Here is a 59,837-nt window from a genome sequence, read left to right as displayed (position 1 = left end):
TTTGATGGCAATAAGATTTTTCTGAAATTCTAAACAGAAGATAATTGTAAAAGTTTATATGATAAAACTTTTCCTTATCTATAATCCTAAACAAAAATATAAAAAAGTATTTGATAGTTTTTTTTTTTTTAATTGTAAATAAAAACGAGATTTATAAAATATATTTTTTTCTTTTTTAAAAAAATCCTAACAAATGTAAACATACATATTTAATAGTATTTTTAAAAATGAATTTGATGACAAACATGATGCTAAAGCTATTAAATTTTAAAAAAAATCTAAACTTAGGATGTTGTCGATTGGTATTTATGTGTTTGGTTATACGAAAATCAAACACATGTTTGATATATATATTTTCATGTTTGGTCATAAAAAATTGATTATTATTATTGTTACCGTATATATGTTTAGTCAAAAACAAATCAAGCTTCATCATTATCTTATTACATTTTTTATTTTTACTATGTAGTAGTTTATAATTTATTTTAATTAAAATGTTATTATGAAAATATATCATTAACAAAAAATGAATCAAGAAAATTATTTAACATCAGATAAATTTAATAAAACATTAAATTAGTACATAAGAAAGTGTATAATGTTGTCATTGCTTCTTGGTCTTATTTAACTTACAAATTCCTTTTTATTTCATTATAATTATTATTTCGGGTTGGATCCGGTTTAAATTTTTACGTTTGGATGTTTTTTCTAACTCTAACAAATACTAAGTGAAACTTATGTGTGAAAACGAGTTTTTAACTATAAAATAAATTTTACATAACATATGTAAAAACAATTTTAAAACAATAATAAAATAATTTTTTAATATTTTTATTAGACTAAAATATCAATTAAAGCCCGTTGCAACGCACCGGCCCAAATCTAGTAACAAATAATTTTAATAACATAAAGTTACTATCATTCAGAAAAAATGTTATAGTTTTTTATTAAAAATATAATTTGTAATGTTTATATTATGAAAAAATTATAATGTCGATATTTGTATATTTTCCAGACCGATCATATCATTTAAATTATTAGTGTTACATCAAAATATTATAAATGACATAGATCATACAAGTGTTAGTACATGCTTGTTTTTTAAGTGGTAGATTAACGTGGTTTACTTTTCATATAAAAAATTGGTTTAAAATATTGAAAACAAACCATACTTTTATCACCCACAATTCACTACATTGCACAATATTCCCAATATTCTTCTCAACAAAAATAATTGAAACAAATGGTTATATAAATGTGGGCATAAGAGCAAATCAAATGCTCATCTGGGGTTTTAAATTTGATATGCACATATTCATCACAACGAGTATAAAAGGGGGAGAACTCTAAGAAAAATTTTCTCTTCATTCCTTATCACCTGTAAATAAAAATCAAAAAGATTCAATTAGATAAAAGAAAAGAAAGAAAATGGATACACAATGTAGGCAACAAGACTAAATGGCTAACCATATTTTCACTTGAGAGGATCAATGTGAGGGTAGAGCCCCAGGACATGTTCCGGCATGAAATCATGCCTTGTAAGTATCCCAACAATAGGCGGTCTCTGCGATACAAAAGGACAAAATGCGTAAGAAACGTAAACCAATCTCTAGAGAGAAAGATAGAGAGAGAGTCTGACCCCTGGTGTTTTGGGAACCACACACAAGTGGCGAAGGCCAAGTTGCCGGAAAAGAATAGCGGCTTTAGCTAGAGACAAAGTCTCAAGCACAGTGTAAGGAGAAGTGTTAGTGATGGGATGGAGATCAACATACATCTCCATCTCCTCATCACTTATAACCAAATCATCAATCTTGAGCCCTTTCCCCAACCCTGCTTTCGCAAAGTCACGGGCCTTGCAACTTCTAAGAATCTGAGAACCAAATGTCGTTTTCTGCTTGGAGAATCTCTTTCCTTGGAGAAGCACAAGGAGATGAGATCTCAAGGCGATCCCACACAGCTCAGAGGCTTCGGTGAAAGGCGGCTCATCAATCACAGGGAAGCCGTTATGACTCGTCATCTTTAAAGCCTGCCATATCACCCCAACCTTCTCAACTCGTGAAAAGGACAACAAAGGTCCAGCGACAACGTCCTTTGCCACCAAATTGCGCATGTAGGGCTCTGCATGGTCTTCCATGTAAGGCAGTCCTTTCATAGTCACAATCTGGTCATAGACCCCTTTGTTGAAACAATCGGCAACGGTTTTAGAGATCAAGAGTACAAGCATCACCAACGGCAGCATTAGGAGATTGTTTGTAAGTTCGAGAAGAATAACACATAGAGAGACCGTCATTCTCATCGTGCCTCCAAGGAAGGAAGCAGCTCCAAGCAGAGAAAACAGACCTACATCAAGCTGAGATACTGGTCCCAGAAGTCTACCCACCAGCCGTCCATAAGAAGCTCCAGCGAGAATGACGGGAATGAAAAGCCCAGAGGGTATAGCTATGCCATATGTTATGATGCCAAGGCAGTAGACGAAGACAAAGAACATGGCGAGGGTGGAGATTTGGAACTCATTCTCAGACCTTGACGTGAAAAGACTGCGGATTGCATCGTCATTGGTGTTGAGAAGGAGTGAGGAAAGGTCATTGTAATGGTTTGGAGGACACTGGAAACTCTTGTAGATCCCGGATCGACCCACGCTTGGGCACTTTCCCTCTGATCCAATAGGACAAGGGGTACACTGTGAAATCCATGGAAGACCAAATGCACAGCACGAGCTCAGAATTGAAACCGCCATCACAAGCATCACTTTAAATCCCGGACCTCTCCTGCAAGTTATGGATAGAAGAATAAGAATTGAGAGAGCAGCCGAACACTTCATCTTAAGACAAGTGACTTACTCGTTGATTAAGGCATATGTGCGGAGGACAATGTCGACAAGGTAGTTGTAAAGGCCTCCAAGCACACCACCAACAACTCCAAGGAAGACAACCGCTAGAAGATCTGGTGTGCTGTAAAGAACTGGTCCAGAGTTTACGTCAAACATGATAAGACCTCCTTTACCGAACAGTCCACATTTGCCAGATCGGCAGAGCTCAATCAAAGTTCGTAACACTACTGCTACAACTGCGGTAGTGAAGAAGGTCCTCCAAAGAAGGGCACTCCTCCACCTAAAAGAGTTCAACAAAGTTAGTTAGACATGATCCTTTCAATAAAGGGTTATAAGGGAGAAACAGAAAAGTTACCAAGAAGCAGCTTCTTCAAGGGCGAAAAGCACACCACCGACTGGAGCACGGAAGGCAGCCGCCACACCAGCAGCAGCGCCGCAAGTGATCAGGTCTCTTCTGTCTCTATCGTTTTTGAAGAACCTGAGCCACTTCCATGTCAATTTATACTTTCTGGAACCACCTTGCCCAAGTAAATTAGCAATGCAAGCACCAGTGTGCACCATAGGCCCTTCTTTTCCAACTACGAATCCGGCAGCAACTCCAAATATTGACCCAAAGATCTGCCAATAAAAATCTTATTAATTATGTTCGATTCAAGACGCTTGGACAGATGGTTTTGGGATCTTTACCTTAACGAAGAGGGTGCTCGGAGCTAGTATTGAATAAGCATCTATACCATTGAGATAAGCTTTAACCTCAGGTATGCCAGATCCTGCTGCTGCCGGAGCAATGAAAGCACAGAGAGAACCAGCAGCAGTCGCCAAGATCAAGTTACAACCCGCGAATGCAAAGAAGGCCTGAAAGTATCTGCAGATTTCAAGAAAGTTTCCGCTGTCATTAGAGAACATCAGAAGCAGAGATGAAACAATGGAAATGCTATTAGACTTACTTTTCCTTGAGCATGAGGTTACCGGTGAGCAAGAGTTTGAATCCAGCTATGTTCTCAACAGCAAGGTTATTCAAAAAGCCGACGAGGCCAGTGGCTAAACCGATAAGGAAAGCAAGCGCCCATTTGAGAATAGTGTACTGAAGTATCTCAATCTTCTTCCTAGACCTCCAGTCCTGCTTGAAAAGATCATTCTCAAAGATCCTGCCCAAAAAAAAAAGAGCTTTAATAACAAGACACACCAAACTATCATAACAAATAAAAGGCAACACAGCAATAAAATACAAACACTAGGGAGACACATGCACACAAAAAACAAAAACAAAAGAACAGTTTAATCTAAAAGAAGATTACATCTTAAAGATTTAGAAGACTTAAAAACTCTTTTGCACTTTTACTTAAAAAGACAATGATGATGTCTCTTAAAAAGCTTCAGTTTTTGACCAATGAATTGAAAAAAAATGCAACACTATGCATAAAAAGTACATAACACGACAAAAAGCTACACGACCCAACAATCTTATCTCGTTGATTGTCTCTGTTTTCCAAAACAACAGGAAAGTGAAATTGGGAAACACAAAGACATACTCGTAATCAAGGCTTTCGATGGGACAAGTATTGGCTCCGACAATTGCGATCTGGGAAGTCGTGTTCTTTCGGTTCCTCGCGAGCAGAGGCTGTTGAAATCCGACAGATCCATCATCTAGAATCCCAGATATCTTCCTTTCGTACGCGTGGATGCCTCCTTCCACCTCTATATCATGGTCGTCGCTTCGATCATCCATCTCCTGTTCCACAGTTTCGATCCCGATCAGATAGGAGATTGGTGTTTTATAATTGGTTTATTTAAGAGAGCTCGTGTCCCCCTGGAATCAAGGACCTCTCGCGCTCAGGTAAATGTTAAAGTCGATTTTTTTATTTTTTTATTATTTTTTTGGAGTTTTGGTTTAGGACGTAAGGTCAGGGGAGTTTTATTGTTTTCTTTTATTGACACGAGTTTTTGTTGTTTTCCTTTTCCTCCTTTATATTTAGCAAACCCAAGTCAATAAGAATGAAATGAACGAAAAAATGTCTCTTTTGTTTTAGTACGATTTGACTGGAAATTGTGGATCCTAAATTCACATTATGTATTTAAAAATATTTTAATCAGGTTCGAGTTTTTAAAAATGGATTATATTGATGAGTATCGAACTATACGTGTACAAAGGTAATAAAATCGAAAACTACAAAATAATGAACAAGGTTGTGTTGATGAGTATCCTTTTTTATGCAAAGGAGAAATGTACCCCAGCAAATACCTTTTTTTCTTATTAGCAAATACCATTTCTTCTACGCATTAGGATGAACTTTTTAAGTTTATTTTATCTCATGCATAAAAGAGTTGTACAGTTTTGTATTTTTAAATTATGTAAGGTGGAGCCGACCTTATAATTTAGTCCCTACAACGTTATCATAACATAAACAAATTTAAGTCTACATTAGGAATTTGGGGGTGGTGGAAAGCCGTCTTAGGATATCATTCTTATGGCTAGTGACTATAAACTATATAAATTTTAAAGTTGACCAATTTTAAAAATGAAATAAATTAACAGTCTATTTATCTGAAAGGAAATTACCTTTTAAATTTCATAAACGAAAAATGCTTGGATTCTATATGATATTATTTACAGTTTAGGATGAATCAACTAAAAGCTTCTAAAAAAACTAACAGTTTCAAACTTGAGTTTCAAAGTCTCAACTTAAACCGTTAGGAAACCTGAGCTCATTCATTTGAATTTTGGAGTTCAGATTTAATCTGGAAACCTCGTTTGAATGTTTGGTCACATGGTAGTAACCTTTGATCATATTAAAATTCTTTAGTTTGTCGTACATATTCTTGTTTAATTGTTGCATGGCAAAATAATTAAATTTGATTTAAACCGGATCGAAGGTGTTACAGTAATCCTTTATTGTGGGTAAACGAGCACTCATCTCGCAACTTCGACCGTTGATGTGGGTGGGTGCTAGCTTTAGGTGTCATGTTTGTATCTATTCAGTGTGCTAAATCTGAGTCAATAGACTTACCGTTTTAGCTCTTCATAATTCTCTGAATGATTCTATGTTATTCACCTCTCTTTCTTCCAATTTTCAAGTGATACTGAGATACATATCGCATTTCGTCTTAGAAACTCGTTTATCTTTGATTTTTGGGAGCATATATCTAACACCCATTCAAATATTTATACAAAGAGATTGTGTTTGGTTCAAATCCAAAAACAAGTAATTTAGAAACAGTACCAAATTATATTGTATATAGTGTAGATTTGTTTTTTTTTTTTTTAAATTACCATCTATTTGCATAATTTGTTTAAAATGTTAATTTTATAAATTTGATTTATTAAAATTTTGATTGATTTTGATGTATTAAAAAAATTAATGGTAAAACTTTTCAACTAAGTGTGGTTAGAGAAAACTCCTAAATTAGCATCTGTTTGTTTTACGGTAATGGATAGTCTAAATCATTAAATAAAGTTAATTTGGAGATTTTAATTAAATACTTCGAAACAAACTTAATTGACATGTTTTATCATCTCCTATATATTAAAAGAGAAATATTGTCATTTAATGCTTTCACATTACATTGTACATGTGTCAGCCTCACATCAATTTCAATTTGAGTATGCTGACATGTCGGTTTCATAATCATTTAATAATTAATGCATTCACATACTATTTTTTTAATTCTACCGTAGATAATTTAATGTGTTTACACTAATTTTTTTTACTCATCTCATTTTAGTTATTATATTTTTAACCTTTGTATTAGTGAACTAAAGTTTTCTTCGTAAAACTACTGAATAATATCATTTTGAAAAAAAAGAAAAAAATAATAATTAAGATTCACATCAGAATGATGGAATGAGAATGTTTCAAAATTAAAAAAATGATGGAATGAGAATGTTTTAAGATTCACTCCCCTGACCTTCCATCAACTATAATGATGGAATGAGAATGTTTTAATAAATTAAAAGTTTTGTATCTTGCCGAAATTAGCCATGGTTGATTATTTTGTATTTTATTTATTATTTTATTTTAATATTAAGTATATTTGGATTTTTGTTAAAAAATACATAATTAAAATGGGTATTCGAACTCAAATCCGAACCAAACCGGCAATAATTTAGCATAAAATGGGTATTTAAAATAATATAATATTTTATTTTAATATTAAGTATATTTGGATTTTTGTTAAAAAAATACATAATTAAAATGGGTATTCGAACTCAAATCCGAACCAAACCGGCAATGATTCGAACCAAATCCAAACCAAAATTTGTAAATATCTGAATATGATTTAAATTTCTAACCGTAAAAATCCAAAATCTGAATATATTAACTGAATCCTAACGAATATATGAATGCTAAAACTTTACAATAAATCCTTTAATGCGACATACAATAAATAATTTAATAAACTATTTTACTCCGCGTATAGCGCGAATTACTACCTAGTTAAAAATTATTCTAGGACACGGAAATCTTAAATTCATCTTAAATTCAGTTTTTGATTTTGCTAGATGATCATCCAATAATGCTGCCCATATGCTAGCACCAAAGGGACCATCCACTGGAGTTTTTAATAATTGTTGTATTTACCTTCCTAATTTGTTAACTCCAATATTATGACGATATGTTATCAAGTTAAGAAAGTTATAATTTCGCTTGAAAAGAAATATAGACCAACTCTTAACAACTATTTTCTTCATTTATCATACACATGATTAATCAAAAATGAGATTTCAACAAAAAAAATTGTGTTTGAACGCATAATCCATGTTAAGAAAGTTCTAATTTCGCTTGAAAAGAAATATAGACCAACTTAACAACTATTTTCTTCATTTATCATACACATGATTAATCAAAGATGAGATTTCAACAAAAAATTGTGTTTGAACGTATAATCCATGTTCTCAACCAACAAATTCGCATCAGATTTACAAACACATGTACAATAAACCAAACTAGATCTCGACCCGCGGGTGTTTGTTTGCAGTTTTATATATGTAGATATTTATTTTAGATCATTAGTATTATACATTTTTAAAAGTTAATAATATATTTAAATGTTTATATAACTATTTTAGATACAATAATCTAATAATTTTATACTTTATATGTTGTAGTTAATCAATTGTTTAAAACCGTCATATGTATTTGTTGGTTCTTATTGTATATTTATCTTAATGCATTTGCATTTAGTTATTAAAAAAACTTTATATATGCATAAATAACATATTTGAAAATTAATTTGTATATAATTTATGCTAAATTCTTACCCACTTTTCAAAGCTGTATTTCCTTTTAGCAATATTTTTTTCTTTTATACATTTTAGATAATATATTATTGTATAAATAAAAATATTAATTTTATACATGTAGTATATATAGTTTGATAATGTTAAGTCGTTCTGTCATCGTATTATATTTTAAAAACGAATATTTTATATTTATGAAAGTAAAATTTATAAATTTATCAATTTAATATAAATTTATCTTTTTAGCTCAACATAATAATTTTATTTTAACATGACTGATTATGATTATAAAAGAAATAAAAAAGATATATTTTTTTTCTTTTTATAAACGATAATTGAATATATATTAATGCATAATAATAGTTCATTGCTAATTAAAAAATTAGTGAAAATATTTATATAAACTTTTTGAAAATTAAAATATTGTTAAAATATTTATCAACAGATTTGTTAGAATAAACTTTAAATATATATATATATATATATTTAAAATGAAAAGATATCATGATTAAAGTAGTCACAAATATTTTATATTATTAGCTTTAATGAAATACATGTTAATTTTTATACATGTATTATATAGTTTGCTAGTGTTAACCCATCTTACCAACGTATTATATTTTTGAGCATAAATATTTATAATTATGAAAAAATTATATATAAATTTATTAATTTAAAATAATTTTACCATATTTAGTTCTATATAATAATTTTATTTTAATACGATTGATTATGATTATATAATAGATAAAAAGTAGGATATAATTTTATTTTTATTTTATAAATGATAACTAAATATATTAATGTATAATAATATTTCAAAATTAATTACGAAATTAGTGAAAATATTTACATATAATTTTTGAAAATTAAGATCCTGTAAAGACTTTATCTTTTAGATTTAGAAATCTCAGTAATATGCAAGATGTCTGTGATCCGATGAGTTGAGAAAAAAATCATATACCTTGAACATTACGTGAAACTTGGGTCTCTGAATTTTAACCATGGTTCTTGAATTAAGGTTTAATATCCAAGACAGATTTGAACTCTAGTGTTAACAACATCTAATGCGTTTGGGTTGAATTTTTGTTTAATTATCTTCTTTTTTTTTTTAAGTCTTAAACATTGTTACCATTATCCTGTTGGCTTTAAAGCTGGTCGAGCTAATAAAGAATACACAGGTTACATGGAGAATGAGAAGGTGACAAAGGAACTTAACCATATGTGTGTTACTGATTCGTTTGTGTACGTCAAAGTTTGTGGAAGTTATGAGACTAAGATTAGTCAATCAACGCAGTAATACCTTTGGTACAAAGCATTTTCTTAAGAGCTGTAATACAATTGTCAATACATGGGCTCTGAAATAGATAATCTAATCTATTATGTACAATTTTTTTAATAATCTTTAGACATGTTCTTTAGCTACGAGTTATCATTAACTCACACATGAGTTAAACTAACTTTCTTGACTCTTTATCAGGTAATGGCTACTCAATCATCAGAAGCAGAGCTGACATGGATGAACAAGTGGTGAATAATCAATACGTTATGGTAACTTGCGCCGTTAAGCTGAGAAGATAAGGGCTCTGTTCTGTAACCATTGCGTCCGGACAGCAGCTAAAAGTATCTCCTCCTTAGAATATTCTAAGTCGTAACCCTTACGCCAAAATTATTTGAAAAATAATCGTATATTTTGTAATATTTTGCGTGGTCAGTTTAAACATATGAGAACTTCTTAAGGAATAAAAAGTGAATATTCGGAAAGTAAGATATTTCTGTTGAAACATAATTTTAGTTTTGATTATACTTGTTTTGCAAAAAAAAAAAACAACCGGTCTTGAAACAGAGCACACTACAAATGATTAGTATGGTTTTAGATATATGTATGTATGGTTTTATAATTTACACTAGATTTTGATCCGCGCTTAAAGCGTGGGATTTGATTCTTTTGTAAATATTTTATTTTATAGTCAATAAATTTTATATTATATTTTGGTTTATGAATCAATATTACTATTTTAAATTTGTATGAAAATAAATATAGATGTATTTCATGATGTATTTTATATTATCTCTGATTTTTATTTACTATATTGAATCAATTTTCAATAATATTATAATTTTTTATATAATTATTTCTCAATATTAAATTTTTTTGGCGGTGTAATATTTTTTACTTATGAAACACCTAATTTATAAAATTCGAATTTGATTTCTTTTTTTTTTGAAACAAATAAAAATGTGGATTTAATATATTGATTGGTCTCTGTAACTCATTTTTAAATTTTATTTGAATACACTTAATATACAATGTGTATTATGTTATATTTATATCTGGGTCATATGTGTATGTATGGTTAATAAATTAATATAGAATATATAATTTTCAGAATAATTGATAAGTATTAATTTCAAATTCATTTTACGTGGCAGAATATATAATATTATTATAATAATTGATAATCATTAACTTTACAATTTTCTCATATTGTCCGTCAAATATTATCTAGTGTGGAATCAAATCTTTTGAAAGTACAATATTCATATAAATTTTTCTACAGTTTCAAAATATATATGTAATATCTATAAAAAAATTACAATATCTATAAAAAAAATTCTACAGTTTCAAAATATATATGTAATATCTATTTCCCACACTTTTTAGTGATGTTTTTTTCTCTATTAATATGACTATATCAAAACATGCTATTATTTTTTTTGATAGATGTCTTATATCAATACTAAAATGAGAATGTTCATATTTATATATTGATTATATTATGCATATCATATAGTTGTATATTAATAATAACATCAATAGTTGAGAATATTATAGGCATATATTAATTATAAATAATATCAACTTACGGTTTGAAGCATGTATTAATTTGTTTTGATGTTTGTCTTTTAAGCTAACAATAAATTTCTAAATTGTCCAACATAAGTATATATTGTGAGATATGAGCATTAATAGGGGAAGTAAGGTTTAGTTAGAGTTGTGTATTAGTTTTAGGAAATTCTGGTTTTTAATTAATTAGGAAAATCGTGTATGATATTTTAAATATTTTCCAAGAATTTTTAGTTAAATTTAATTGCAGTGGCATTAGCTTGTAAATATTTTAAAAAAGTCAGGGTTAATTCAAATTTGTACTCCTGTTTTAATAGATTAGATGTATAATGTTGGTCAAAACTTGTTAACCGGAAGTATAGTCTCACTACAAATGTATTATAAACATATAAATTTATCATATATATATATATAATGTTGGTCAGAACCGGTTTATGATTAATCTAGTTTTAGATAGATGAATGAATTTATAATGTATGTAAAATTCATGGTCAGAATTGTGAAAATATGATATATATATATATATATATATTTTTATCAAATGTTTTGAACAAACCGGCTGAATATTTTTATAATGTTAGGTTCAATGGTTCTAATGAGATTGACATTGTAATGTGTTAACGATGAAGAAAATGTATGTTGGTTAACCAAACCGGATTCTTAGGCTTACGTGTCATTATAGTTACGATTATAGGGGGTATTTTAGTAAATTATAATGAAGATACTAGATTTTGACCCGCGCTTAAAAAACGCGGATTTGTTTTCAAAATTAAATATATTTTTCTAAAATAAATTTCTACATAATATATATAGTGTATAGGTTTGTGTACATTTATCCGAAACCACGAACTAAACTGTAGCAAACTGGAAAAAAAATGAAACCTATATTAAACTGAATTTCATAAATAATCGAGCAAATCCTATATCTCTAGAACCAAAAAACTGAAATCAATCGTGAAACATTTAAATGGTACGAATAAAACATTTTATTTTGAAATTTATTCAACTCCTTTTAGTAGGAGTACATATGTAATTTATTGACGAATTAAGATATAATAATTATTTTCATATTTGATGTAGACCTGCAATTGGACCAGTAAACTGGTGGACGTATGGACTGGCTTATATTTTTCATGTAACATTCTATCATGATTCTACCAACTTATATGTTTCCAAGAAACTTAGATTAAATGAAAACCTATTAATTAAAAATTTGATAAAATTGAAAATCCTGCCATTAACCTGTGAACCGACATAGGTTGACCCGATAAAAACTTAGAAAATTTTGATAATATTTTTTTTTAAAAAATTGATTATAATTAACTATTTGATTTGTTATATAAAGTAAGCACATTGTATTTATGTTATGAATTTTAATTTATAAAAAATTTAATGATCAATATTACGACAATTTTAATGTAGATAATTTATTTTTTGTTTAGAAGCATACACTGAGTTTATGCATATTAATAAAATTAAATTTACGATTGTTGAAATGGACTTTCTTGATGAGTCATAAGTGGAATGAATTAGATTAATGGGTATGTATAGTTTTTAAGCCCAAAAACTAAAAAACAAATTGTCGTTCATAAAAAAATCAATTATTCTGTAAATTTAGAGGTATTTTTGAGAAAATTGACATTTTTATTAAAGAAAAAATAGGAATGTTTCTGGTTTAATAGTATAATAAATGGAAATTTTATTTTATCTTCCTCTTAAATTTTGGAGATATTATTGTTAGCATAATTTCAGAAATATTGAAAATATATTAAATTTTAAAATTTTGTAATTGATTATATTAGGTTTGTTAAAAGTTTAATTGAGGAAGTTATGGTATATTCGAATATTTAGGATATCTTATATATTAAAACAAAAGTCACAACTTTGATTCATGTGTGATTTTTTTTTTTAAAATAAACTTAATGGACTTATTCCTAGAAAGTCATGTTACATTTGATATCTAATCTTATCATTTAAATTTTGGGTAACTAGAAATTTTTATTGGCCTATCAATAATTGGATTTAAACAATAGATGATTCATTAGATTTATAGATAGTATAAATTAAATATATATAATTTAATGTTGTAATACTATATCTCTATATGCTAAATATTTAAATATTTGTCGATATTAACTTTTAAAATTATAAAGATTTTTTTTAAAATAAAAAAAATCATATTATCTAACATTGATTAATCTTTAATAACTTAAACCAATGAAATTTTTTTTTAAAACTATATAGTTTATTTTAAAAATTAAACAAAAACTAAATGTTTAATTATTTACTCGATAATATAAATCTATGAAACGAAAATTTTAATTTCTTAAAAAATTTCTAAATTTGTGAAATATTACAACATCTTTGAATATGACAATAAAACAATATTTTACTAATCTTTATATATATAGTTACGATTTTAATAATGAAATAATAATCCGAAAATATATATATAGAAGAAGATACAAATACATGTGAAAGTTTGAAACAATCTATTCAATAAAAAAAATATACAGTAAACTTATTATATTTTAAAAATTGATAGACACATATATATTATAATATATATCAATTTAGAATTGAAAACAAAATATTTATATAAAATAAATGAAAACAAAAATCTGCACGGTTGCGCGGGTCGAGATCTAGTATTTCATTACTATCTTTGATATATTCTCTAAGTATTATTAAAATATGAAAGTTGTTCGTCAGTATGCAAAAATATTAATGATCTTGTAAGGCGCCAAAATCAGTCGGTATCAAATTTTCAAATTCCATGCAAGTTTTGTAATCTCGTTGCATCGTAGATTTGTGATTGCAAAATTTTGTGTTAATCTTAGCTCCATAAAAGATGATTTTCATAGCCGATGTTACTTGCGTGTTTTTTGATGATTATAAATTAAAGTGCATATTCACCAAAACAATAAAGTATATTTCATTTTCATTCAAAGATCCCACGTAAGATTTGTGTAGATGAGAATGGAGCTTACCAATTATGAATGACAAAATCTTGAATAATTTTAATGATAGTGTGAATTTGCAAGCATATTATCGTTTAAAACTCTTGTAAATTACTCCTTCTATTTTATTTCATAAAGAGAGACTTTTTAGTATTTTCACACATATTAAGAAAACATTTTAAACTACCATCATAAATGTATCGTTTTTTGTAATTTTCAATTTTCAATAACTTTTAACCAATAGTAATTCAATAAAATCAATTAATTTTCTTGAAGTTTACAATTTTTTCTCTGTGAAACAAACTTTTTTCTAAAAAGCCTATCATTAAAAAACGGAAGGAGTATATGGTTAACTCACAGAAGGAGTAAAAATCCTGTGAATGGTATATAATGTTATTGAATATTGAGTTACGTATTGTTAGAGATAAATAAGGGAAAACCTAAAAATATTAGTCTAATGAAAGAGTCTACCAATTTTACATAACTAGATTTTTTCAGAATGTTTCTTCTTTAGTTAGAAAATAAATGTAACATGAATTTCTAGGATACGTCCAATTTTTTTAAAAAGTGAGGTTGTGACCTATGTTTTTAATATATAACTAGATTCTGAGTATATTTTTTGTTTCAAAATTATGCAAAGTTTTGTTATCATTGTTATTTTTATAACAATAATCTTGTGATTCATATAATATGAATGTGGCCAATATGAATCCTCTATATATTAATTGAGAAGCATTTGAAAAATTAGAACCTTCATTTTGTATTAATTAAAAAAAACCCCAAATCCTAGGTGACACTCTAAATGCCTTCTAAATTCTATTTCAAAGAATTCTAGAGCATCTAATATAAAGTATAGTTTAATCTAATGGTGTCACATTATTTTATAATTATATAACACTAGAGAACATTATATTAACCTAAAATATATGAAGTGTGTATTCTTTCCTTAAATAAAAACTACGGAATTACCTAATATGATTTACATATATACGGCAATTAATGATTATGAATTTTCATCATTTTTGGTTTAAATTTATATTATTAAAAAATTAAATAATCACATTAACCATATAATAAAAAAATTAGATTTTTTCTTATATGTTATATTTTGAATTTTTTAAAATGACTTTAAATTACAAAAATGAGGAAACCTTATATGTTATATATTTTTTAGGTGCGACTTTAAAATACAAAAATAAGGACACCTTATATGTTATATTTTTTTTATATGTTAGAATTTTATTATATATTATATTTTGAATTTTTTAAAAACGACTTTAAATTACAAAAATGTAAGTTTTCCTTAAGTATACGACTAAAAACATTAAAATGACATATATCAATTAGATGGTTGATTTGAAAGCTTTCAAAACCATATGGAAGATAAAAGTCAAAATAATTTAACTGTGAAAACAATACTGTTCATTTTTTTCAAAAATGTGTTCGATGAAAAAAATTAGGTTTTTATGTCATAATTTGTTTAATATCCACTAGAGAACATTATATTAACCTAAAATATAAGAATTGTGTATTTTTTCGTTAAATAAAAGCTACAGAATTACCTAATATGATTTACATATATATGACAATTAATGATTATGTATAATAAAATTTGATAACAATTTTTGCATCCTTCTTCATTTTTGTTTAATTTTATATTATTAAAAAAATAAAAATCACATTAACCATATAATAAAAAAATTAGATTTTTTCTTATATATTATATTTTGAATTTTTTAAAATGACTTTAAATTACAAAAATGAGAAAACCTTATATGTTATATTTTTTTTTAAAATGACTTTAAAATACAAAAATGAGGACACCTTATATGTTATATTTTTCTTATATGTTAGATTTTTTCTTATATGTTATATTTTGAATTTTTTAAAACGACTTTAAATTACAAAAATGTAAGTTTTTCTTAAATATACGACTAAAAACATTAAAATAACATGTATCAGTTCGATGGTTGATTTGAAAGCTTTCAAAACCATATGTAAGATAAAAATCAAAATAATTCAACTGTGAAAACAATACTGTTCAATTTTTCAAAAATGTGTTCGAGAAAAAAAATAAGGTTTTTATGTCATAATTTGTTTAATGTCCACTAGAGAATATTATATTAGCCTAAAATATAAGAAGTGTGTATTCTTTCCCTAAATAAAAGCTACGAAATTACCTAATATGATTTACATATATTTGGCAATTAATGATTATGAATAATAAATATTTGATAACAATTTTTGCATCCTTCTTCATTTTGTTTAATTTTATATTATTAAAAAAATAAACAATCACATTAACCATATAATAAAAAAATTAGATTTTTTCTTATATGTTATATTTTGAATTTTTTAAAATGACTTTAAATTACAAAAATGAGGAAACCTTATATGTTATATTTTTTTCTTAAAACAACTTTAAAATACAAAAATGAGGACACCTTATATGTCATATTTTTCTTATATGTTAGATTTTTTCTTATATGTTATATTTTGAATTTTTTAAAACGACTTTAAATTACAAAAATGTAAGTTTTCTTTAAGTATACGACTAAAAACATTAAAATGACATGTATCAATTCGATGGTTGATTTGAAAGCTTTCAAAACCATATGGATGATAAAAGTCAAAATTCAACTGTGAAAACAATACTGTTCACTTTTTTTCAAAAATGTGTTCGATGGAAAAAATAAAAATTTTATGTCATAATTTGTTTAATGTCCAATCCAATCAACCCATGATGTATTAATTGTAGTTTTGTTCAATTATTTTTAATAAAAATTGATCCGATCCATCGGAAAGAAATTATATAATAATAAGAAAAAATATTTTATATATACAAATAAAATGATCAAATATATAAAAAAAACTATCGATAATATATACAATAAACTGTATCTCTGTAACTACCTTTTATTAGTTAATACATATTTTTGTAATTGTATGTTATAAATTATTGGTGACCACTTCTTTTTAACAGAAACAGTTATATATAGATGCTGTATGATTTTAATTGGACTGAACTTATATCATCTGGACATGTTGCAGATTTAATAGTATTGATGATATAAAATCTTGCAGCCTTTTCACAAAAACATTCTCCTGCAGCATATCACGCACGCAGGCGCACACATTTAGTAGATACCTACAAATGTTGAAAACTGTAAACATACACAGATGGTTGCCGCAAATGTCATGCAGCAATATCAGAGACGAAGGACATGGTTCATAGGACTTTGAGGAACACTACCTGTTCTACCCCAGAACCTACGTTCTTCATTACACCCGCACTTTCCATTACCAGTACCACCACCGGAGTTATGAGCGTTACCGGGTGGATCCCAGCCTCTCTGTAAAACTAACGGGGGTGATGGTGGTGGTCGCAGCCTACAAGTCAAGCAGTTAGGTGGCTGAAGGTAACCATTGTGGTGGTGATAGCTATGTGGTTGAGTGATGTTTGGACTGCTCTGTACTTTATGCATTGGGTAAAGCCTGCTCAACTGGTAGCTGCTACCAGTTTCAGACAGCTCGTGATTATATCCATCAGGTGATGATTCTGATCTCGGAGAAGAAGAAGCACTAGCAGAGAGGGTGAAAGAAGGTCTTGTTTTGATTGGGGCACGAAGAGAAACACTCTTGCGAAGAATGCCATTGACTGCTTCGATGTAGCGCTGCTCTATCGTTTGTGGCTCGATAGGACCTAACTGATTCTCGAGAACCAATGGGTTCGCAGGAAACAAGAAGGTCCTGAGCTTCGGAGCTTCGTGACGGTTGTATTCATCCATCATGTGTTTGAGATCTTCGTCCGACTTTACGGAGACTAACGCGTCGAGATCTTCGGGGATGATTTGGTATTTGAGCACGACGTCGTTCTCGGTGATTTCTGTGAGTTTCTTCATGAGTTCTGAAATTAAATTAAAAAAATATTTCACGTCGATGATTTTGATTACGGCAGGAGAAGATTAAGAGTCGTTTTACCGGCGAATGTGATGTCAGGAGAGACGGCGATGACGCGAGTCTCTCCGCCGACGTATTTGAGAAGGCCGTCGGAAGGTCTAGGGAGGATTTTGCCGCCAAAGCTGCTCATGAACTTCACTTTATTCCTCGGCGATCTCTCTCCCATGGACATTTTTGCCGCCAGGATCTTTTTCGGGTTATTTTTTTGAAAAATAAAATAGGAAATATCAAAGAAAACAAAGAAATGCAAATTGAAACCCCGATTAATATATTTTAAAAGATTGATGCTCTAGCCTCTTCCTTCTTCGGATCAATTAAAAATGATGAGATTGATGTAGAAATGCACGATGAAGAAGAAGAAAAGAGGTTGATCAAATTGTTGTTAATTCGGGAGTTTTTCAGAGTTTTTTCTACAAAAAATATTATAAAGCAAGAAAATAGGTGTAGGAGATTTCGTCGCCGTAAGATTTTATTAGATTGTTGGGATTTTGGCTATTTTTGGATTTTATTATTGATAAGAAAGCAGCATTTGCATGTCACAAATGTCACCTTATAGCAAACTTTTTCCAGTTTTTACAAACTATTTTCTTCTTTTCTGCCAACCCAAGTTTATATACATCATTCATCGTGATTTTCTAAGACCATCTCTAATCCACTTCTATTTTTATTTCTATATTTTTCTATAAAATAGAAAAAATTTATTATAGAGGTGAAATTGCTCAAATGTATGCATCTATAATAGAATTCTTCTATATATAGAAAAAAAATATAGAGATATGTTATTTTCACCTCTAAATGTAGAGGCAAAAAAATAATTTTCCTTTATATTTTCTTCTAAAATATAGGAACTCTATTATAAAGGAGGTGATTGGAATAAGCTGTAGTTGTATGTTTTTTGCTGTAGAATTTAAGCTGTAGATTTATTTGATGTAAATTATGTTGCTGTACATTTGTAAATCACTATTTATTTCCTCTGGAAATAAAACGCTCTACACCATATTTTGATTTTGTAGAGATTTTTTTTGTTGTGAGTTTTTAAAAAAAAGAAAAACTCGATTGATTGACATATATGACTCTAGATTAAATTTTGGTTGTCTAGAGCATCTATAGCCGCAACCAATCACCCTTATAAACATATATTGGAGCATTTTCACCTCTGTAATAGGGATCTCTATTTTAGAAAGAAATTATAGAAGTGTATATTGGAGATGCTCTAAACTGGTTTTCACTATTTAATTATTCTTGAACCAAACTATTTTATCTTAAACCAAATTGAAACCCTTTTCATCTCGTTAAGTGCAACACTACCTTTTAATTTATACATTCCCTTGTATTTTCATCACCAAAAAGAAAACTTGCCGTCATCCTACAAACCACCATGATCTCCTGCATCTTCTTATTCCTCCGAGTCCGCTCTCTCATGCGTACCAATCTTTATTTCATATGTGTTTTTCTTCTCCTTATGATATTCTTGTTATACTCTCTCTCACCCCCCCCCCCCCTCCCCCTCCCCCATTTTCTCAGATATGTGCGGTTGATGTTGGAGAAAACACGACGCAACACCTCGCCTCCATCACAGCTAGTTGATAGATTGGTGAGAGTATAGAATTGGAAGAAATATTATTGGCTCTCATGGTGAATAGATTACAATATGCATATAGATGAGTAGATAACTAAACATAATTCCTAAACTAATATGGAATATTAAAGATAAGTTCTCTATTCTAATATATTGATGTATATCTTGATCTTGGGTTTGGGTCGATCTTCCGGATCTCTCAAATACCATCCCGCAAGCTCATACGTGGTACCACGTGTGAGATTGAATATATCTTCAAAGTATGGTAGCGCGGCTTGTTAAAGCAGCATTAGAAGTGGTTATCTGAAAAAAAAGCAACAGCGATTTATAGTAGTAAAGTAGTGCTGAAGAGACGGTCTTGTTGTTGTGAATGAAACAAAGGCGGTTTTAAAGAAGCAACGGCTTGATGAAGCTCGATTGATTGAGTATAAGTAGAATTTGAACGTTGCTTGATTACTATATAGCTGGCCACCCATTAATTCTATTTTGTAATATTTTCTTAACTAGAGCAAGGAGTTTACATTTTGATCCACTGATATCCTTTTATATGTTTAGATAAATTTTCATACCTCTTTCACTTTGAATACCCAAAATAATTTTGATTGAGTCTTTCATTGTTCATGAAATTCGCTTGCCAAAGAAAATAATTTATACATTGACCATATGCTTTATTTTTCTTTGTTCCATAGAAGTCTTTATTCCCACATGTAAATATTAATATGATACCCACGTCTAAGGCTGGGCAAATAAACCGAACCCGAAATCCCGAACCAAACCCGATCCGATAAAAATGAATCCGAACCGATCCGAACCCGGCATAAATACCGAATGGATCTTGTTTTATGGTATTTCAGGTTATGGGTATTATCCGAACCGAACCCGAACCTAACTGGATACCCGATAGAACCCGAAACATACAAAATTTCCAAAAAAAACTCGTACCAAAACATGATCTCAATTCCTAATATGTATTCAAAATATATTGAACATCTAAAATAATTATCTATTATATGAAAATTGATGGTTGAAGGTGGCAGTTGAAGGTTGAACTTTTAGATTTAGATTTTGTTTTCATTGAATAATGTTTTCATTTCATGAGAACTTGGTTTTCGTTTTATGCTTTCATTTATTTGGTTTTCTTTCGATCAATAACTATGTTTACCTTTCACTTGATTTTGAATGATCACATTTGATGTTCATTTCTTTTTTTCGAACCGATTTTATTTATGTTTTGGTTACAAAATAGGTATAAATCAAGTATTTTAAAACCGAAGAACCGATTTTACTTACTTTTTGGTTACAAAGTAGATATAAATCAGGTACATTTAAACCGAAGAACCGATTGGGACCCGAACCCGAAAGTACATCGGGTTGTACCGGTTCTTTGAAGATTTACTAACCCCGACCCGAACCCGATAGAACCCGAACCGGTCCCGAACCAAATTTTCATATAATCCGAATGGGGCTGATTTTGATAAACCCGAAAAATCGAAACCTGATTGGATTAAACCGAAATCCGATTGGGACCCCGAATGCCCATGCCTACCCACGTCTAAATATTGATATGATATTTACTTATTCAAATCTTATATATATAAAGGAGACTTGTGCTATGCACACAGCCCTCCACGTCATCAGGTAGATAGGAGCATTTCTCGCCACCTGTCCCATAAAGTCGAAACAGGCCGTTTCATTTAAACGCGTATTGTTATGGGCTTTTTCGCATAATGCGTGTTGGGCTATGAATTTTGCCCATGTATCCGGCCTGGGAAGATGGTCTTCTCCTTCTAACCCTAATTTCACAATCGAGGATTTGCAGGGTCTTTCCCTTCATGCGGCGGCTTCCTTTCCCTGGCTATTACGGTGGCTATTATCCTCAAGCGTATCAGTATTACCCCAGATATGGTTATGACATGATGAACTATGCTTCTGGAAAGACCACCAACACCACTCTTCAGTATCCCTACCTGGTAAATATCGGATCATGGCTCTCCATAATAACTTTTTTTTTTAAATTGAGTTCATGATTTGGATTTTTTTTTTATCTTATGGCATCAGGGACGATCTGACAGTAGCATGTACTGTTTGTGATCAAATCGTATAGCGAAAGATTCAAAGGAATACAACAAGAAAGATTTTTTCTCTTATACCTACACCAACACGAAGCTCTTTGTGATCAAATCGTATAGCGAAGATGATATTCACAAAGCATCAAATATAACGTGTGGTCCAGTACCTCTAATGGCAACAAGAAGCTTAACGCTGCGTATAACGAAGCAGCTGGAGACAAGTCCTCCTGCCCTGTTTTTCTCATCTTCTCTGTAAGTGAAATATGGCAAAAGTTTGGTTGTTTTGATTTGGTTCCGATTTGAATATAAATGAAATGATTTTTTTTTTGTAACAGGTAAACACAAGTGGGCAGTTTGTTGGTTTAGCGGAGATGGTATGACCAGTTGATTAGAACCAGATGGCGGAGTGCTGGCAGCAGGACAAGTGGGTTGGTTGCTTCCCTGTTAAGTGTCACATCGTTAAAGATATCCGAATAGTTCCTTGAGGCATATTACGCTTGAGAATAATGAGAACAAGCCTGTTACTAATAGCCGTGATACACAGGAGGTCAAAGAGTCTTCTGGTTTCCTTTCTTAGTTTCTCCATGTCATGTGAAAAAAAATTAAATTTTAGTTTCTGTGGATTTTGAAATGGGCAGGTAAAGATAGAGCAATGAGTCAAAGTAATCAAAATTTTTAAGGAATATGTGAGCAAGACATGCATACAAGACATGCATACTCAATGATTTTGTCTTCTATGAGAATTGTGAAAATATAATCAAAGACGGGAAAAAGAAACACCAGCTGTATAAAAGACAGGTAAAAACAACAAAACTCATAGTGTGGTGCTCTTATCTAGATAAATATCTGATGGAGATTGTTTATCTTTCAGCAATCTTTTACTGCCAGTGACAAAAAGGCAACACCAAAAGACAAATCTAAAAAAACCAGTGTGATAGCAGAAGTGGCTGAAGAGATATCACAAAACGGTGTTGCAGAAGTTGCGAGCACATGCTGAGTGCAGCAGCAAGCTGCTTACTTTACTTTGGATGGTTTTTTTGTCCGTTTTCTCCACCAAATTTGCTCACTCTTTTCTTAGGAGATTGGTTTTCTTTTGGTAGTTGGTTTTTGAAGTTGTAGAAGATATATGAGTAAAAATGATTTCGAAGGCTATATATATATTTCTTTTTCTTAAAAGTTCAATGCAAAAATATATTTTCTGTATGTTTTTGTAACTTCATTCACAAAATTTCAATCAGAAAATAAAGGGCATTGTAATTGAGAAAAGAAAGAAAACAAATCAACCTTTGTGAGCTATTTGAACAAATAAATGTTGGAAACCAACTCTTGGTTGTCTCTCCGCCACTGGTGTATCCCATGAGCTTCCTTATAGTCTTCAGAAGCAGTCCGGTTTACAATCAGCTTAGCAGATGGGATGATGTGAACAGGCTCTTGCACATCCACTGTAAAATGCTTCAAAACAGTCAAAGAAATATGATATTATACATCAATTCGCTGAAACAAAATACGTTAAAGGTTCACATAGTGCTTGACAGACAAGTTATTTATCAAACCACTAGAGCATAAGAGACCAAAAAACTAACAACATAGTTTTCCACTACAAAAAGGGTCACCCACAATTGGCAAAGCCAAATTAATGACACTTTAAAAAACTTAAAAAACAACACTGTTAACGGGACTATGAAATACAGCCGATCAATACCCAAACTTAACCCAATACTTATAACCGAAACACTACCAATCCCACACATTTTATAAACAGCAGCAGGTTCATGGCTTTAGACTCCGGTATTAACCTTACCATATCGTAATTAACTTTTTTTTTTGTTATCCTAGAGAGACCATCTATTAAGTTATATTTGGCAGACTACGTACGATCTTGGTGGATCTATCTTTTGTATCATTTACAAATAAATGATAGAAGTTTGTATCATTTAATTTTGTGATACAATTTACATTTTTTTTTTGTAAGATCGATTTGTTTTTTCTCTTTTTTTTTTGTTTTCATTTGGTTGTTAATGTGAGCTTTGTAGTTTTTTGGTGGGGGTAGTGTTCTCTATCGAAATCTTATTTACATGTTTGTGGAACTTTCCTGAAATTTGACATATTTTGTTTACTATTAAGACTAGAGAGAGTTACATTGAGAGACACATTGTGACTTTTGTTTTCCTTAATAGACACATTCTCTAGTTGGCACACATTCTTTGGCCAACTGTAATTTTTCGGACAAAAATAACCCTCCTTTTGTCTAAAGAGAAGTGTGTTGCTTTTAAAGAATCAAACTTAAAATTCTTAAGTTTCCGTTCAGTTGCAATAAATGACAAAGGGGTTAAGTCAAAAAGTAGGTGTATGGGATAAAGTTAATTGTTTTTAGTCGTTGGATCTGTTTAAAAGCTAAAAGATCTAACGGCAGCGAATATGTCAGTGCTACGAGGGTGTTTGGTAGATGGTGCGAGAGAAGGTAAGCAGATTTCGCTATAACTCTATAACGTTACAAACTTCGTATTCTTTTATACAACTTTCTGTGGATACAATTTATATGGACATGAAAATGTTACAAAATTTTATGTGGGCAAATTCTGTGTACACAATTTGGTGGGCAAGGCTGTTACTTTGACTTGGATGGGATTGGCGTGGATGCATGTGAAGCCGTTGTGTGCGTATTGAATCAGTGGTTAGGTTTGTAGTGGACACGCAGCTGTGGACATGAGATGAAGGTAGGCATGAATATGTAATATGTTAGTTAAATACCAAAAGAGCCACACATACTCAGTTCGTGGAATTAAAGTACATGAATAGACATAAGCCTAACGGCACATTAAGAGCAAAACAAAAGGTGTCCATTAGGTGTATCATGTGTGGCGACATGAGGCGGGTTGCTAAGGTTGTTGTGGTTTGGGTGAGTTGTGGTCGGGTAAGTCATGGTTAGGCGTCAGCTGTTTGGCAGCTTTATGGTCAGAGGGACGGGCGATGTGTGGTCAGGAGTGGAGTGGTTGCGAAGTGTGTGTTCGGGCGATGTGTGGACGGGGATTGTGTGGTTGTGCGACGAGCAGTGGTCAGACAAGTTGTGAAGTGGTGAGGAATCAAGGATAGGTGGCAAGTGAATGTCGGAGTTGAAGAATAAAGGATAAAACTTTTCTACAGATTTAAACAGAAGAACATAGAGTTGAGGTTTATATCGAGAACTCAGACAAAACTAAACCACCACTTCCTCCTCCTCATGTCCTCCACCTCTGTATCCAAATCCACCACCATAGCATCCACCATCACAGCATCCACAACCACCTCCTCCTCTTCACGTCTTCTACTTCCGTATCTACATCTGCCACCACGGCATCTACCATCGCGGCATCCACCACCACAATCAGACAAGAAACTAACTTTTCATATATGAATCTATTAGATATATCTATGAAATTAGGAACAGAGAAACACGATTGAGAATGGATTGGAGTTTATGGATTCATGGTGTGACTCACCAATGGTCGAGGATGAAGAGCTGGAGAGGCTAATCCGGCGGAGCAGTCTCAGATCGAGTGAAAGCTAGAGGTGGAGACATAGTACGAAACGTAAATCACCTTCCATGAAGAAACGTAAATCACCTTCCATGAAGAAACAACGGCGGCGGAGACATAGTACGAAACGTAAATCACCTTCCATGGCGGGTTTTTCTCAATCGACGGTGGTTGGCCTTGGTTGATGACGAAATCGACTATCGCCGGAGAGGATCTGATTTTTAGAAAGTTGATTAGGGTTTCTGAAGTTTGAGTTTTTAGATCTACAAGAAGTCGAGAGAAAGATAAACTTTGTCTCTTGGAATCTACAAAATGAGAGTGAAAAATCTATTATTTGTTTTATTGTTACTAGTTAGGAAAACCAAGAACCAGTTATTCTGCTTAGAGAATTCATGAAACCCATTTTCACTAAGAGTTGAGGGTTAAGCTAGACATTGCACTAAGAGAAAGTGTCCACTATAACTAAAGTGGCTTAAAGTGTAATTCATAAGATGAATTGTGTCTGTGGGCGTAAATCTTTCTTAAGACTATAGAATGAATTGTAAATTTATTTAAGAAAAAAAATAATCGAATCCGGCGCTACGCGCCGGAATACCACTGGTATCAAATAATTTTCCTCCCACATTTTAATATCCAAAACGCATTTGACCAAGTTCACAACGCATTTGACGACGTCTCAAGAATTTTTCTGACGGGCAATCGCGTGAGACCTGAAAGTTTATAAATAGCGATTTCTTCTCCCTGATTCGACCAATGACTTCCCCAGATAGGAAAGGTAAGGCGACGACAGAGCAATCCTCCCCACTTCCTTCGCTTCCAGATGATTTGCTGTTGACCTGCTTCGCACGCGTCTCCACATTGCACTACCCAACACTCACCCTCGTCTCCAAAAGATTTCAATCACTCATCGCCTCACCGGAGCTATACAGGATCCGATCCACATTAGGCCGCACCCAGAGTTGTCTCTATGTGTGCTTTGGGTCCGATCATGACCGTAACCCTCGCTGGTTCACTCTCTGCCTGAAACCTGACCGAAACGTGACTAACGGGTCAAGTGGGAATGTTTTGGTTCCTACCTCAGTTCCCCATTCTGCTCCAGCGCACTGGTCTGGTCTTATTGGAGGACCTTCCAATGATATCTACAACATTGGCGGCCCCCTTGAGGATGCTCCATCCTCAAGCGAGCCGGGAAACATGTGGGTGGACCCAATGGTCGATGTCCTTGATAGAAAGATATACGTAACAAGAGGCTGCAATCCAAACACTCGAACTTGGGACCCTGAGTTCTCGACCCCTCCGGTCTCGACCCCTCCCGCTTTTGTAAGCTTAGTGGTTAGAAAAAAAGTTTACATGTTTGGATCCTCTGGTGATTCGGCTTACAAACCCAAAGACGGTCAATGGGAAAGGTTTTGGGGTTGGAAACCGAGTTTGGGATGGTTTTCTTGTTGCGTGGTTGAAAAGGTACTGTACCGTTATCGTTCTGGAGAGTTCAAATGGTATGACACCAAGGCAGGGCACTGGAGGAAGTTAAAGGGTTTGAAAGGACTGCCTAAGTTTGTCAGCTATGGTTTTCAGTTGGTTGATTATGGTGGAAAGTTGGCGGTTGTGTGGGCCGAGCTTGTGCCTAACGGTGGCGATAAGAAAAAGGTTGTTTGGTGTGCGGTAATTACTCTTGAGAGGCCTAACAGTGGCGATGAGATTTGGGGGGAGATCGAGTGGTGTGACGTGGTGTGTACAGTCCCCAAGTCGTATCAATTGGAGTATGCTCTTGATGCTACTCTCTGATCAATCACATATCATAACAGGTGACTCTTCTATTTTTTATTATTTACTAATTGTGGATTCTCCTGCAATTAATTCATTTAACTTGTATCTTTCATAAAAAAGAAGAACCAAAACAAGATATTCATTTGATTCAAGAGTGTTTTCGCTTGAACTGTACAACCAGAGCCGGTCCTAGTTATTATTGGGCTAGAATCAAATCTGAAAAACATGGCCTATTTATATTCACTTTCTATAAAAAGTGAATTTTTTTTTTTAAAATTGATATATGATGAGTGGAACTCTCCACCTCCTCTGCATTAATACTCTGCTTTACCGCTTGAGCTATTGAAGAATATATGTATTTATGTGGCCGATATAATTGATAATTTAGTAGAGGCCGGAAGAGCTTCTTCCACTTCTGTCCAGGGCCGCCTCTGTGTACAACAAATAATTGTCTCTCTGTTTCTTTGTGATTCAATGAAAATGTGTCGTAATATTTGGAGTCTAGATTGCTTCTTCTTCTTCTTCTTCTTCTTACCATGTCTCCATAAAATGCAAATGGTTTATATTCTTGTTTTTTTTTGGGTTGCTCTAATAAGTAAATCTCTATTACTCAGAGATTAGGTGTAAACACATGAAGAGGTCATCTACGGTTTTGTTAGTTACTGACAGGAAGCAATGACTACATAAACATCATCAAGCGACCATTTTCTAAGCTTTGATTTATCTGAAGGATTTATAATAGCTTGGTCCATACCCGCAAGGCGATAACCGATTATGATTTCTTGTCTTTGACGAACCCTTCTCATTATATCATAGAAGCAAACCTCTTCTTGGTCATATATGTAGAATTCTGCAGGTCTTATGCACAATTCGTTACCCTGCAGCAAAAATAACAATACTCATCAGAGAAAATTGATATCATTTGGCAAAGCACGTTACATTCTTATGTACCTTCTCAGCGAAAAGCTCTTCTAAAACACGGTTTATTTGTTTATCTTCTGCGACCATCGCAAGAGCCATACTAACTAGCTCGTTGGATAGTACGTAATCACTTATTCTGGAGACAGAGACAAGGTTCTTTGTTCTTGAGTCCAGAATTTCACTTATCACAATGGATTTATCTGAAGCTTGCTGCATTTTACGGATCCAACAGCTACTTGGGAACACGTTTGATTTTGAATCTTTGCAGGGAAGCCGTTTAGACTGTCGATTAACATAGGAAAATAGCAGCTCTCATTAGTAATATATTTGTTGGGACAGGCATACATAAAGATCTTCATATACTAAAAAAACTAACTGAAATGAAATGGTATATAAGAGCACGAAGCGATGTAAATGACAACCCCAAAACATGTTTGTTTTGTTTAGAAGTAGAGGTGTTCATTCCGATAAAACTGAATCAATTAAAACCGAACTGAAATAGAGAAAGTGGTTTGGGTTTGGTAATGCCGTATTAATGGAATGAATGTTATTTTTAAGAAAATGCAGTGTATGAATATGGTTCAAATATATTAATCAATCAAACCGAATAAACCGAATAAATGGACTAATTGAAATAGAATAGTACAATTATATGTAAATTATATAATATAACTGATATATATATACTTATTTTATTGATTTGACTTTGATATTTAAGACGTCAATTTGACTAATTTGTTATTTGTTTTAACTTAAAGTTTTTATTGACACATTTGTGCTACAATTTAGTTATTTAATAATATTATGATATACTAAGTTTTTTTTTTACTTTACTAAAATTATAATAATTTTTTTAAACTAATTATTTTGTACTAGTTAAATAAAACAAACATTATATTTAAAATTTAGAGTACTGAAAAAATCTTTTAATAAATTTGATTTTAATAATATAAATTAAAGATAAATATAGTTATGGTCTCTTTTGGTATAAAACCGAATAAACATATATAGATAGTATACAACCGAGTCACACCAAATTTAGTATAGTTTTAATATGATAGTTAATTTTTATAAATCAAAATACCGAAAAACAAAAAGCCAAACCGTTACTGACTGAAATCCCAATTGAAACAGCCCTATTAGAAGCCATAGGATATGTACCTGTATATCTCGAATAAGGAGAAGCGTGGCAAGAGATCGGGAGTCTGAATGAACAATAGAGTTTTCCAGTGACTGTTCTGCAAGAATTAAGATCTGCAATTTGATTTGGTAACATGGCATATGTATTCTCAAGCTACATCAACCAGATAAAGCAAAAAGAAACCAAACAACTCACCGAGTCAAAAGTTTCTAGAGGTAAACTCTCTAAATGACGCCTAATTACCGCATTTCCCTGCCTATGCACAAGTCTTATATTCACCAATTTGGATATATTCAATCCTGCATCTGTCAGCTTTTTCTCTCTTTCCTGATCTGGAACCTCATTAAACATCCACAACTCAGATCCAGGCGCAAGCAGAGCTTCTAGCACCTATAGGAATAGGAAAGTATATAATCCACAAAATAGTATATCTACAATCAACGTATTTAGTGCTGTAGTTCTTATTTTATATAACATGCACCTTGATCATATCATCAATGTCACGGCGCCAACCACAAAATAGTATTTTCTCTGGATATTTTGGAGGATTCTGCATTTTTGGAAAATGACACATCCGCACCTACAATGTGAACACATCTCTATGTACATGATGAACTGATATAACTATACTATGAAATCATGTTAGCTTGACAGGATACCTATTGTCAATGGCAAAGTAGATTCAGGATGTCCAACAATTGTATGCATATATTTACATAGGAGGAAGGAAGCAAACCTCAGGAAGTGAACCAGGAGCATAAGTGTCATCATCCTCGGCTATAACAAGTATTTCATCTCCTTCCTCCAGAACATAGTTATCACTCGGATTCAAAACTATCTTCCCATCCACTGCAACTTTCACTCCGCAGGGAATAGCATTTGGAAATGAAAGGAGGACATCTTCAAAACGGCGACCATCAAGCTGAGGCCACTTCTTTATGTAGAATTCGGCATTCTCAAAGCCCAATATATCCTCCCATATCTGACAACGGTAATATAAGAAGAGTTAAAGATGGAGTTGCCTCATCTAGTTTGCTTGAGAGACTAACCTGCGCAAGACCAGGTTGAAGAGCGCATTGTATCATTAAGCGTCCAATCACATCATGAGCTACAACTGTTTCAATGCGCTCCCCACCAACAAGCTTTACCAATGGCTCGTTGTCAAGATCACACATTTCAACCACAACATGCCCTTTCAAACCCTCCTTCACTCCCGTTAGACTGAGAACCACCCTTAACGCACGTGCATCGCTCTGTTTAAGTTATACTAAAGCGATTAATATTTCACAAAATTACCATAGTGATGGAGAGAGCAAGAAACAACCTGATCAGCGTTTTCATCAGATCCAAGCACAATGATAGCACGCGCATTTGAAACTGAAACCTGTCAAACATTTCACTGTCAGATGTTTCACCACCAAGAAAGACTTGTTGCAGTTTAAGCTTTAGAAACTTGACCTTCTTTAAATCAGCGAGTATAAGTGCACTACCACTTCTACATATAACTGATGTTCCCATCAAATCAAATTCGAATTTGGCAATATCAGTCTCCATCTCTTCCTTGTCTCTTTCCGCTAGCACCACCACCACACCTCCACCTATGCTTTTATTTGCTATTGCCAGCTGCTTCAAAAGGGAACCCTACACATAAATACATGATGATTTTCTCTGTTTCTAGGCTTATTTTATTTTATTTTATTGCCAACGTTACACAAAAAGCACAAATTACCAATTTGTCACTCCATCCAAGTATTAGTATATGATTGCTTTCAAGGACTTCGCTTTTCCCTTTCCTCAGAGAATCCACCATCTTCGAGATAGCATCTGAAATGAGTCCAAGCATTGTAGCGAATATCAGCATGCCTCCTGCGCTTATAGCCACTGAAACTATCCTCGGTCCGACGCCTATCCTATCAGCGTGGTTCCCCGAATCCGCCACAAAAGTCCACGAAAGCCAAAGGGCTTCATCGACCCCACAATCGCTGACTGCATACAAGGCTAAGCCACCGTATACTATAAGAACTACTGTTGCGAAGAGAAGGGCGAGTAGCTTAGCATATGGATATACTGAAAAACACACATCCAATGAATAAGCTATTCTTTTCTTCAAGGGAACCTCTTCTTCTTTCTTCTTCTTCTTGTTTGTTCGTTTCAGTAGATTCTTGACGTATGAGAGATCGTCAAGATACATGTACAACAAAATGGGTAAGGCTATAGTCATAATCACACTGTATAAAACAGCAGCTCTATTATTAACATCTTCCAGCTGTAGATTTTCGTTGTTGCTACTGCTTCTGCTACATCTTGTTAAAAGGATGGAGTTCTCTGCCTGTAACAAGAAGGCAGAAGTTGGGAGAACACCAATTTAAATAAATTAAAAAAAAAAAAAAAAACTCTCTCTCTCTCTTGTAAACTTAATACAGAAACAAAAGTCTGAGGTTTTTTTCAAACATAGTGTCCAGTTCCGACCAGAATAACAAGAAAAGGAAAGAAACATACCTCTAGTTTTGCAACTTTAGCTCTAAGAAACATCACGTAAAGAAAAGAAAATGAACAAATCAATTTGAGCTGCAACAAGGGTTAAAAAAACATTAGAAAACGCCAAACAATTCACTATGCAGGCTTTGCTTGAACAGAGAAAAAAAAAATAACATACCCAATGAGTAAGAGAAAAATGAGTCCACAGCTTAGTGATCCTTTGACTCGGTGATTGAGTCGCCAAAACTTGACTCGGCGCCGATTCAGAGTTTAGCACCGCCACCGCGGAGTTAGTGGTATCACTGTCGCAGCTGCCACCGTCACCGTCCCGTCGAAGATCAGAGGCGGAGTCGTATCTGTAAGTCGGAATGAGAGGAGTTGTAAATCTTCGGTATGATCCCGTCGGCAACGTTTTGGATCTCCGGAACAGAGACGACTTCTCCGAGCTTCTAGAGCTATGATTCGGCATCGCTTGAGATATAGAAACTAAGAAAAGTGATCACTGACAATGAATCAAGGTCGCCATGGAAGAGATCTGGAGAGAGCTTCTTCAGTGTAATTTTCTTTTGTCTTTCCACTATTTGTCAACAGTTTTTTTAAATAAATTAATGAAAAAAGCTAAATGGAGGGAGAAGGCCTTTGATACCCAATGTAGAATAAAAATCTTCGGTTTTTTAACTTACTATAATAACATTTGTTTTACTCTATAAACAACAACCAGTTTCATTCTATCAAAATAAATTTATTCCTACAATAGTCAAAGGCGAATTGATCTATATAGTCAATAATTTCCCATTTCAAGGAAATAATAGTATGAGGATTCGCAAGATGAACATTTGTAATATTCCAAAGATTGATCGACCCTAAGAAATTATACAATTTAGACTGATCAGTTTTTACAATGTTAGTTATAAGATTATTTAGAATATTATGCTAGCGCTTGACGAAGATTATACCCAACTTCATATCTGAAATTTAGTAGGCCTTTATGATGAGAGATAGTTTATAGATAAAATTTTGATAGCTCAAATCCAAATGGACGTCATAAGCGAATGATGATAAAAACAAACATGAGCAAAACATGATGGAGTGGGATTTCATTGAGGCAATAATGGAGAAGATGGGATTTTCACATATGTGGATCGATTATGAGATGTATTAAGTCTATTAAGTACCAGTGGCGGGATCTAGGAATTTTTTTTTTTTTCGGGGACATAAAATAAATAAACAGGAAGTAAATAGCATAGGAGGGGATGTGAACCATGGTCTATGGGGACAATCAAATGACTGAAACCATCTATACTATAGAAAGCTTGTAAATTTTTATGCAAATATATTTATTTCTAGATTTTTGTGGGGGCAGCTGCCTCCTCCTTGCACAAAGTAAGTTCGCCACTGTTAAGTATCATGTGCTTTTAAACGGCGACCCAAAAGGAATATTACGCCGAAGCGAGGATTAAGTCAAAGAGATCTTTTGTCTCATTTTATCTTTATCTAATGCATGGAAGCTCTAGTTAGCTTTCTAAATCATGTAGAAGTTCACGGTAAGATAATGGGGATGCAATATGCATACAGTAGTCCTCTAATGTCTTACCTAAGTTTTGCAGATGATAACTTTTTTTTGGTAAGGAGGAACCCCGTGAATGTGACGAAGTTATGATTTTTTTCCAAACTAATGAAAAAGCATCGGGACAATGAATAAATTTTGATAAATCATCTTTGCTTTTTGGCAAACGATTTCATGGGACAACAAAGGAGTCGATTAAAACTGTTTTGGGTATTCAAAGTGAGGGAGGTATGGGCAATTATCTTGGCATACTGAGGATATACGCGGATCAAACTGCGAGCTCGTTGCGTTCATGAAGGAAAGATTACCAAATAGAGTGAGTGGGTCATCAACATGATGGTTGTCTAAAGGTGGAAAGGAGGTCATGGTAAAATTGATTGCGTTGGCTTTACCCATTCATGTTATGTCCAGTTTTTGTTTTCTTTGAAGATTTACGATAAATTACCTAGTGTCCTTGCATGCTTCTGGTAGAGTTAAAACCCTCCAAAGAGAAAGATTAATTGGATGAAATGGGAGAATATGTGTCCCAGCAAATATCACTACAAAAATGGTTTTTCTTAAGAAAAACACTAGTATATGCTATAGATAGCTTTATTAAAACCGATATGTCTGCCCAAGTTATAATAGGTTTTCTCTATAGAATAGCAGTTAAATGCTATTGTCTTCGAATCATATGATATGCACTTATTATAGTTTACTAGGTGGAAATTATAATTAAAAATTAATAATTAAAAATTAAATCAAAATTTATTTATAATTGACAAAAAAAAATTTATGAATTAAAATCGGTTTACAAATAATTTTTGATTTATAAATTAAACCGGTTTACAGATAAACCTGGTTTAGAAACTAAATCTAAAAATTCACAAAAAAAAATTAACCCTAACTCCTCCGCCTCCACCGCCGCATAGCCGCCACCATCTCAGTCTTCGTCGAAGTCTGAGAAGCTGCTCCGTTGTTTCTTATTCAACTGCCTCTTCTCTCTGTCTCCGTCTGTTCATCTTTTTCATCTTGTCTCCTCTTTTTTGTACGGAGATGAAGAAATTGCTCTGTGCTATGAATCTGTCACCACCTCCGGTTTATCAAGCCCAGATTCGTGACGCCACCACCTCCGGTTCATCATGTTCGTCATACAACCGATTCATTGCTTATTGTTTGTCGTGTGAGGAGTTGAGTTTTCTTCGTAAAGAACTAGGTTCTCGGCTTTGATTTGTGAAAGTTTTCTCTCACTTTGCTCCAACAGTGTGGAGTGCTCGTTTATCGTGTTCTTCGAGACTTGAACTTCCGAGAGAAGTTCAGGATTGTCTGTAGAGGTGCTATTTTCCCGAGCTATGTGCAACTCGGTGACTTGACTTGACTTTACACGGTTTCGATCTTGGCCCGCAACTCAATTTTGGCCGGGGTGGCCGGAGACTGCTCATTATTCTCACTATCCGTCATCGTCACATAGTCTAGATTACCCCATTTCGGGTAAATTCATGTAGGTACGTTGATGGAACATAAACGTTGAGTAAACAGGGAAGAGGTCAAAAGTTTTGTATTATTGATCTTTAAAGCCTGACTACAATGTTTGGTATATGAACCCTAGTTCTAGCCGTCTAACTTTAGTATTTATGTATTGAATAGTCAAACCCTCTTTCTAGGGCATGGGTCCTCTTTGTATAGGTTGTTCATGGTTGGTAATTAGGTTAGAGACTTTCATATTCAAAAATATGAAAGAATTACCTTTCGTAGACATCTTCTATTTTACATAGAGGTAGAGATGGAGCCGGGTTTGAGCCAAAATTTCTCTAGGCAGAAATATGAAAGTCTACGTCCTGATTGGAAGTAGGAGCAATATCTTCCTAAATTATTTATTCCCAAAAGTTTCAATTGCCTTTTCTGATCCTGAAGAGACCGACACGCAAAAAACACCAATGGAAAAGCTGAAACCAAAGCTCTGAAAAGAGCCAGAGAGAGCATCTCTTTTATAGAAAAAAGGTATGGTGGTGACTGGTGAATAAGTCAACTCCTTAGTGAACGAGAATGATAGAAATAGACACATAGGCCGTATTCGTTTACATGTCGCGCGATCTGCGACCTGCGATATGCAACCTGCGACTGATCGCAGGTCGCAGGTTGTTGTTCGTTTTGCTGTCGCGTAACATGCGACCTGTGATTGGTCGCAAGTCGCAAGTCGCAGGTTGTTGTTCGTTTTGATGTCGAGCGACTGATCGCGCGACCAGTCGCGGGTTCCCATTTAAGTCGCCCGGAAAAACAGCGACTAAAAATTAAAAAAATTTTGATCGCGCGACTGGTCGCAGGTCGCAGATCGCATGTCGCGCGACACGTAAACGAACGTAATCTTAGTCGCAGGTTGCATATCGCGCGACACGTAAACAAACATGGCCATAGATAATCCCAGTGAACTTACCAGTAAATCCTTCATAAAATAGCAATATCAAACTGGTTGAATAAAAAATTATATGTAGCCTAAGAAATCACATAGTTCTTTTAAATTACAAAGCTACATAATTTGAAAGCATTTCCTACATTTTTCCTTGAATTGAATAACAGCACCATTAAATCATATAATTAGATTACAAAAGCTATCACTAAAAAAATAAGATACTTCACTAAAATATTTTCACTCATTGTCACTAAACATAGGTCAGTCCAATAAAAATAGTATTGTATATTATTATAGTAATAGTAAATTTAATTATTTACATGAATAATTATATTACCAAAATTACATGAATAATATATTACCAAAATTAATTCATGAATTATATCACTTATATAAAATTATAAACCAAATACTTTAGATCATATTAGTATTTCAACTTAATTATGTAAATTATTTCTCTTATAAATTTAGCTACAACTTTATTAGAAAAATGAAATCACATTGAAAAGAGGGGAAATTGCCAAAAAATGACTCAAAACTTGATTTTGAATACAAAAGTGTACCCCAAATTCAATCAAATGCAAAATTGACTCAAAAGGCTAGTGAAATTACAACAACCTCCTTATGACTAAACAAAAAATATGTATTGAATTTTACCATTATAACCCTCTGCACGAAAAGACTTCTTTGTAAGTCTTCTCGTTCAATAGATCTTAAAAATAATTTAAAATTTATATAAATATTATGATGGGGAAAAAAATTGAAATTATTTAATAATAAACATTTCTAAATGATGTAAATTTACTTTTACTAAAACAAAATTATTTTCAACATAGATGAGTGAAAGTAGTTTAACTCATGATATTCATTTGTTTAGGGTTTGGTAACATATGTTATAATATTGTTGGTATATTTAGAGTTAGATTTTGAAATCTTATCTTTTATTTTTTTTTTAAACAGTTTGATTTATGTGTTTAGTGACTATCTAATAACTTGATTTAAACACTTTCTAAGTATCTTAAAAGTTTAAGGAAGTGTGTTTTTGTTTAGTATTTGATTATATGGTCTGGAAGACTCGCAGAAAACTTCCCAAGAAGTTTTCTCACATATCTCACCTAAATTTTAGTAGAATTTAGGGTTCCCGCCTAAATGTTAGAAGAATTTAGGTTTCCCGCCTAAATTGAAGTCTTCCAGAAGTCTTCTATAATTCTTCTACGGGAAGTCTTCTCATGTATTAGATCTTAAAAGTAATTAATAAATTTTATAAAAAATATTTTGAAAGAGAAAAATCAAAATCATTTATTAATAAATATTCCTATGATGGAAATTTAGTTTTACTAAAATTAAATTATTTTTAACATAGATGAATGAATGTAGATTGAGTCATGATAGCCTTCGGTTTAGGATTTGGTAACATATGTTGTAGTATTGTTGGTATTTTTAGGGTTAGATTTTGAAATATTATCTTTTTAATTTTTTTTTAGTTTGACATATATGTGTTTAGTGACTATCTAATTACTTGATTTAAACATTTTTCTAAGTTTTTTTTTAAGTTTAGGGAAGTGTTTTTGCTTAGTTATTTGATTATAGGGTCTGGAAGACTCCGAGAAGACTTTGGTTTAGGGTTTAGTAACATATGTTATAGTATTGTTTGCATTTAGGGTTTGATTTTAGAATGTTAACTTTAAAAAAGAAAAAAAATTGACCTACATGTGTTTAGTTTAGTGTATATTAAACGCTTTACAAGTTATATTAAGTTTAATGAATTGTTTTTTTGATATTTAGTTAGTTATTTGATTAGGTTTATGGTTTGAAAAACTTCCAGAAGACTTCTTCTGACATATTGCCGCCTAAATTTTAGTAAAATTTAGGTTTCCCGTTTAAAGCGAAGTCTTCCAAAAGTCTTCTCATGTATTTGATTTTAGGGTCTAGAAGACTTCTCTCTTAGAAGACTTCCCAAGAAATCTTATGTATCGAAAATATTTAACCTATCTGGAATTTTTGTCTTCATATATAAAAAAAAATTACACATTCTCTTTCTTCCTTTCAAATGGCTGCAACAAAAATTTAATGTTTCTCACTCTAAAAATCTCCAACATATCTCTAATCTCTTTGAACATCAAAAGACCAAACTTTAAATCTATTTCTTATGTTTTCTCACTAATTTATCTTATTTTTGCAGATTTTTCATTACATGTTTCTCATCTTTCACTCCTTCAAAGGTAGATCTATAAATTTTGGATATGTATTATTGTGTGTTTTATATATTAGATTCTAAAATGCTATAGATTCAACTTAATGTAACTGTTTCGTTTATTATTTAAGCATAAAATTATATTTTTGAAGTTTTTCTCTGTTTTAAAGCCATTTGAATGTTTTTGAATTTGCATGTTTTTCAGACCTGAGACAGACTTTGAAAGACTTCTCAGAAGACTCTCGGAAGGCTTCTCGGAAGACTTTAGGAAAGTCTTCTACTGAATTTTATGCTAGAAGACTTCCCACGAAGTCTTCCGAAATCTTCTGCCCAAAGTGGTACAAATTTTGGATATGTATTTTGTGTGTGTTTATATACTAGATTCTAAAAAGTTATAGATTCAACCTAATTTGATTGTTTTGTTTATTATTTAAGCATATAAACTTTATTTTTGAAGCTTTCTCTGTTTTGAAGCCATTTGAATCTTTTTGAATATGCAGATTTTTCAGATCTGAATCTGACTTTGGAAAACTTCTGAGAAAACTCTTGGAAGACTCTCAGAAGACTTCTTAGGAAATCTTCTAATGGATTTTATGCTATAAGACTTCCCACGAAGTCTTCAGGAAGTCTTCTGAAGTCTCTGCCCAAAGTGATACAAATTTTGGATATATATTTTGTGTGTTTTATATATTAGATTCTAAAAAGTTATAGATTCTACCTAATGTGATTGTTTTGTCTATTATTTAAGCATAAAAATTTTATTTTTGAAGTTTTCTCTGTTTTGAAGCCATTTGAATGCTATTGAATATGCATATTTTTTCAGATCTGAGACAGACTTAGGAAGAATTCTCAGAAGGCTCTTGGAAAACTCTCAAAAGACTCTTGGAAGACTTCTTGGGAAGACTTCTAATGTATTTAATGCTAGAAGACTTCCCGCGAAGTCTTGGGAAGTCTTCCGAAGTCTTCTGCCCAAGGTGGTACAAAGGAATGATGTCAAATGGAGTCAAGCTTATCTTTGTTGAGGAACGATATCTAGCTCCATGTATAATACTTTTGTTTATGGCCTGTTTTATGACTTGTATGTGTATTATTTTAGTTGTGAATTCTTTTGTAAACTTGAAGAGATGTTAATCAAAAGAATTTGGTATATATGTTCATATTTTTTCCAAAGTACTTGACATTATTGAAGTTATTGATACATCATACCAAGAATTTTCTTAAAGCATTCTACCCACTCATAACAAAACACAAGAACACAAAAACTTAGTCAAACTTACTAAAACTAAGAGAGAAGACTTCACAAGAAAACTTAGTCAAATTCCCAAAAGATCAAACTTGAATTTTAAGTGAAAGTTGAAATTTTAAATCTCATGTAAGTTAAAAATTATACATTATAATCTAAAAAGACACATTAAACCATATGACTTGATATTCTTGAAGTTACTTAACATTTTTAAAAGTTAAAAACATACCTTGAAGTTACTTAACACTCTTGAAAATCTAACATAGAATACTTCTCCAGAAGTATTCTATAAGTCTTCTCGGATTAGATAGAAACATTAGTAAACATAAATATTTGAAATCTCATAATTATCACCAAATAAGTTATGAATTTCATCCAGGAGCCCCAATATAGAGTAATACACATGAATTAATAAGAAAATATTAAAAAGTCATTTTAATTGTAGAGAAAATGAAAGTTTATTAAACATTGACGTAGAAGACTTCTACGGAAGTTTTCTTAAGAAGTCTTCTATTTAGGTCATTTTTGCAATTGCAAATTTACGAAGGAGGATTTCGTAAGAAGTCTATTCTACAAAAGACATCTTGAGAAATCTTCCTTTGTAAATATTTGCTTAATTTTGAATTTGAAATTTTTTCGAAAATGCCAGAGAAGACTTCTCGAGAAGTCTTCTCGGATAAACATGTTAGTTTTGCAATTGACTGAAGTTTGTCAGAAACCTGACTTTTTATAGAAGTCTTCTCAGTGTCGCAAGAAGTCTACATGTAATACTTTTGCAATTTACTATATTTGATTTTTCCAAAGAAGACTTCTCTAGAAGTTTTCCGTCCAAAGATTTCTATAGAAGTCTTCTCTCGTAACCAAAGGTTTGACCAAAACCCGGAATAAATTTTGAGAAGACTTCTAAAGAAGTCTTCTTCCAGAAGTAACCCACGCAGACTTCTTGCGACAGTGAGAAGACTTCGGGAAAACTTTCAGAAGACTTCTATAGAAGTTTTTTCTGATAATACTTCCCGAGAAGTCTTCTATAAAAAGTCAAATTTCTGACAAACTTCAGTCAATTGCAAAACTAACATATTTATCCGAGAAGAATTCTCGAAAAGTCTTCTCTGGGATTTTTGTTTTTTTTCTTAATATAGGAAAGTTAGAAGACTTCCTTGATGGAGAACACATATAGCGAAGTCTTCTAAAAGTCTTCGCGAACATATCTGAGAAAAAAAATGATTTCATACCTTGAGCCTATGAGATTACTTGTTTTGATTCTCCAAGTACCTAAAACTTCACTACAAAAGCTACCAAGTCGTTAATGACCACGAATCATGAGCTTCAATGTCTCTATGAACCTTACAAAGCTTGGAATCAAAATTTTAGTTTTTTGGATGAATTTGAAGAGAGAGTGAAAGAGATGTGATTTGTGTGCATAATTAGTGAAATATGAAGAGTAAAAATCAAAACTTTGGTGCATTAAGAGCTTTAAATTGGTTGTTCATGGTGGTTAGTGTACTGATGGTAATGCCTATATTGTAAATACTTGGTGAAGATGAGGATGATAAGGTAAAAGAATTATTTGCAAAAAAAAAAAAAAAAATATAATGGCATTTTCGTGAATACTCAAACTTTTAGGGTGAATAGGCAAAAAAAAAATTTCAAAAAAAAAAACATGGATTATTTTTGTGTTTGACTAGAAATTTTAGGTCATATTTGAAAAAAAGCCATTGAATTCAAGAAGGAAGCAAATTATAAACTAGTCTTCTTCTTTTAAAATTTCTACACATCTAACATATTGATTTTTTTTTAAGAAAACATTAAAAAAAAATTGAAAAGTTACATAATTAGGTACAAACCAAATGCTTAATTTTTTAAAAAAATTAACAAAATATATTCTTATAAACATACATAAATATAAGAAAAAAAAATCAAGGCATATTAACTTATTTTTTATTAAAAATATTGTAAATCTATTATATATTGGCAATTTAAATCTTTTAAAAATAAATTAAGTTATTAATATATATCCGCACTACGTGCAGACCGAGATCCTAGTATCTTTTGAAAGATTCATAGAAACCAATGTAGTTGGAATATAAAGAGTATATTGTAGGTGATTTGGCCGTTAAATAGAGAATTGATCGGAATCGGAAATTAAATAATGCAGATGATTAATAATGAACCAGAAACTCAAATATCATCCTTTGGCTTGTTTAGGGGGCCATAATCTCAGCTGGACGAAGACAACACAGACACTTGTGCCAGGGAGGCAACACATTCTTCCCAAGTCTTCAAAGGGTAATCCCAGACTAAACCGTTGACTTTGTTTCTATTATTTGTTTATACTAACCCAAAGATATTTTGATCTAAGGATCACCTTAAATCACTATATAAAGACGTAATGTGCTCCACCTTATCAAACATAAAAGAAGCAAATCAAAGGCATATTCCTCTTCTTCTCATAAGCCTTTTTTTCCACATTCAGATTCAAGAGCCATGGCGATCAAGAAGCTCCTTTTCGCGTCACTTCTAATATGCTCCATGATCCAATCCAGTCATGGTGCTACCAAAGAGAGACTATTCACTGACCTGGAGAAAGGTTCACTTGAGATCACCGCTACACCCAGCCGAACTGGAGAAGGTGTCGGTAAGTGTATTCTTTTATTGCTATTTCGCTGCTTTAGTGCGGCATATCTTTGGGTGTTCAGTTTTCTTGTTTTGCTCTCATATCTTACTAGAATTGTAAATAAAAAAAGTTAATGTGTTGAAAACGTTAGGAGACCAAGATTAAGTATTGCTCTCATATTTCTTTTATCCCTATGTCGCGGCTTGATTTATAAACATATTTGTTCTCATATCTTACTAGCGTTACTATTTCAATCAAGGTTAGAGACTGTGAAAACCTTGAATATTTTCAAGAATATTCGATGCACCAGAGGTCCTGAGTCTGAATTTAAGTACTGGTTATGAAAAATATACCAAAACACGTTAATCCTACTTACTTTTGAAAAGTGATACAAAACATATTATTTAACATTATTGTATGGAAAATTGAGTCATTACTGAGATACATCAAGGCTGATCATGTTTGGATGTGGTTTTTAGTTTTGGCTGCTGGAATTGATAAGTTGAGCATTACATGGAAAGTAAGCTCGACGGCTACAAAGGAGCCTGAATTTAAGACAATTAAAGTAAAGCTATGCTACGCTCCGGTCAGCCAAGTGGACCGACCATGGCGCAAGACCCATAATGAGCTCTTCAAGGACAAGAGCTGCCCACACAAGATCTCTTCATTTTCCTATGACCCCACTGTCAAAACCGCTCAATCATTCGACTATACCCTCGAGCGCGACATCCCTACAGGGACCTACTACGTTCGTGCCTACGCAGTTGATGCCATTGACCATGAAGTTGCCTTTGGACAGAGCACAAACGAGGCCAAGACAACCAATCTCTTCAGCGTTCAGGCTATTAGTGGCCGCCACAAATCCTTAGATATTGCCTCTGTCTGTTTCAGCGTCTTCTCCGTCGTGGCTCTGGTCGTCTTCTTTGTGAACGAAAAGAGGAAGGCCAAGATAGAGCAAAGCAGATGAGTCACGTTAGCGTAATTGTGATGTTGAACAAAAAGGCGTTGACTTTAAATTTTCTCTTTCTATCATTGCTTTTGTTTTGTTGCGTACTTTTTTTTTTTTGCTAAAACAAGCTTACTTCTTTCTTTTTTTCTTCTTTCCTTTGTACCTTTACTTACGTGTTTGCATCGTTATATAAGTCAATTCATATGGGACCAAAAAGAACCTAATCCTACGGTGGTGATGCGTTATGTGTTTCTAAATTCTTATTACGAAAATTGATATAGTCATATAAACTTTGTATTGGAGGAAAGATTTCACCCCATTCTACACCCGGTTCAAAAATCCAACCCAACAACCTAAATACCTATTTTATACTCAAATACATTTGTACTCAGTTAATTGTATCAAAATCCATTATCAATAAGATATACTTTTTATATTGAAATTATTGACAAGTACTTGATTTATTCATCACTGGCTAGATATATTGAACAAAACTCTAACCCTAATTTATGAGTGGATCATGCCATCCTTTGGCGCTAGAATATGGGAGGAGGGGAGGGGGGTGATTAAAGATTAAATAACTCTCTGAAGATTCAGGTGAAAGACACATCCTAATGACATGAGTAAACGCATCTGGTCAGCAAGAGCATGAAACCATTCAGGTTCCACTCCGCAGGATGTGCTGCAGTTCAACCCTCCACCACCAGCAGCACAAACCACTCAGGTTACAATGTTTGAAGCAACTCACCCAAATCTAGGTTGACCAGTATGTGCAAATCAACTCCCAAATTGGCCCGTTGCCATGAAGCCCGCAAGATCCAGTTCTAGGAGTACGAACAAAATCAACGGATAATAATAAATTCTGCAAAAACAACCATGAATCCATTGCATACGATGAAACACAAGGCCCGGAAAATGAGATAGGCATCCTTAACGATAGCCCGAGCTACAATCGAGAATCCACGGACCCACCAGCTCGGCCCCTGATTTGATAAGATCATCGAAGAAACACAAAAGACGTCATTCACATATCGCATCGTCACGCTCCCGTCCCAAACATCAAACTAAAGATCCCTTTATACGATGGGAAAACAGATCCACTCCTCAAATAACAGCTTTCTACATCGCAATCGGACTAACACTCTTCAACGACGGAGAGCAAGATGTCGGATACTACCGATTTTTGTCAAAATATGGCAAGAGCATCCCTTAATTTGTTCTCTCGACTGCAGGCTAACTTGATCAACAACTTTAACCAAATATCTACAATATTCTAAAACATTACTCAATGTCCATTGAAAAGGGTCATTCATTGGAAGGTTTCAGGCAGTCCTTTCCAATATTGTCGTAAACAACGACAAAGCATGGATAACATCATTTAAAAAATATTAGTGGCAAGAATCATGTTCCCGCGAAGACCTCGTACTCGACAAACCTGTCACTCTCAAAGAGGCTCTCCACCGAGCTTCAAGATATATGGATATGTAAGAGGAGAAGAAACCATTCCTTGAAAAATGGTCCGACATCAAGACCGAGTGATAGAAACCGCAAAGAAAATGAAGACAAATGAAGAGGATGTGGAGGACTGAGAAAAGACGGAGGCTCTTCCAAAGATCGAACATGTAAGGTTAGTGAATGAGGAAAGACCAAGAGCAAAACAGAAAATATACTATAAAACTCTATCAAGCAGACCAAGATCAAATACTTGGAACAGAGAAAAAACGTGAAAAATACAACTCCAAAAACTGCTATAAATTCCATAATTTTCATGGACATACTCCTAAAGAATTTTACGGGTTCCGAGCTTACTTGTTCTCAAAATACCTGATATACCATGAATTTGACCCATTTTTACTCATGGTATATAAGTATTTTACTATCTATATACTATATATTCTATCATATTAGGTATGTTTTCAGGTTCAGAAGTATCTTGGAGTAAAGTGATGATTATGGAGCATTTAGGAGCTTAAATGAGATTTCATCCGAGCTGACCATTAGAGGTCGATACGAAGAACAAACAATCGATCGATGCACATCCAGTGCCGTCGATCGATACAGAAGAGAAGCCTCGACGATTGAAGATTATGATCGATCGATGTACATCCTGTACCATCGATCGATGTCGAGACGCGGAAGCACGACTTGGTTCCAGCCAATTTTAAACCCAAGACTTTACCAAATTACAAGATTACCCCTGACGAGTTTTTAACCTAATAGTTATATACTTGCCTAAGTGTTAGGAGGCAAGAGAGCTTTTGGCCACCTTTGTATTCTTATTTTCAGCAGAGAGTTTTAGGAGAGAAGATCATAGAGAGATTTGTGATTGGAACTCCATTGATTCATCTATTCTATTCTATGCAGTTTTTATCTATATTTTGTGTCATGAATTGCTTAGCTATGTCCGAGTAGTTTACTTGTTAGATTCAGGGTTCAAATAGGTTAGAGGGATTAGCCCCAACTATAGAATTGCTAAGTTGTGGTATTCATTGATTGATTGTTCTTAATGCTTGTTCTAGATTATCTAACAGGAATATTGAACCTAGGAATATGCATGAGTCAAGCATCCTTGACCATCCAGTCCTGAATCTAATCTATCATACTAGGACTGCTAGAAAAAGGCTAACCGCTGAACTAGACAGCTAGTGAGCATTACCAACCTGCGCCTAGGGCTTAACTAGAAGCATCGATCGATATTGTCTTCTGACAATCGATCGATATTTGTGAAAGGTGTATCGATTGATATCCCTATAGGACCATCGATCGACACTTTCTTGTGATCAACAGACGATAGTTGAGATCCAAGATCTAGTTAGTTAACTAGTGAAACATTACCATCGCTGATCACTGTGTTTAAGGGGTTGAGCTCTAATATATCATGCATGAAACTGATAGTCATCTATAGGATTATAATCTCCAACACCTGAATAGAAACTCTGCATCTAATACCTTTCCAATAAGTTACACCCCCAATAATCTTGTTAGTCGAGCAATAGACTTGCTCAATTAGGATTGCTATTTACTTATAAACCATAAAACAACACACTTATAATTAATAAATTACTAGATTTAATAGGTTCCCTAGCTCCTTGTGGATTCGATCCCTAAGTACTACAATTGAACTTCTTATTTGAGAGAGTAATTCACTCCTTAGGGTAATTTGAGTGGTATCAAATCTGGCGCCGTTGCTGGGGAGCTTTGATCGCCATTAAATTTAGTGTTATTAATTCTTTTCTTTTCTCTACCCCCATTCTGACACAAAATTTTTTTCTTGTCTTTTCAGGTACATGTCCACCAGTACCAGAAACAACAAGGAAACACACCTGCTATTCTCAGAAGATCCTTTTCACTTGGAACGCTCGACCTGCAAAGACCAACGTTCCACATCGATCGACATAGCAGCTTTCACATCGACCGATACTCGCACCCAACCGTCGACCAACACTCGACCTTCAACGTCGACCGATCTACATCGTTCGACATCGATCGATTCTACACCGCCTACATCGATCGATCCTTTGTCGCGAAACATGGTTGCGATTGTTATTCTCAGACAGGATGAGAATGGAAACCTGTATGACCAGGATGGTCATCTGTGTAATGCAACAGGTCAGAAACTAGACGCTCAGGGGAATGTAATCCCTGATGCTGATGCTACAGGAGCTGCTCAACCTGTAGAAGAGGCTGCTCAACCAAAGGCACTGGCTGACTACAATCGTCCAGACGAGTACTACGCCAACAGATCAGCTATCAGACTTCCAAAGAATCAGAAGCAAAATTTCGAGCTGAAGCCTCAGTACTACACACTCGTGTCGTAGCTACCCTACTCTGGGTTACCGCACCAGCATCCTATGGACCATCTGCAGAGATTCGAGGATCTTATCGCTGCTATTCGTATGGATGGAGTCCCTGAGGACTACCTATTGTGCAAGCATTTCAAGTATACTCTGACTGGAGAAGCGATGCACTGGCTTAAGTAGCTACCCACAGGATCTCTAACATCCTGGGCCGACATCAAGAATGCTTTCTTGCGCAACCTCTTCGATGAGGCACGTGCTGAAGACTTGAGGAGCAAAATTGCTACCTTCGCGCAGGAGACTAGAGAGTCTTTCAAAGATGCGTGGATCAGATTCAAGTTCTTCCAGCGAGACTGTCCACACCACGGATTCAATGAAGTGCAACTGCTGAGCACTTTCTTCAGAGGTATCGCCTTGAGGTATCAGATGGCTCTTGATACAGTTAGCGAGGGAAACTTCAACACCAGAAATCCGGTGGAAGCTATGAGACTGATTGAAAATCTAGCAAACAGCTGCAGCACCAAGAACACTGACTTTGAAAGGAAGAAGTCTGTTGCATCCCTAGGGAAGGGGCAGATGGACGAAGTTAGAGCAAAGTTAGATGTAGTTCATGAGGTTTTTAGGAAGCAGGTCTGCTCAGCTGAAGAAGAAGAGGTTGTAGACAATGAAGGAGAAGAAGATGTGAACTACATTGGAGGTACTGGATTTCAGAGGTCTGGAAACCAGGGTGGAAACAAAAACTACTTTGGCAATGGTCAGAGGAGTAACCAGAGTTCACAGTTCCAGAAACTTTTCAGCAACAACAGCAGAGGCTATGGAAACTCATACTACCAGAATCCACCACCACAGACTCAGGAAAGCAAGATTGAAGCAATGCTTGACAGAGTTCTGGATGGACAGCAACAACTCACTGTGCATTTCAATGGGAAAATAGATTCAGCCTACAACAGTCTGAACACAAGAATTGAGACCTTAGGGACTCAAGTAAGGAAGCTTAAAATGCAAGTGGCTCAGACTGGAGACACTGTAAAGAGGCAAGAATCCTTAGTTAGAGATGCGGGAGTTGAAAAAGCCAAACACCACGTGAATGCCATCAAAGATGATGATTTCTGGCAAGTGGTGAAGCATGAGAAGCTTAGAGAAGGAGATTTCGAAGTTGAAAGCTCCATGAGCTTCGGCGGATCACATTGGTGTCGACCGATGTCAATGGATGCACATCGCTCGACAGACCAGGACGAAGATCGATCGACGGATTACTCTAGATATCGATCGACGTCATTTGCTGAATCGACTGTGGAGTGTAGTGCAGTTCAAATCATGACTCATGGGGAATTCGCAGAAAAAAATCCTCACCCACTCTCCCCTTTCTACGTCAAAATCGATCGACCGCATGAGCCAGCCATCGATCGACAAAGAGAGACCGATATCGATCGACCCTCCTCACCTCCAATCGATCGACGGACACCTCTCACATACCGAGTGCGATTACCATCTATTGATAGTAACCGAATCAACGCACTCAGACCACCACCTAAACCTTTAGCAAACCCACCAGAACCTACAACCAACCCTTCAGACACTACAAAAGAGCCTATGCAAGTTGATGAGGCAACTGAAGGAAGAGTGTTAAGGAAAAGGAAGGAGAAGATTCCTAAACACCTTAAGAGGAAAGCTAATGAGAAGGAGATGGATGGTTTTACTAAGAGAGTCCTCAGAATCCAAGTGGAGAAACCTTTTGATGAAGTCTATTACACACATCGGTTGCGGATATTCTTAAGAAAAACTAAGGAGACTGAGGAGGATATTAGGAGAATATTTCATTACATTAGGGAAATGATGAAACTAAGGATCACATTGAAGAAGAAGAGTGATCCTGGAAAGTTTGCAATACCATGTATGGTAAAAGGTATTGAATTTCCCCATGCACTCTGTGACACAGGAGCATCAGTCAGTATTTTACCTAAGGTTATGGCAGACCAGCTGGATCTGAAAATAGAGCCCACATCAGAATCTTTCACCTTCGTGGATCTTTCCGAAAGGAGCTCAAGAGGCATCATAAGAGACCTTGAGGTACATATTGTTAATGCCCTTGTCCCAGTAGATTTTCATGTCCTGGACATCAAGCTTAACTGGAACTCTTCACTTCTGCTTGGAAGAGCTTTCCTGGCTATACTAGGAGTTGTATGTGACATGAACACCAACAGATTGTGTCTGACACTGATAGACCCAGACGTTCACTATGACCTAGTTCGAGTTGTGAGACAACAGGTCAACCTCGTGGAGCTTGGAAACGATCTTGGCTACATTGCAGCATGCCATTGTGGAGCAGAGTATGAAATTGAGTACTCAGAATCGATCGACACTCACACTGTCTCATCGATCGATTCCAATAAGACACTAACGACCGATGAACGCTATCCCACATCGCTCGACGGGAAGCGACCGATAGACCACTTCACATCAACAGATTAGTGCTATCCAGACTTTGCCTTTCAACAACCCATCAACAGAGGACGAGATGACTATTCAATAGGCAGTTGGGCAGACAGTGGATTCAATGAAAGTTTTGCAGTGGAGACTATGATTCTTTCATCCAATGAGGATCCTACTGAGGAGTATGATGAGGATTACTGGAAAGAAAGAGCTACAGAGATTGCTATGCAGGATGAAAGATATTCTACCCATTCCTTCAACAATACGCCTCCACCATCGATCGACAGAGTCTACTCCACATCGGTCGATTCCCACCCTCATCTGGCAAAACGATCCCATGCATCGATCGATACCACACCTGGTACATCGATCGATATTAAGCCCGCCGCCTTCGAAAAGGAAAAAGGGAATATTCCAATTCCAAATAGGTTTACCAATACCTATGTAAGGAGTTTTGCACCCCAGAATACTTCTCACAACACAGAAGCAGAAAAGATGAATGCTCCCACAAATCAATCAGAAGGGGCATCCAGAAAGAGCATTCAATCCAGAAACCCTAATTCTCTATTTCCTAAGAAGAATATGAGCATTGATTATGATTTTATAACTCCTGATGAATTTGGTATTTTCAAGGACTCAGATGGCCATGCAAGAGCTATGGATGGAAGGATTCTACAAGTATCCAGAGAGGACATAGCAGATATTCTTCAAGTGGCCAATGGACCAGACAACATGTTTATGCAGCAACGCAATATTCCAGACAACATTAAAGCTGTTCCAGACGGAAATCCAAGGGCCAACACAATATGAATTGGTTCACACCAAACGTGCAGACCTGTTAGCCAAGCATCGATCGGCAAGGTTGCTTCTACATCGCTCGATAAGGTAACACCAACGTCGCTCGATACGGCACCTTCACCATCGATAGACAGACGTTATGAATTTGGACATCGCGCTTATGACATCTATGGAGCCAGAAAGTTCAAATGGGAACAGAAGGACGAATACGGAGTCTACAGAGATGAGTCTGGATATGCGAGGAGCGTAGCTGGTGAGATGATCCATGTTACCAAGGACAACATCAGAAAAATTCTGGAGAGAGCATCCCTATTTGAAGAGAGTCACATATGTCTTCCAGAACATGCCACTTCCTTCAGATCTACAAGACTGACACCAGAGATCTACACAAAGGATGAGATCAATGAGATGGTGACTGGTATTTGTGGAGTTCAGGAGAAGCTACGAGATGAACTCAAGACATTGGTAGATGACACTTATCAGCCTTTGGACAGAGGTTACAATGAGCTTTTCAGAAGCATGGCAGAGATGAGGACAGAGATTGAGAGTATGTAGCACAACCTTGAGAAGGAAGCTACAACATCACCATCGATCGATGCCAACAAAGCAACATCGATTCACGTCAAGCCACAGACATCCCAGATTCCTGCAGAACCGGAAAGTTTGACAGAGAAGAAGGATGAATGGGAGATCGCATACATCAACACGAGGATTAATGACGTATACAACCCTCTCAACAACAACGTAGACTGGTTGAGCACGAGAATTGATCTGCTACAGCAAGAGCTGGATACCATTCGCATGAATGTTCCACAACCAGCCACATCGATCGATATCTGCAACATAACATTGATCGACACAGGGTTCACAACCATGGAGGATAGGTTAAAATCTTATGAGGATATGCACGACCATTTCACCTCACCTATCATGCGATACTTGGACACCTTGTCTACACAGATGATGAATGTCCAGAGGGACATTGGTAAGCTTAATGATCAACATGATTTTCAGGAAGAAGGTTCAATATCGATCGATAGGTTCCACAGGACATCGCTCGATGGCAAGACACATACAGAACATCTTTCCTACACAGCAGCAGCAGTTGATCAGATCACATCAAAGCTTTACAAACACTACAAGAAAACGCAGTTTTAGCAAGGAAATTTAACGAGGAAAACTATTCCTCGTGAAATTACGATGACTTAACGATGAAATTGCGAGGAAATAAAGTTTCCTCGTAATGGCCTTGTAAAATACCGAGTAAAGCTTTTCCTCGTAGAATCGTCGTAAGTTGACGTGGTTTTTCCGAGAAAAATGTGTTTCGTCGCAAATTCGTCGTAATTTTAGCATGATTTTTACGAGGAAATACCTTACGAGGAAAGAACGAGAAATCCACCAACTTAACACGTTTTTTTTGCCACCAACCTAATTTTTCGTCGTAAATTCCTAGCAAAATTCAACTACCAGATTCGAAAATTTTCTATATATATGGAGGTTTGAACATAATTTTAAGCACACCAACAAGAAAAAAAACGTGAAAAAAATGTCGGGCTTGGGAAATATTTTCGAGTTGCGGAGGTGGATGTATATGCATAGAGATGCTAACGGGAGAGTGACGAAAGAATATCTTGCTGGGTTGGAGCGTTTTATGCATCAAGCAGATTCTACACCGCTCGCCCAAGAAAGCGGTAAAATATTCTGTCCTTGTAGGAAATGTAACAATTCAAAGTTGGCAAATCGTGAAAATGTTTGGAAGCATTTAGTAAATAGAGGTTTCACGCCAAATTATTATATCTGGTTTCAACATGGAGAAGGTTATAGTTATGATCAGAATGAAGCTAGTAGTAGTAATAGCAACTTTCAAGAAGAACCGGTTGATCATCAATTGCATAATGCACATAGTTACCATCAGGAGGATCAGCCGATGGTAGATTATGATAGGGTTCATGATATGGTAACTGATGCATTCGTAGCTCATGATGATGAAGATGAAGAACCTAACATAGATTCAAAAAAGTTTTATGAAATGTTAGATGCGGCAAATCAACCACTTTACAGTGGTTGTAGAGAAGGTCTCTCTAAATTGTCATTGGCTGCTAGAATGATGAATATTAAAACTGATCACAATCTACCTGAAAGTTGCATGAACGAATGGGCAGATTTATTTAAAGAGTATTTGCCGGAAGACAATGAGTCTGCTGATTCTTATTATGAGATTCAGAAACTGGTTTATAGTCTTGGGTTGCCTTCGGAGATGATAGATGTTTGCATCGACAACTGCATGATCTACTGGGGAGATGATGAGAAGTTGGAAGAATGTCGATTCTGCAAGAAACCACGATTCAAGCCGCAAGGAAGGGGACGTAATAGGGTACCGTACCAAAGGATGTGGTACCTACCAATTACAGATAGATTGAAAAGATTGTACCAATCGGAGCAGACTGCTGGAAAGATGAGGTGGCATGCCGAGCATACTCAGACGGATGGTGAGATGACTCATCCATCAGATGCAAGAGCCTGGAAACATTTTAACAAAGTACATCCGAATTTCGCTAGCAATAGCCGGAATGTGTACCTCGGATTATGCACAGATGGATTTAGTCCATTTGGAATGTCAGGGAGACAATATTCATTGTGGCCTGTCTTTCTTACGCCATACAACCTGCCACCGGAGATGTGCATGCAACAGGAGTTTTTATTCTTGACCATATTAATACCCGGTCCGAAGCATCCAAAAAGGTCACTTGATGTTTTCCTACAACCACTGATAAAAGAGTTGAAGGATTTGTGGTCAACAGGGGTGAGGACGTATGACTGCTCAACGAAGAAGAATTTTACGATGCGAGCTATGCTTTTGTGGACCATAAGTGACTTTCCTGCCTATGGGATGTTGTCTGGATGGACTACACATGGGAGATTAGCTTGTCCATATTGTAATGGAACGACAGATGCATTTCAACTGAAGAATGGTAGAAAGACAAGTTGGTTCGATTGTCACCGTCGATTTCTTCCAGTTGGCCATCCGTACCGAAGAAACAAGAATTTGTTTAGGCACAAAAAGGTTGTGAGAGACACTCCTCCTCCATATCTAACTGGAGAACAAATTGAAGCGCAAATCGACTACTACGGAGCTAACGAAACAGTTCGCTGGGGTGGTAATTGGCATGTCCCTCGTAATATGCCTGATTCTTACGGTGTTCATCACAACTGGCACAAGAAGAGTATATTTTGGGAGTTACCATATTGGAAGGATCTTCTTCTGCGCCACAACCTTGATGTGATGCATATAGAGAAGAATTTCTTTGAGAACATCATGAATACAATATTGAATGTCCCAGGGAAGACAAAAGACAACATAAAATCGAGGTTGGACTTGCCGGATATTTGCTCAAGAAGTGAGTTACATATAAAAAGCAATGGCCAAGTTCCCGTTCCAATTTTTAGATTGTCTTCAGAAAAAAAGTCGGTTTTGTTCAATTGGGTGGCATCAGAAGTGAAGTTCCCTGATGGGTATGTTTCAAATCTTTCAAGATGTGTTGAAAAGGGTCAAAAGTTCTCCGGGATGAAGAGTCATGATTGTCATGTCTTTATGCAACGACTTCTGCCATTTGCATTTGCGGAGCTACTTCCAACAAACGTACATGAAGCACTTGCAGGTAGTTTACAATAGGACAATAATATTAAATTGGTTTAGTTTACAATAATAGTATTTGACTAACAATGTGTTTAATTGTTTTTGGAATAGGCATTGGAGCATTTTTCAGGGATTTGAGCACACGCACTCTTAAAGAAGAAGTCGTAGAACAGCTTCAGGAGAACATTCCTATCTTATTGTGCAACTTGGAGAAGATATTTCCTCCAGGCTTTTTTGACGTGATGGAGCATCTAGCTATCCACCTCCCATATGAGGCATTGCTTCGTGGACCGGTACATTACGGATGGATGTATCAGTACGAGCGAGCCATGAAATATTTGAAGGGAAAAGCAAAGAACCTCGCCAAAGTTGAAGGTTCTATAATTGCTGGAAGTTTGACAGAAGAAGTTTCTCACTTCACATCGTACTACTTTGCGTCAAAAGTACGTACCCGAAGAAGAGCTCCAAGAAGATATGATGATGGTGGCGTTGCGCCCACATATGCAGTTGTTGGTGTTCCAGAAATCTTTAGCCAGATTGGACGACTTGGTGGGAAATCAAAACAGGTTTGGTGGTCGAGTGAAGAAGACGCTCATAGTGCACACACCTATATTCTACTCAATTGCGAGGATCCATTGATGCGTTATTTTGAAAGGTAACTTAAATTGAGTATACATTATATAATTGAGAGAGATTAATTCATGTAAAATGTGAATTTACAGCATGTTTGTTTCACAAGTCAAAGAAACATTTCCTGGTATATCCACAAGTGACGTAGACAAAAGAAAAGATCAACACTTTGTTAAGTGGTTGAAGAATCAGGTATTAATCAAATACTTTTAAAATTTTCATACATGAATGATTTGTATTTCAACGTTCTTTTTATTTTTAAATAGGTTGATTATGACGACGATGCAGATTATCCTAAGTGGTTACACGAAGTAATTCAATCTCCACTTGTAAAGGTCACCACATCACAGATGTATTTCGCTATACTTTTCACACATATGAGTATGGTAAACAGCGGGCAACCAGTAACTATGGAATTTGTGTGAAAGGAGAAACAGATTTCTACGGAATCTTTACGGAGATTATTGAAGTCGAATTCCCAGGGATATTGAAGCTAAAATGCGTCCTCTTCAAGTGTGAATGGTTCGACCCCGTCGTCAATAGAGGTGTTCGGTTGAACAAATTCGGTGTAGTAGATGTCAACGGTGGCCGGAGGTACAACAAATTCGAGCCCTTCATCTTAGCTTCACAAGCAGACCAAGTTAGCTTCCTTCCATACCCACGGATGAGAGAGTCGGGTATAAATTGGTTAGCCGTGATCAAAGTTACACCTCGAGGACGAATCATCGTAGGAGAAGAACCACCATTGCAAGAAGAACAAATAAATGAAGTTCATGAACCTGAACAAGAAATTGATGACATCCTTCTCATTGATCCGCATAATCACGAGTATGAAGATCTTACCGAAGATCCCACGGAGGAAGCTGTTGAAGACGAGTTTCATGTAAATGATGATGTTTCAAGTGATGACGAGAATGTCGATGAATCCGATTAATGTATTTCATATTTGTATGAGTTTGATTTATTATATATAATTAAAGATAATGGGAGTTTATTTATAAATAAGATATCGACATTAATTATAAGTAAAGGAATTGTGTTTTTATAATTTTCGGTTTGGATTAGAATGAATTGCTTGAGGTTAAAGGATAGAAGTGTTTGATATATGAAGTAGAAGATAAAGAAGATGTGGTTTGGGATTTGGGGTTTCGTTTTAGGGGTTTAGAGACAGTCGTCGTACTTTCCACGTTATCTCACGGGAATTTTACGACGATTTATAATACATTACCTCGCATATTCCACGGTAACAGTAAACGTCGTAAGAGCCTCGTTAACTTACGTGGACTAAGAGACGATTTATAATTAAAAAAGCGGACCTCGCTTATTCCACGTAAGACCAAAACGTCGTAAGAGCCTCGTTAACTTACGTGGAATGAGCGAGGTTAGCTTTTTTATTTTACTTTTCGTCGTTAATTCGTCGGTAAATATAAACCCTAAACTAAAATGAAACCCAAATCCCTAAACCCCAAATGTGCAAACCCTAAAACTCCCCATCCTACTTCATATAAACTAAAAAAAAATTAATTTTCAATTTTATATAAACTTAAAAAAAAAAGAGAAGAAAGATATTGGAAACACATATGACGAGATACGTAAGTGTAGCCCACATAAATCTACATCATTTGTATTCAAATATCTTCTTCTCTTTTTTTTTTGTTTTTAAACCTTTCATATATGATTTGTAGCGTGTGTTTGATTTGTTGTGTGATACGTCAAATTCAAAATTTGTAAAATTGTTTTCCAACGTATTAAACCTTTCAAATTCAAAAAAATATATATATTGAAGTTAAAGGGTTAGAAATATATGAAGTATTAGATAAGAAATATAAGAAAGATAGGGTTTGAGGTTTGGAGATAAGAAAGATAGGGTTTGAGGTTTGGGGTTTAAGATTTTAGGGGTTAGCAAAAAAAGCCTCGCTATTTGCACGTAAAATCGATGATAAAAACAAAAATCGTCGCAAGAACGACGTTAAATAAAACACGGGCCTCTGTATATCCTCGTTAATTTGCTTGGGCCTTGCGACGAAACGAAAGACGGGCCCACGTAAAATCGATGATAAAACAAAAATCATCGCAAGAACGACGTTAAATAAAAGACGGGCCTCTGTATATCCTCGTTAATTTGCTTGGGCCTTGCGACAAAACGAAAGACGGGCCTCTTCATTTCCTCTCTAATTCCTCTCTACAGCCTCTCCATTTCCTCTCAACATGGTAACTCTCTTTCCTCTCTAAGTAGTTTAGGGAATTTAGATTAGGTGGTTAGTTTAGGGAATTTAGTTTACGAAATTAGTTTACAAAATTTAGGTTTCCTCATTTTATTAATTACGTAGTTAATACTGTTCATAATTTTTTATTTACTCTTGACTTTAATTTAGAAATTTAAATTTTGCAGACTATTCGTAGACACCAGCGTAGTGCTCACTACTCGCAGATGTTCGGTCCACCGGGTAGTCGGTTAGACCCGCCTTCACTTCCCGGTTCTTCTTCAGCTCCCGGTTCTTCGGGTCAGCAGGAGACCGTCCCCGAGACTCAATCTTCTCAGAGAGTCTCGCCTTCTTCTACGGCATCGCCATCAGTTCCTCATGTGCCTCCTCCGGTAGCTCCTCCTCCGATGCCAGCTCCTCATGTGCCTCCTCAGATGCCCGCCCATCAGGTTCATGCTGATTTGATGGTGCCAGCGAGTTGTCCTTACTCTCAGTACACTGTTGAGGACATTCTCGGTTTGCCAGGCAGAGAAGGCTTACCGATCATAGACCCCGACCGACCTGAAGGAACACTTTGGTATGTATGTTACATTTATTTTTTAAAATTCATTTGTGACTTTAATAAATATTTAAAACTTTGAATTTTTTTTTTTTTTCCAGGTTTGGGGTTGATAACTGCCTTGCAACAGAAGTAACCGAGACGATTAAAGGTTACTTCTCCATGGCACATCCCAACTGGAAATCCACTCCGATCTACATCAGAAGGACGTGGTTCAAGATTTACGCTGTAAGTTTTTACAATTTATTCCTGATTTATATTTTTTAAATTTTATTTTTCTAAACTAATTATTAATATTTTTTTTTTTGCAGCAAAAATTTAATTGGTCCATGGGGGTCACTGAGAAGGTGCGGAAAGAGTTTATCGACAAGGCGAAGAAACGTTTGTTGGACACGGTCTCCAACTGGAAGGGTGACTGGATCGTGAAGGGCTATGAGCGGGGCAAACCCACAACCATCACCACGGACGTGTGGGATGGCCTCATCCGTTACTGGAGGGATCCTGATGCCATGAGAGTCGCCCAGTCTTGCTCCGCCTCCCGTAACTCGGTAGATGAGCACGGCCACAGGGCGATGCAACATAGTACGGGCCAAAAGCCACACGCCCGCGTCCGTTTGGAAATGGTACGTAATTTAAATATTTAACTTTTTGATTTTTAATATATATATATATATATATATATATATATATATATAAAAACTTTCTTAACTATTTTTAGGCCAAGGAGTTGGGACGTTTACCGACTCTTATGGAACTTTTCGATCGGACCCACAAGAACAAGGCGGGCGCATTTGTAGATGAGAAGTCTGAGAAGATCTACAATGATGTGGCAGCTCGTATTGACGAGCGTGAGACCCAGCTGGCGCAGGAGTCCGCCGACGGATCACCCGTCGTCTTATCCACAATAGAAGTGGATAGAATTTACGAGGAGGTAAATTTTATATAAATTTTTTATTAATTCCATTTTACTTTAAAATTTAAATTTTAATATATATTTTATTGTTTTTTAAGGTCGCTCCCAAGAAAAAGGGACGTGTGTTGGGGATTGGTTCCGTCAACGATGTTCCGAGAGCGACTTCCTCTTATGGCCAGAGACGGGATGATGAAGTCTCTCAGCTGCGCGACGTGTTGGAGACGACACAACATCAGCTGTCGTCGACACAAAACGAGTTGGCCTCGACAAAATCGTCGTTCACAGCTCGTATGACTGGTCTCGAGAACTTCTTGGACGTCATAGCGGCCACAAATCCGGAATGGGAGGCCATGTTCAGGACCATGAGACAACAAAACCCCATTCCAGGCGAGACATCCGTGCAAGTCAACGAGGAAGATCTCTCGAGAAGGAGCGAGAAATTCTACGACGCGGCAATGCAGCATTAGTTTTTTTTTTGTTATTGTATTTTAAAATTCAAAACTTATTTATATATTATATAATTTCATTTTAATTCGGCCAAAAAAAATTTTCTATTCGATTTAATTTCAATTAAAATTTTATTAATAAATTAAATAAATATAATTTTTATTTATAAATTCAGTAAATAGAAAACAAAGTAATTGCGTCGCTAATTCCCGATGTATTAACGAGGAAAATTCACGACGAAATATCGAGGAAAAATTAACGAGGATTTTACGTGGATTTAGTTACGATTCTATTACGACGAATTGTTTTCGTGTTCCTTACGTTTTTATTACGACGAATTTATTTAGAGGTTTTTGCGGGTCTTTTACGACGAATCATTTACGAGTTTCTTACGAGGAAGCACAACGACCGCCTTACGTGGAAACCCCACGTGGTCTTTACGACGAAAACTTAATTCTTCTTTACGAGGAAAATATAACCTCGCTAATTAACGAGGAAATGGCGACGAATCTTCTCTTACGACAATCATATAACGACGAAACGCCTTTCATCGCCATTTCCTCGTAAGCCTTCTTTTCCGAGGAAATAACGACGATTTTGGCCGTCGTTAAATTTGTGTTTTCTTGTAGTGAAAGCTATAGACAACATGGAGGAACGATTTGAGAAGCGATGTGATGAAATCTACTTTCCATTCAACGTTAAACTCAGTGGACTAGACAGCCAAGCATAGTGGCTACAAAAGGAAGTCAAAGCCATTCAGAGGCAACTCGCATCTCAACAACAAATATCAGCATCGATCGACAGAGAACACACCAAATCGATCCACAACACTACACCAGCAACGATCGATAGACACTTGGTCGCATCGATCGACACCACGTCTACACCAGACGACGAGCAGCTGATACCGAACAATATGGAGTCAATGCAGGAGCAATTGAACGAGCTATCAGAATACGCCTACAGCAAGATAGGATGGTATCAGTTCAGCATTGAAGACATCCTAGAAAGGCTACAGAACATCTCAAATGCAGTACAAAAGATGGATGAGAGATGGACCAGAAACGATGAGGTCACAAGAAGTTTCATTGCAGCTTGGTCCAGAATGTGCAGAGAGGAGGTGGATGCTTGTTTCCCAACAAGTAGTTGTTTTTTCACCAACTAGCCACATACTTCCAAAGTCAAGCTAAATGACTATAACGAAGCGCTGAGTGAGAGGCAACCCACTATTAGGTAATTTTAATTGATTTTCTTAGTTATTAGTATTTACCTTCGTTTTTATTCTTTCATATTTATTTAAAGACCCAAGTAGGATGATTACCAACATATCGACCGTGGACGAGACGTCGACATTGATCGACATACACTCACACTCGAATCGATGCATACCTATGCACATCGATCGATTCCCACTCCGGTCAGGTTTATCTTCCTCACTTGTTACATTTGTACTTATGATTTATTTCCACCGTAACTCTGAGTATGTTACACAGAGACAGTGTAATTTAAGTCTGAGGGAGGTTTACTGATATAATTTATTCTGATTCTTATAAATAAGTTTTAATAAATTATGCTTAGCTATGTGAAAGGGACTATGACCTTATTTATACTTGAATGTCTAACCACTCTTTAGCATCATTCTAGATTTACTGATTGCAGATAGTACTAAGATGCTAAAGTGGATCAACCTGTCAACTATACACACTTGCATTGATTGTTTGAAAGAACCAAAGCTGACCTCCAATACTAAACCTGACATAATCGCTTGTCTTGGGGCTTTGTATACATGAGATTGGATTCTTCAGACAAGTCTGGAAGGTAAAGCCTTACGTAGATTTATTTATCACAATTTTCTCTCTCTATTTCGACCCTAGAGTAGTTAGTTTTTATCTAAAACAAAAAATCTGAAATTTATTGCTTTAATAGGACTTAGGATTTAGTCAGGTGGAATCTGAACAGGACTTGGTGGCTACAACCATTAAGGCTTGCTTCATAAAGATTCCAAATAAAAAATTCGAGCGGGACTTGGAGGCGGCAATCTTCAAGGCTCGCTTCACAAGGAATTCTTGGATATAGGTCAAAAAGAAGTAAACATGACTTGGTGGCAACCACCATTAAGTCTTGATTCATGGAAGCCTGTCCAATCATGGTCACTG

At 34.8% G+C, this 59,837-nt stretch overlaps 5 protein-coding genes and 1 non-coding gene across 9 annotated transcripts; 2 read left to right on the top strand and 4 right to left on the bottom strand.

The window, feature by feature from the left end:
- Window positions 1–1,153: 1,153 nt before the first annotated feature.
- On the bottom strand, window positions 1,154–4,713 carry LOC106347005 (chloride channel protein CLC-c). The gene is made up of 8 exons (XM_013786493.3): window positions 4,363–4,713; window positions 3,778–3,978; window positions 3,518–3,695; window positions 3,186–3,448; window positions 2,841–3,110; window positions 1,640–2,768; window positions 1,468–1,564; window positions 1,154–1,378 (listed from the first exon to the last, which is right to left on the bottom strand). The coding sequence occupies exons 1-7, from the start codon at window positions 4,557–4,559 to the stop codon at window positions 1,475–1,477; spliced, it is 2,328 nt and encodes a 775-aa protein (XP_013641947.1). The 5' UTR covers window positions 4,560–4,713; the 3' UTR covers window positions 1,154–1,378; window positions 1,468–1,474.
- Window positions 4,714–16,807: 12,094 nt separating this feature from the next.
- Window positions 16,808–18,284, bottom strand: BNAC02G16200D. 2 transcript variants are annotated; one of them, XM_022703954.2, is made up of 3 exons: window positions 17,859–18,284; window positions 17,131–17,784; window positions 16,821–17,025 (listed from the first exon to the last, which is right to left on the bottom strand). In XM_022703954.2, exons 1-3 carry the CDS (start codon window positions 18,007–18,009, stop codon window positions 17,015–17,017), a joined length of 816 nt encoding a protein of 271 aa, XP_022559675.1. In that variant the 5' UTR covers window positions 18,010–18,284; the 3' UTR covers window positions 16,821–17,014. The 2 variants fall into 2 exon arrangements, with proteins under 2 accessions (XP_013645339.1, XP_022559675.1); XM_013789885.3 differs by having other exon boundaries at window positions 16,808–17,784.
- A 2,503-nt stretch (window positions 18,285–20,787) lies between these two features.
- LOC106351466 (F-box/kelch-repeat protein At4g39550-like) lies at window positions 20,788–27,230 on the top strand. Its single transcript, XM_048748207.1, has 5 exons — window positions 20,788–21,386; window positions 21,475–21,737; window positions 21,821–22,032; window positions 22,124–22,283; window positions 22,357–27,230. The coding sequence occupies exon 5, from the start codon at window positions 25,754–25,756 to the stop codon at window positions 26,783–26,785; it is 1,032 nt and encodes a 343-aa protein (XP_048604164.1). The 5' UTR covers window positions 20,788–21,386; window positions 21,475–21,737; window positions 21,821–22,032; window positions 22,124–22,283; window positions 22,357–25,753; the 3' UTR covers window positions 26,786–27,230.
- A 120-nt stretch (window positions 27,231–27,350) lies between these two features.
- Window positions 27,351–31,935, bottom strand: LOC106347006 (probable ion channel POLLUX). Of its 3 annotated transcripts, none has more exons than XR_007319732.1 (12): window positions 31,486–31,935; window positions 31,329–31,397; window positions 30,559–31,158; window positions 30,288–30,470; window positions 30,154–30,213; window positions 29,879–30,082; window positions 29,566–29,811; window positions 29,311–29,409; window positions 29,025–29,219; window positions 28,850–28,926; window positions 27,719–27,970; window positions 27,351–27,645 (listed from the first exon to the last, which is right to left on the bottom strand). XR_007319732.1 is itself a non-coding variant. In XM_013786495.3 (12 exons), the coding sequence occupies exons 1-12, from the start codon at window positions 31,774–31,776 to the stop codon at window positions 27,427–27,429; spliced, it is 2,481 nt and encodes an 826-aa protein (XP_013641949.1). In that variant the 5' UTR covers window positions 31,777–31,933; the 3' UTR covers window positions 27,351–27,426. The 3 variants fall into 3 exon arrangements, 2 of the variants coding, with proteins under 2 accessions (XP_013641949.1, XP_013641948.1); XM_013786495.3 differs by having other exon boundaries at window positions 28,850–28,942; window positions 29,311–29,379; window positions 31,486–31,933; XM_013786494.3 differs by having other exon boundaries at window positions 28,850–28,942; window positions 31,486–31,932.
- Window positions 31,936–41,068: 9,133 nt separating this feature from the next.
- On the top strand, window positions 41,069–42,544 carry LOC106351468 (high-affinity nitrate transporter 3.1). The gene is made up of 2 exons (XM_013791264.3): window positions 41,069–41,335; window positions 41,794–42,544. Exons 1-2 carry the CDS (start codon window positions 41,185–41,187, stop codon window positions 42,279–42,281), a joined length of 639 nt encoding a protein of 212 aa, XP_013646718.1. The 5' UTR covers window positions 41,069–41,184; the 3' UTR covers window positions 42,282–42,544.
- Window positions 42,545–46,323: 3,779 nt separating this feature from the next.
- Window positions 46,324–46,431, bottom strand: LOC125582799. Its single transcript, XR_007320251.1, has one exon. It is a non-coding gene; the product is annotated as a small nucleolar RNA R71 (small nucleolar RNA).
- Between the last annotated feature and the right edge of the window lie 13,406 nt (window positions 46,432–59,837).

This window comes from Brassica napus, chromosome C2, assembly GCF_020379485.1.
Source record: "Brassica napus cultivar Da-Ae chromosome C2, Da-Ae, whole genome shotgun sequence".
Lineage (NCBI taxonomy): Eukaryota > Viridiplantae > Streptophyta > Magnoliopsida > Brassicales > Brassicaceae > Brassica > Brassica napus.
The sequence above is the reverse complement of the archived record's forward strand: the minus strand, read 5'-3'. Positions and strand labels throughout refer to the sequence as shown.

Excerpts from the sequence above, each read along its gene's own strand:
- LOC106347005 (XM_013786493.3), bottom strand. The coding sequence starts at position 4,559 with ATGGATGATCGAAGCGACGACCATGATATAGAGGTGGAAGGAGGCATC. Across the intron at positions 3,696-3,777 it reads AACCTCATGCTCAAGGAAAA|ATACTTTCAGGCCTTCTTTG; the intron begins GTAAGTCTAATA and ends TGAAATCTGCAG. Across the intron at positions 2,769-2,840 it reads ACATATGCCTTAATCAACGA|GAGAGGTCCGGGATTTAAAG; the intron begins GTAAGTCACTTG and ends CATAACTTGCAG.
- BNAC02G16200D (XM_013789885.3), bottom strand. The coding sequence starts at position 18,009 with ATGTCCATGGGAGAGAGATCGCCGAGGAATAAAGTGAAGTTCATGAGC. Across the intron at positions 17,785-17,858 it reads TCCTGACATCACATTCGCCG|AACTCATGAAGAAACTCACA; the intron begins GTAAAACGACTC and ends ATTTAATTTCAG.
- LOC106351466 (XM_048748207.1), top strand. The coding sequence starts at position 25,754 with ATGACTTCCCCAGATAGGAAAGGTAAGGCGACGACAGAGCAATCCTCC.
- LOC106347006 (XM_013786494.3), bottom strand. The coding sequence starts at position 31,776 with ATGCCGAATCATAGCTCTAGAAGCTCGGAGAAGTCGTCTCTGTTCCGG. Across the intron at positions 29,220-29,310 it reads ACATTGATGATATGATCAAG|GTGCTAGAAGCTCTGCTTGC; the intron begins GTGCATGTTATA and ends CTATTCCTATAG. Across the intron at positions 27,646-27,718 it reads AAGAGCTTTTCGCTGAGAAG|GGTAACGAATTGTGCATAAG; the intron begins GTACATAAGAAT and ends TTTTTGCTGCAG.
- LOC106351468 (XM_013791264.3), top strand. The coding sequence starts at position 41,185 with ATGGCGATCAAGAAGCTCCTTTTCGCGTCACTTCTAATATGCTCCATG. Across the intron at positions 41,336-41,793 it reads CCGAACTGGAGAAGGTGTCG|TTTTGGCTGCTGGAATTGAT; the intron begins GTAAGTGTATTC and ends TGTGGTTTTTAG.